This window comes from Triticum urartu, chromosome 4, assembly GCF_003073215.2.
Source record: "Triticum urartu cultivar G1812 chromosome 4, Tu2.1, whole genome shotgun sequence".
NCBI lineage: Eukaryota > Viridiplantae > Streptophyta > Magnoliopsida > Poales > Poaceae > Triticum > Triticum urartu.
This window is the reverse complement of record NC_053025.1, coordinates 203,326,148-203,398,236: the sequence shown is the minus strand read 5'-3', so window position 1 is coordinate 203,398,236 and position 72,089 is coordinate 203,326,148.

Here is a 72,089-nt window from a genome sequence, read left to right as displayed (position 1 = left end):
GTCGCTTGGCGTGACAGCACCCAAGGTGGTGAAGGAGTTCCTGCTACGCCGCGTTGCTCCTCTCCAACGCCACTCCCGCCGGATGTGGGCCTTCAGCGGGCATGATGATCGTATGAGGCTCCAGGAAGAGGACTTGACGCCTGAAGTGCTGAGGACAGCACTCTTGATCCTGACTGGGGACCCCAACCCTGGCAGCATCCAGCAGGGAGGGGCCTTGCTGTACCTCTGCCAGAACAGGGGCGATTTTGTGAATCAGATGCCTATCTTTGATGAGTGGGGGCCGCGCCCAGCCGGCCTCCAGGGGCCTCGCGAGAACCCAGTGATGGTGACTGCCCTTCCAGTCGGCCAAGGCAACTCTTCCTCAAGTGGCGGAGCAGGGAGGCATGAGGCGCCAGAGGCCGAGAGGGCTCCCGGCAGGGTGACAGCGCAGGGCGATGCTCACGAGGGAGAAGCTCTTGGGGCCCGTGCCGCTGAGGCTGAGGGTGGCAAGCAGCTGCCCTCAGCGCCTGTGACTGAGGCCCCTGAGGCTCCAGCCGCTTCTCTTGGCGAGGCGATTGGCAGCGCGCATCAGGCAGGCGCCCCTGACACGGATCGCCGTGATGCTCCGTCTTCGTCGCAGGTTGATCCCTGCGCTCAACTCTTGGGCCGTTTCCACGTGGTCTTTGAGGCCCTCCGAAAGAGAAGGGAGGCCCTGGGCGACGATTACCCTTGTCGCCTGCTGAAGCGTAGGAAGTACTTCGCGACTGATGAGTAAGCCTTCTCCTTTCCCAGCTCCCGATCCTTCTGTTGCTTTTACTGATCCTTGCTCCGCAGGCCCCTTCCAGCCGAGCTCGCGGAGACGGCTGAGGTGCCGTCCCCCTTGGCTTCGCCCCCTCCACCGTCCTCAAGCGCTCCGAGCAGCAGAGCCCTTGTGGTGAGGGCGATCGGAGAGGCGAACCATCCCGAGGCGCATCGTGGCCCTGCGCACCTCGCCATCCTCCTTCGCGGGCCTTCTCGTGGCATAGCCAGCCTGCCGTGGGCTTCTCGCCTGGTCGTGGACTGCGATTGCCTGAGGCGCTCCCTGCGCTCTTCATCTAGGGACGGGCTGGCTCCAGGCCGGGCTTCTGGCGTGGCGTGCCCGGCCGTCGCGAGGGTGCCAGCCCCCAGCCCCCTGCCCGGAGGGGGAGTGCTGATTCGTGGCCCCCGGCGCTTTGCTTGGGGCAGATGATGGTGTGGAAGACGTGCTCGAGCGCGCCTGGGAGAGTCGCGCTCTTTGCCAAGGATTCCTTCGAAGGGCGGCTGACGCGGTGAGCCTGCTTGGTGAGGAGTTTGCTGATGAAGACGCGCGCCTTGAGGCCGAGGGCCTGCGCCTGGCTGCAGAGAGGCGCGAGCTGGAGGGCGCCATCGCCCTTGCGCGCTGTCAGCGCGATCTTGACGACGCAGAGTCCAAGGCGTCGCTGGTGGCCTCTCGGGAGGCCCGATCTTGGGCCGCTGAGGAGGCCCGGGAAGCTGACCGGCGGCGAGAGGCGGCGGAGGAGCGGGCTCGGGAGCTCCTGGCCTGGTGCCACTCACTGGAGGAGCAAGTGGAGCTGCGCGAGGCAGCCCTCGCGTCAATGAAGGTGGCCTCTGGTGACCCAGCAGAGCTCCAGAAGCGTGAGGAGGCGCTGACGCTGGAAGCCGCCGAACGTACCCGCGAGTACGAGCGTCTAGAGACGAGGGAGCGCTTGGTGACGCAGGCGGAGGATGATGTCGCTGCACGGGAAGCTCGTGTCCTGGAGGAGGTCGGACGTCGGGTGGCGATGGCGCGCTTGAACCTCGAGCATGAGTTCGAGGAGAGGTTGGGGTTGATCCGGGCCGAGGCTGAAGGTAAGACTGCTGCCTTGAGGGCCAAGCTGGAGGAAGCGACGCGGCAGGCCGATGCTTTTCGGGCCGCCCTTGAGGTAGCGCAAGGGGAGTCAACCACCTCCCAGGCTGAGGTGCTCCTTCTTCGCCAGCGGGGGGAGGAGGCTGAGGTCGTCGCACGCCAGAATGCGGACGAGATATGTCAGCGACGGATCCTGGAGCATGAGCACGGCCCCATGCTCACCACGCTCCGGGAGAGAGCCAACACAGCCTTGGGCAACATCTGCGAGGCGGGTGTTGGCGAGCCGCACGCAGTCAACTACGCCGGCAACCTTCAGTTCTTCACCGACGTGGTGACGCAGCTGGAGGCGCGGTCGGTCAGGGCCGACAGGTTGGTGGAGGAGAGGAGCCGCGCCTTGCTCGGGCGCGCCTTTTCTCGCGTCTTTAGCCATCTCCGGAACATGGATCCCCACTTTGATTTCGACGCCGCCATCGCCCCAGTCCCCCAGGCCGTCCGAGACGACCTGGCGCACTGGGTGGAAGACAATGTGGATGCTCTTGTCAGGGCCTTCGCTTCAGACAACGACGGCGTGATCGTGGCTGCCGACGAGGGCGGTGTGGTGAACGGCCCTGACGCCGCTGGCGGCGACGCAGACAGCGATGGCGAGTTCAGCGACGCCAGCAACGGTTCGGGTGGTGCTCCTGAGGACGCATTGGGGGATTTATCCGACTGATCATGCATCGTTCCTGTTTCCTTACCCTGCATGAATAGAACTCAGGTTTTGGCCTGATGACTGTGAGAGCATTTTGGAGGGGGAGCCCCTCATGTAAAACTTGTGTCCATCGTATTAGTAGATGTTACATTGCCCATGCGCCCGCGCCAAGTGGTTGGCTTAAGCGATGCGCTGGTCGGCTAGTTTACCTTTGTCCCGTGCGGGCCCTGAGGTAGCCTGTGGGAGGCTGTGGTGTCCCGAGTGTTCCCTGATCGAATCCGTAGGATCTGCAGTAAAAAGCCCCTCCTGAGAGGACGCGGCGGCGGCAGTCTGGGCTGCGCGCAAGCTAGGCCTGACCCGGCTCGTGAGGGGCTCACGAGGGGAGGCAGCTGAGGCGAAGTGGTAATCAAAACGCGAGAAATTGCTCGAACGAGACTAAGCACCCCTTCCCCAAACACACGCAAATCTCAAATTCGAATCCAACTTAAATCCAGCGGGGGAAAGTGACAACCAAAGCAACGAAAGCAGACAAAAGGCCGCGTCCGACACCTAATCTAGTCTTGGACGTCTTCTCACCAGCGCGGAGTTAAGTGCTGCCACGGGGCGTGGGAGGGAGCCCCAGGGCCTGAGGCCGGCACCCCTGAGACTCCGGGGCGTGTACAGCCCCACTCCTTATTACGTGAGAGTGTCACGGGGCGGCGAGCTTCATAGGCACTGGGCCTTCTTTATAGGTACCGGCCTTGCTTCATATCGCCAGACAAGGGCCCCGCCTTGCGCCACACTCTACTGCCATCAACGACGACCAGAAACCAGGATGCCGCCGATGGGGTAGAGCGGTCGCCAGCGGTTCCCCCGACGACCACGGGTCCTCCGCCAGGGGCAGGCCCTGAGGCACCTCCCCAGCAGAGGGCCTACCTCCTGAGAACACCTTGCTCCGAACGCCGCGGTGGTGATGTCGGATATCGGCCCCTCTCCTGCAGCCCCCTGCGCCCTCCTCTCGAGGGGTAGGAGACCGTGGGAGCGGGGCAGCTGCTCGCTGTGGCGACCTGCACCTCCTGCGATCCATGATTAGTGTATGCCTGCTCCTGAGGAATTAACGGTACCCGATAATCGTTGCCTCCAGCGTGGCCAGTGGGACCGTCCCGGGGCTCCTGGAAGGGCTTAGCTTCTGGCGCCTCGTCCCCCCAGCTTGGGCTGAGGAGCGAGCCTTGTTCGCCCTCGTGAGGGTGTCCTTGGTCCATCATGAGGGGCACATATTCTTCTGGCGCTGTCATCCCGAAGGCCATGCCGTAGTGCTCCGCGTGCCATGCAGCTCTGCTTGACGCGCCCACCGTGGGGTGGTAGCGCGGCTGTCCACTGGGGCCGTGGGTCGCGTCGAGTCCTTCTTCTTCGCGGACCGGGAGCGGGGGCAGCGCCGTCGCTGGTCCGGTGCCGACAGCTTCGCTGGCGTTGGAGTAGCCTTGGAGCCCGTGGGCACGCGCGGAGCCCCCGCGTGGGCCGCCCTAGGCTTGAGATGGGAGTTGGGTGCAGAAGGGGTGAGCCCCCGAGGCGGCGAAACACAGGAGCTCTGCCACCCGCTCCAGCAGCACGTCGCGGCCGCCCTCCAGCAGCCTGCACTGCAGCAGCTCCCGGGCCACCGTGAGGGCGGCCCTCGAGTTCGCCTGCTCCCGGCAGTGTATGGTGTCGTGGTCGCGGCGTGATTGGAGGCCCTTGATGCCGACCGCGCCTACCGCGGTGTGAGAACTGTCGAAGCCTGTCCGCGTCGCCCGCGGCCCGCAGCGCCCTGCGGACCGCGAGCTGCCTGGGGCACGGGATCGCCCGAGGCGAGCGGCTCTGCGTGGGCGGGCCACGCCGCCCATGGATCTGGGTTGCCCGCCTGGTCGCCGGACATGGTGATGACGACGCGACGGGACACGAAGCGGTAGAAGGTGGATTCCAGCGCACCCCTACCTGGCGCGCCAAATGTCGGATTTCGGGTTCCGGCAGACCCTTGAGGTTCGAACACTAGGGTGCGCGCGGAGATTTCGCCTTCTACCTACCTGCACCCCTCCGCCTCGCTAAGATCTAAGCTATGGAAAGAACAGCACAAGAGGCACAGGGTTTATACTGGTTCGGGCCACCGTTGTGGTGTAATACCCTACTCCAGTGTGTGGTGTGGTGGATTGCCTCTTGGGCTGATGATGATGAGCAATACAAGGAAGAACAGCCTCGTGAGGGTCTATTCTTGGCTGGGGCGACGAACTGCTAGGAGGAGTTCAGTCACCCTTCTCTCTCTCTCTCTCTTCTTGATTGCGATCCGACCCCTTCTACCCTGTGGGTGGCTAGTCCTATTTATAGGCAAAGGCCCTGGGCCTCTTCCCAAATATTGAGCGGGAAGGGCGCCAACAATTGGCCACTTTGAAGGGGAACATCTGGTACACTTATCCTGACTAAAGTTGGTCCTCGCCTGCCAAAGGCTCTGGTGGTGACGCTGGCTTGGGCTCCACAATGACTTCCTTCCTGCCGTTGGACTGGTCTTGGTCTCGTTGCACCGAAACGGGTGCCTTTGCTTGATGCTCTCGCTTGCGCTTGCTCCCTTTGCACCAAAGAGGAAAGAAGGACTCTGCGCGGGCTGGCGCCCGCCTGGCACCCTTGGTCGTCATGGCTTGCATCACGGGCACCTCGTGAGGTACCCCGCCTTGATCTCTCCGCCTCCTCGCGAGCCAGCCCGATGAGGCCGTGCCCGAGGAAGCTCCGTGTCATCCGCCCCACGAGGCTGGGCCCCTCGTGAGGGTCTTGGGTCTGTGTTGATGAAGATGGGCCGCGCTGGGCCCCCTTTTGAGCCACGCCACAGGCCGCAGGCAGGCAAGTCTGGGGACCCCCGTTCCCAGAACGCCGACAATGTGGCAACAGAAGGAAAACATAGTCACAATCCAAACATCCCCTAAGTTTAAATGAAATCTGCCAAATTTTCTACCACTAGTAGAATACCCGTGCGTTGCTACAGGCTAGAATGCATATAAATAAATCAAATAAATGATTAGGTCATATATAAGGTCAAAACTCATTTCTTCCTCATATGTCTGGCATGTTTGGACATCAAATGGTCCTCGAGTGAGGTTCGTCTGGGAAGTTTGGGGGATAAACATGGTTTGTCTGGACTATTCGACATGTTATCTCCAACACACAGTCCCCAAAATACCTCAGCCCACGATGCACCCTTCCCTTTTCCTAGTGCACCCTTCCCTTCCCACTCATTTCCTGTCGTAGTGGGATGTTTCTTGCTAGAGCCCTTTCCTTTTAAATCAACACCTTCACCATGGTTCCCTCTCCCCTTCACATCAGACTTTCCCGCGGACTGCCAAAGTCCTTTAATGGGCATGCAACTGATATGCCACTGTGTCCAATATTCAATTTTGAACAAACCAGTCAATGCATTTACCCTTCTATCCTAACTAAAAAATTGTATGACTTGATGCAAAAATAGAAGAGCTCGCTCATGCAATTTGCATCAAAGCCATCTCTATTGAAATGCAATTTGCCACATTTTTTTAAGTCGGGAAATTATTCTGCCAGACAGCCATAATTGAACATACCAATCCCAACCCCATCCCGCTCACTCTCAACCCTCATTCTTTGGAGCAAATCCTCTAACTCGTGTTTTAAGTGAGCCAGTGATCGACCCCACCGTGGCAGGCATCAGCAAGGGACAAGGGCGGCAACCACATTATTATCTTAGTGCTAACGAACGAAACGAACTACAGACTCCCCTTTAATGGTAGAGATAATATCATGAAGTACCAAATAAATCATATTTCTATTTAAATTATAATGCACGATGTTTTACCTAAAAAATTACTTGTATTTGTGTAGAAACATATTGGACTACAAACTAGACAAAATTGTTTTCAATCGTATCAGAGATATCTGTCGAGAAATAAATTAATTAAGAGTCAATAAATAAAATGTGTGCTAGTATCAGCCAGCACGGTATGCACCTTACTACCACCGATCCTTTTGATCACCATTAGCCTTTTATGCACAGTAGACACATCCAAACCCCACCGTCAGGCTTCCCGATCAACTGGTCGTGCGACGGGCTACAGATGTCTTGGGCTGCATCAGGGCAGGTGCGCATGCAGTGGGAAGCAGACGAGGAAGTTGGTGGCCGAGTTGTTGCTTCCACTCATTACGACTCTTTGTAAATATAAATATCCTTTGTCAGCAATGCCAAAACATGGTCAGGCTTCCCCACATCGTGATAGATAGCAGGACAGGTTGCACAGTTCATACACTTATGAAATCATGACTCTAAATAAATATTTATTTTGTTTAATTCTTTTGTTTCCTTGATGCAATAAAAAATATAGTAGGGCCATGCCTTACTGTTTTTAGGTTAAAAAACATAAAGTCAATCTATTAACCAGCGTAATCAGTCATGTTTGGAACTAACACTACATAGGTTCTCAATCCGGCTTATTTAGTATTTGTCCTTTCTCATTTTCTAACCCAACAATAAGTCTCCAATTTTTGGATGGTGTAAAACTTGGGAAAGAATAATTTAATAACACCACGTCGGCCTTATTTATTTAGCATTAAAACATTGCACTACAGAATGAACACTACAAGCTCCCCTTGAATACAAGAAGTTTCTTACCTTTTACGTGATTCCACTCTCAACTCAGGCCAATTCTCATAGGCCTGTCGAAATATTCCATTAGCAGCATACAATTCATCATTTCATTTTGCAGAAATGCTTTCTCATCCTCACAAGATTTTTAAATCATTCATCTGTTCTCATCAAGGGATTCCAGATGTTAGTAAACCGGCTTCCTTCTTCAAAATCTAGAAAAGAGAAGATGGGTGTCAGTATGAAGCTTGCTGAAAATAAAATAGAAAATAACAAGATGTCACTTCTAAAATAATATCGTGATCGTCAATGTGACCCTTTTGATGGAATGCTTCACTGGTTTCATCCATTATGCCCATATTGGAACAGACTTGCTTCCTTTGGGCTTTCATTTCGTTGACCTCTTCAATGAAAAAAGCTACTCTTCGTTCAATAAATGGTCTCATGTTCCATGTTCCATAGTATTATCTCCCCTCACGAGTCATGATCTAAAACATCGGAATAGTTTTAAGATAAGATGCAAGATGAAAAACCATATAATAATGTAGCACAAGAAAGGGAATATAGCCACTTGCGCAAAATTATTACAAACTCCTCAATTTTTTCAACTGAATTTACTTGATTCAGCTACAGAATCATTGAGCATCCACTGTCTAAACCATTCCTCTTATGAGCCTACAATAATTAATCCAAAAGTAAGAAACATGCTAAGGAAGGAAAGGGAGATAAGAACATGTGGAGGTTTGTTACCTTTTCTTGCTTTAATTGCGTCTCTTTATTGAGTCAAATGATTCAGATGAATTGGCATCTTGTGCCCTTGCCAGACGTCATCACCCACAAGTTCTGCAACCTTTATTATGAAGTACTCATGTGGACTAATGAACCTTTATATTTACCATGTAGAACACCATTAGAGTAGCAGACATGTCACCACCAGCCATGCCCTAGAATATATGAATCGCCGATGTCAATGTGGCGTGCCACCTCAGACACCTATGGTATCATGTTGTCCATCAACTACGCATCGACTAGCGACATCTTGATGTTCCCTGTTTTACAAAGATGAAAATCATATGGAGACAAAAAAAGAAGTCAAAACATGCTAGAGAAAGAAGTAGTTTCACGTGTAGCAATACTAAAGAAGCCTTTTGCGGTTTGCCTGTAACAAAACAAAGAATTGGACTTTTTATCTATTTCGTATAATTCTTTTGTTTTGTTGATGCAATAAAAAATATAGTACGGTCATGCCTTACTGTATTAGGGTAAAAACATAAAGTCAATCTATTAATCAGCGTAATCAGTCTTGGAATTAATACTACATAGGTTCTCACTCCGGCTTATTTAGCATTTGCGCTTTCTCATTTTCTAACCCGACAATAAGTCTCTGATTTATGGATGGTGTAAAACTTGGGAAATAATAATTTAATAACACCATGTCGGCCCGTTTTATTTAGCATTAAAACATTGCACTAAAGAATGAACACTACAAGCATCCCCTGAATACAAGAAGTTCCTTACCTTTTTTACCTGGTTCCACTCTCAGCTCAATCCAATTCTCATAGGCCTGTTGACATATTCCATTAGCAGCATACGATTCATCATTTCATTTTACCCGAAATGATTTCTCATCCTCACTAGACTTCTAAATCATTCATCTGTTCTCATCAAGGGATTCTAGATTTTTGAAAATTAAACTGGCTTCCTTCTTCAAAATCTAGAAAACAGAAGATGGATCAGTATGAAACTTGATGAAATTCAAATAGAAAATAACAAGATGTCACTTCTAAAATAACACTGTGATCGTCAATGTGACCCTTTTCTGGAATGCTTCCCTGGTTTCAGCCATTGTGCCCATATTGGAACACACTTGCTTCCTTTGGGCTTTCATTTAATTAATCTCTTCAATGAAAAAAGCTCCATTTCATTCAAAAACATGGTCTCATGTTCCATGTTCCATAGTATTATCTTTCCCCACGAGTCATGATCTAAAAGATCAGAATAATTTTAAAATAAGATGCAAGATAAAAAACCATAATAATAATGTAACACGAGAAAGGGAATATAGTCACCTGTGCAAAATTATTACAAACTTCTCAATTTCTTCAACTGAATTTGCTTGATTCAACTACAGAATCATTGAGCATCCACTGTCTAGACCATTCCTCTTGTGAGCCTACAATAATTAATCAAAAAGTAAGAAACATGCTAAGGAAGGACAGGGAGATATGAACATTTGGAAGTCTATTACTTTTTTCTTGCATTAATTTCTTCTCTTTATTGAGTCAAATGATTTAGATGAATTAGCATTTTGTGCCCTTGCCCAGACGTCATCACCCACAAGTTCCGGAACCTCTATTATGAAGTGCTTATGTGGACTAATGAACCTGTATATTTACCATGAAGAACACCATTAGAGTAGCAGAGATGTTCACTACCGGCCATGCTCTAGAATATACTCCATCCGTCCCATAATATAAGAGCATTTCTAACATTGGTGTAGTGTAAAAATGCTCTTATATTATGGGACGGAGGGAGTATGAATTGTTGGGGAACATAGTATTTCAAAAAATTTACCTACGATCACGCAAGATCTATCTAGGAGAAGCATAGAAACGAGCGGGGAGAGTGTATCCATGTACCCTCGTAGACCAAAAGCGGAAGCGTTTAGTAACGCGGTTGATGTAGTCGAACGTCTTCACGATCCAACCAATCCAAGCACCGAACATACGGCACCTCCGCGTTCAACACACGTTCAGCTTGATGACATCCCTCGATCTTTTGATCTAGTTGAGGATGAGGGAGAGTTCCGTCCGCACGACGGTGTTGCGACTGTGATAATGAAGTTGCCGGTGCAGGGCTTCGCCTAAGCACTGCAACGATATGACCGAGGTGTGTAACTGTGGAGGGGGGCACCGCACATAGCTAAGAGAAGGATTGGTGTGTCTTTGGGGTGCCCCCTCCCACGTATATAAAGGGGGTAGGAGAGGTGGCCGGCCCAAGGGGGGGGGCGCCATGGGGGGGAGTCCTACTTGAAGTCCCGGTCCAAGTATGATTCGCCCCCCCTTTCCAATTTCCACTAGGAGAAGGAGGGAAGGGTGAGGAGGAGAGAAGGAAAGGGGGGCCGCCCCCAACCCTAGTCCAATTCGGTTTGGGCATGGGGGGGCGCCTCCACCTGGCCGCCGCCTCTCTCTCCACTAGGGCCCATGAAGGCCCATTAACTCCAGGGGGGATTCCGGTAACCCTTGGTACTCCGGAAAATGTCCGAACCTTTCCGAAATCATTCCGATGTCCAAACACAACCTTCCAATATATCAATCTTTATTCTCGACCATTTCGAGACTACTTGTCATGTCCGTGATCTCATCTGGGACTCCGAACAAACTTCGGTACATCAAATCACATAACTCATAATACAAATCGTCACCGAACGTTAAGCGTGCAGACCCTACGGGTTAGAGAACTATGTAGACATGACCGAGACACATCTCCAGTCAATAACCAATAGCGGAACGTGGATGCTCATATTGGCTCCTACATATTCTACGAAGATCTTTATCGGTCAAACCGCATAACAACATACGTTGTTCCCTTTGTCATCGGTATGTTACTTGCCCGAGATTCGATCGTCGATATCAGCATACCTAGTTCAATCTCGTTACCGGAAAGTCTCTTTACTCGTTCCGTAATGCATCATCCGTGACTAACTCATTAGACACATTGCTTGCAAGGCTCATAGTGATGTGCATTACCGAGAGGGCCCAGAGATACCTCTCCAAAACATGGAGTGACAAATCCTAATCTCGATCTATGCCAACTCAACAAACACCATCGGAGACACCTATAGAGCATCTTTATAATCACCCAGTTATGTTGTGGCATTTGATAGCACACAAGGTATTCCTCCGGTATTCGGGAGTTGCATAATCTCATAGTCAGAGGAACATGTATAAGTCATGAAGAAAGCAATAGCAATAAAACTAAACAATCATTATGCTAAGCTAATGGATGGGTCTTGTCCATCAGATCATTCTCTAATCATGTAATCTCGTTCATCAAATGACAACACATGTCTATGGTTAGGAAACTTAACCATCTTTGATTAACGAGCTAGTCTAGTAGAGGCATACTAGGGACACTCTATTTGTCTATGTATCCACACATGTACTAAGTTTCCGGTTAATACAATTCTAGCATGAATAATAAACATTTATCATGATATAAGGAAATATAAATAACAACTTTATTATTGCCTCTAGGGCATATTTCCTTCAGTCTCCCACTTGCACTATACTTAGTAATCTAGATTACATAGTAATGATTTTAACACCCATGGAGTCTTGGTGCTAATCATGTTTTGCACCAACTAGCAGCTCCAGCATTCAATATAAATACGTATCCAGTTTGTGACTTAGAGTCATCCGGATCAGTGTCAAATCTTCCATCGACGTAACCATTTACGATGAGCTCTTTGTCACCCCCATAAACGAGAAACATATCCTTAGTCCTTTTCAGGTATTTCAGGATGTTCTTGACCACTGTCTAGTGATCCACTCCTGGATTACTTTGGTACCTCCCTGCTAAACTGATAGCAAGGCACACATCAGGTCTGGTACACAGTATTGCATACATGATAGAGCCTATGGCTGAAGCATAGGGAACACCTTTCATTTTCTCTCTATCTTCTGCAGTGGTCGAGCATTGAGTCTGACTCAACTTCACACCTTGTAATACAGGCAAGAACCCTTTCTTTGCCTGATCCATTTTGAACTTCTTCAAAACTTTATCAAGGTATGTGCTTTGTGAAAGTCCAATTAAGAATCTTGATCTGTCTCTATAGATCTTGATGCCCAATATATAAGCAGCTTCACTGAGGTATTTCGTTGAAAAATTCTTATTCAAGTATCCTTTTATGCTATTCAGAAATTCAGTATCATTTCCGATCAACAATATGTCATCTACATATAATATCAGAAATGCTACAGAGCTCCCACTCACTTTCTTGTAAATATAGGCTTCTCCAAAAGTCTGTATAAAACCATATGATTTGATCACACTATCAAAGCATATATTCCAACTCCGAGAGGCTTGCACCAGTCCATAAATGGATCACTGGATCTTGCACACTTTGTTAGCACCTTTTGGATCGACAAAACCTTCTAGTTGCATCATACACAACTCTTCTTTAAGATATCCATTAAGGAATGCCGTTTTTTACATCCATTTGCCAAATTTCATAATCATAAAATGCAGCAATTGCTAACATGATTCGGACAGACTTAAGCATCCGTACTGGTGAGAAGGTCTCATAGTAGTCAACTCCTTGAACTTGTCGAAAACCTTTCGCAACAAGTCAAGCTTTGTAGACAGTAACATTACCGCCAGCATCAGTCTTCTTCTTCTTGATGATCCATTTATTCTCTATTGCTTGCCGATCATCAGGCAAGTCAACCAAAGTCCACACTTTGTTCTCATACATGGATGCTATCTCGGATTTCATGGCCTCAAGCCATTTCACGGAATCTGGGCTCATCATCGCTTCCTCATAGTTGGTAGGTTCGTCATGGTCAAGTAACATGACCTCCAGAACAGGATTACCATACCACTCTGGTGCGGATCTTACTCTGGTTGACCTACGAGGTTCGGTAGTAACTTGATCAGAAGTTTCATCATCATCATCATTAGCTTCCTCACTAACTGGTGTAGGAATCACTGGAACTGATTTCTGTGATGAACTACTTTCCAATTCGGGAGAAGGTACAATTATCTCATCAAGTTCTACTTTCCTCCACTCACTTCTTTCGAGACAAACTCCTTATCTAGAAAGGATCCATTCTTAGCAATGAATATCTTGCCTTCGGATCTGTGATAGAAGGTGTACCCAGCAGTCTCCTTTGGGTATCCTATGAAGACACATTTCTCCGATTTGGGTTCGAACTTATCAGGGTGAAGCTTTTTCACATAAGCATCACAGCCCCAAACTTTAAGAAACGACAACTTGGGTTTCTTGCCAAACCACAGTTCATATGGTGTCGTCTCAACAGATTTAGATGGTGCCCTATTTAATGTGAATGCAGACGTCTCTAAAACATAACCCCAAAATGATAGCGGTAAATCAGTAAGAGACATCATAGATTGCACCATATCTAATAAAGTACGATTACGACGTTCGTACACACCATTATGCTGTGGTGTTCCAGGTGGCGTGAGTTGCGTTACTATTCCACATTGTTTCAAATGAAGACCAAACTCGTAACTCAAATATTCACCTCCACGATCAGATCGTAGAAACTTTATTTTCTTGTTACGATGATTTTCCACTTCACTCTGAAATTCTTTGAACTTTTCAAATGTTTCAGACTTATGTTTCATCAAGTAGATGTACCCATATCTGCTCAAATCATCTGTGAATGTCAGAAAATAACGATACCTGCCATGTGCCTCGACACTCGTTGGACCACATACATCAGTATGTATTATTTTCAACAAGTCTGTTGCTCACTCCATTGTTCCGGAGAACGAAGTCTTAGTCATCTTGCCCATGAGGCATGGTTCGCAAGCATCAAGTGATTCATAATCAAGTGATTCCAAAAGTCCATCAACATGGAGTTTCTTCATGCTCTTTACACCAATATGACCTAAACGGTAGTGCCACAAATAAGTTGCACTATCATAATTAAACTTGTATCTTTTGGCTTCAATACCATGAATATTTGTATCACTACTATCGAGATTCAACAAAAATAGACCACTCATCAAGGGTGCATGACCATAAAAGATATTATTCATATAAATAGAACAACCATTATTCTCTGATTTAAATGAATAACCGTCTCGCATTAAACAAGATCCAGATATAATGTTCATGCTTAACGCTGGCACGAAATAAAAATTATTCCTAAAACTAACCCCGAAGGTAGATGTAGAGGTAGCGTGCCGACGGCGATCACATCGTATTTGGAACCATTTCCCACGCGCATCGTCACCTCATCCTTAGCCAATCTTTGTTTAATCCATAGCCCCTGTTTCGAGTTGTAAATATGAGCGACAGAACCGGTATCAAATACCCAGGCGCTACTACGAGCATTAGTAAGGTACACATCAATAACATGTATATCAAATACACCTTTCACTTTGCCATCCTTCTTATCCGCCAAATACTTGGGGCGGTTCCACTTCCAGTGACCAGTCCCTTTGCAGTAGAAGCACTCAATCTCAGGCTTAGGTCCAGACTTGGGCTTCTTCACTTGAGCAGCAACTTGCTTGCCATTCTTCTTGAAGTTCCCCTTCTTCCCTTTGCCCTTCTTCTTGAAACTAGTGGTCTTGTTAACCATCAACACTTGATGCTCCTTCTTGATTTCTACCTCCGGAGCCTTTAGCATTGCGAAGAGCTCAGGAATTGTCTTATCCATTCCTTGCATATTATAGTTCATCACGAAGCTTTTGTAGCTTGGTGGCAGTGATTGAAGAACTCTGTCAATGACACTATCATCAGGAAGATTAACTCCCACTTGAGTCAAGTGGTTGTGGTACCCAGACATTCTAAGTATATGTTCACTAACAGAACTATTCTCCTCCATCTTGCAGCTATAGAATTTATTGGAGACTTCATATCTCTCAATCCGGGCATTCTTGCTTCCACGACGTAATTCTTCTGTGCAGCAATGAGGATAATCCTCAAGTTACGGACCCAGTCCGTGTAATTGCTACCATCATCTTTCAACTTAGCTTTCTCTAGGGACGCATTAAAATTCAAAGGAACGGTAGCATGGTCCATTGATCTACAACAAACATAGACATGCAAAACACTGTCAGGTACTAAGTTCATGATAAATTAAAGTTCAATTAATCATATTACTTAAGAACTCCCACTTAGATAGACATTCGTCTAGTCATCTAAATGATCACGTGATCCAAATCAACTAAACCATGTCCGATCATCACGTGAGATGGAGTAGTTTTAATGGTGAACATCACTATGTTGATCATATCTACTATATGATTCACGTTTGACCTTTCTGTCTCAGTGTTTCGAGGCCATATCTGCATATGCTAGGCTCGTCAAGTTTAACCGGAGTATTCTGCGTGTGCAAAACTGGCTTGCACCCGTTGTATGTGAACGTAGAGCTTATCCCACACTACTGCAGGATGCTGCTAATGCGACACTATGATCAGAGACCCTTCGACAAAACTGTGTGTGATGCCATAATCACAAACAATGGTGTAAAAACGTCAAAAAAGGTGCAAAACATTTGCGATGGAGGATGCATCAAACACGGTTCAGATTTTAGTTGTGTGTGCGATGCAGGGTTCAGCTCAATTAACTGTTTGCGATGTGGAGGAACAAAAGAAACGGCGGCCAGATGAAGGTGTATGCGATGTACAACATACGGTTCAATCAGATGAACTGTTTGTGATTAGGCAACACAAAAGAAACGGTCAGCCAGATCAAAGGTGTGTGCAATATACGGCATGCGATTCACTCGAATGAACTGTTTGCGTGGAGACATGAGAATGGAAACGGTTCAAATGAACAAGATGTGTGTGATACGAGGCAAACATGTCTGTAATTGGAAATGTTTGCGAAGACCGATAACAACACAGAGGATTACCAGCTAACAAGCCGTGTGTGTTGTGAGCAAACGATTGCTGGTATACAATTGTGAGTGATTGATGAAAACATCACCGACGGGTTACATTGTTTAGTACGTGTGCGATGTGATTTTGTTTGTCCGCACAACATCTACGCTCTGTCTACAGGGCATCAACATATATACTTAAAAAGATAGCATTGCATAACCAAATTAAGCATACAATTACACAAGTGACTACACACATAACATTTCCACACACCAAAGTAAGCAATTACATGCATACTAAAGTAGGATAAATGAGGATCTAATCATCTACTTATTGTTGCGACGATGCTTGCCATTGCTATGCTTCTGGCTGGATCCCTGGCCGTTTTGTGGAAGGAGGCACTTCCTCATGTCAACGATCCACCTGTACACGTCGTAGCTCGTGTACGCCTCATTGGCCGCGTACACGGCGTTAGCTTTGTCGAGTTTCTCTATCCAGGCCGAGTGCTAGGCACGCTTCTCCTTGTTGCATGAATCCTTCATGTCTCTTTAGTAGGGGTCGATGATTGGCTCGGCGAGGTGAACCAGTGAGTCCTGGATGTCGACACGATTCTGGCAGGCGATGCCCGAACTCTCGTGCGCCTTTACATCGTTGGTGATGTCCATCGTAGCGAACATGTAGTGGGGGCTGTTGACAAACCTGGCAAAACGCTCGCAAGGCCTTGTGGCTAGGCAGTAGTGGTAGACGAGGAAGTGGTGGCGCACGCACAACCTGGCGACGACGACCTTGGGACGAGACCTGGCACGAGCGCGGGTGTACTCAAGGTCGTACCCGACCACCTTGTACTTCTCCTCGACAAGAAACAACTCCATGATGTGGATGGAGTGCTCCACCCACACTGCGTCATTGGTGTACACCACTGAGAGGTCCATGAACCTTTCGTGGGTGTCCACCATGGCACGCATGATGAACTGCTTCTCGTCGTCGGCAGCCGCTCGGAGCGCCATTGGAGCCGCGCAGGATACCCTCTAAGAATTTCTCGTGGTGGGTGTGCTTCTTGCAATGGTGGGGTGTGATCGAAAGGTTGAAGAGACACAAGGTAGGTTAAATGGCCGCTGTAATAAATGAGGTTGACCGGCCTGTGATCGTCACGTCTTGTCATGGCGTTCATAGCGGAGGATTACAGAATCTAGTGCATGCTTGACAACACCGCATCGCACGCGTGGGCTCAAAGAGGTGCCAAATGTATCGTCGTTGAGCCTGTTCTCGCGCTACCGCGTTGTTTACCGCGCACGCTTCCCGCCCGGCTAGTTTGGCCACGCGTCGGCTAGAAGAGGGACAAATCATGGGCGTTTATTGGCAAAAAGCTTTGTAAGAACAAAGTGTGTGGAATGACTTCGGTCATAAGTTTACCATTGGGTGATGAGGTCAAAGTTACACAGAAGGATGATGATGGACAGTCGAGTGTGATAATTATTTCTGTGCTCTACAGTGCACACGGTGGAAGAAACCAACTGTGTGCAATAATGTCAAAGATCGCAGTCAAGTTAGCTATACAGATCGTGTGTTGTGAGATTGACAAGGTAAACTGATTTGAGAATGGTTAATAAATCTAAGACCATTGCATATTAAGGTCAAAATAGTGCTATCAATATACAAGTCTCATACGATGCCATTTCAACGATTGTACCACAAAAGCTCAAAATGTTACAAGGTTCAAATTCTATAGTTATATGGCTCAAATTCAAAGATTACAAGGTTCAAACTGATATTAGAAATGAAATTCAGCTCATCAGCTGCAGACGCTCGCTGAACCGTTGAACATGGATATCAGAGAGGTTCAAACTAATATCCCCGCTTCTAAGTCTGGTTTCGAAACCTCACAATTTCTGTAAAGGGGTCAGCCACTGAGAAGTCATGTATGGGGTTGACACAATGACTTCCGATTACTCTGTCATATGAAGTTCCAAAATGAAATTCAGCATTTTTGGAGCCTACTCCATTCTGCCGCAGGCGCCGGCGCTGATCAACAAAACATTCATTTTTGCGAAATAAATGTGGGGCAAACCTCATTTCCTTCAGCACCCTTGCTCTGAGAACAAAGAACCTGGCAAATATAATCTCTGGTAAGGTCCCTCGGTAGTTCTTCAAAGTAATTTCCGAGAGATGCAGATCTAGGCATTCAACGTGATTGTTATACTGTATCACATTATCCACCACTGGGCCTAATTTTATCTGCAGAAGAAGAGAACGTGTTAGTGCCTACATGCAGTTTTGAACATTATGACAGGCCTATTTGGTTTGCAGGATTTGTAAAATGCACAAACATGCCATCTTTGATCTGACATGATTAACATGGGCATTTGATTACATTCTAGAAAAATGTAGCCTTCTTCACAAGAGGTTGGAGTGGATGAAAAGTTCCCTAAGAAAACTAGTATAGATGAATCCAAAGGAGAAATGCTTATTGATTGTAACCATATGGATCAAGCAACCAATATGGGGGGGGGGCATGTATGTACTGAAATCCTCCAAAAGAACCTTCAAAAATCATAGTACATTGTCATTGTAAACTTGGAAAAGGTGTCACAAATTGAACTCCCCTATGGTTAACATTTAACAGGAAAGGAACATCACCTCGATATATAGCTTCTCCAGGCACGGAAAGCATCTCAGGAAACTGACAACTTGCTCCAGGTCGGGGCCGATAGATTCTAGTGCCAAGACCTTCACTGTGCGCAGTTTCGGGGTCAATCTTGTCAGAATCAGTTTCTGAATGATAGACGAACAAACATTTTCAAAATTATAAATAATGTTAATTTGTAGAAGGAGAGGTAGAAGGCGGCTGTTGTACCTGAACAAGTGTGGATCCAATAACAAGTTCAAAGTATTTGTCACACGAGTAGCCCACCACTGTCAGTTTCGGTGCAGAAATGACATTGATTTTTGTTGGACCTTCTTGATCAACTACAAGTAATCTCTCAAGTGCAGGTATGTCCTCAATGACCATACCATGGTACACATCTTGTGATGTCTTCTTGCCGCACCAGCAACACACATAAATAGTCCGGAGAGTCATGGAGGTGATGTGGAAGGTACTCAACCCATTGATCGCCTGAAGACGAAGGTACTCGAGTGCAGTACAGCCATGGAGCAGGCGCTCCATGTCACCCTTTGAGAGGCGGATGGTGACAATCTCGAGGTGCTTCTGTCGTGGTAGAATAAGAGCAGGCGCGTCATTAAGGGGCGGGAAATGGAAGTTCCTGAACTTGGCGCTGCGCAGCGTGGGCGCGAGGTGGAGTGCGGACGTTGGCAACGACCACATATGCCCATCATAAAAAGTGAGCTCCTCGAGCTGATCTAGGGTGGGGGATCGGAACCAGTTGTCAAGCTTGGCTCGGTCCTTACCGTTGGAACAGAACTTGCCCATTCTAAGGCCTTTGGTTGGGCCAAGGTGACTGCCGAGGATCTTGGAGGATGCATCCAAGCTTTTGCGATAGACATGGCAGAGCTCGTGGGTGTCGATGAGGTCGAGAGGGCTGGAGTTCCATAGGGGGCGCCACCATCGGGAAAGGACGGTTGTCCGCACCCCATATTTGATTGGGAGGAGGGAGATGATGACTTTCAACATATCATCGGGGAGGCTGCTGATGAAGTCTAGGCCTGCTGGAGTCGCTTGCGGTTCTAGCTTGCCCCTCCTCCTCTTGTTGGCAGCCCCATTCTCCACCTTCGAAGTCTCATTGTCAGTGGTGCTTTCAGATAGAAATGGGAGTATAGGGAATATTTAGTTAAAATAGGGCAATAAAAAGTGTATTGGTAACTAGAAGTTATTAAGTAGGAATATAGTAAGAAAAGGGAATAACAATTGGTTGCTTAAATACTACACAATTCATTTGACATTGCTGGGTAAGTCAACATATGTAGATAGTTGAAAAGAAAACTTACTTCGAACAAAGTCTGGACGGATGATTTTGTCGGGGAAGTTAGCATATATCTCATGACCAGTCCCTTTTATGTGCAGTGCAATTTTAGTTCTAGCTTTCAGTACATAAAACTTTGCAATTTCTTTCCAAAAGCCAGTGCCAAAAAGGACTCACCATGTTCACCAAGTATTACAGTAGCAACGATTGTAAATCCATGGTTTGTGTGCAGTATGACATCCGTGGAGCCTTGATCTATGTGAACGGAAAAATTGTGCACTACATAATCTGTTGCATAGGAAGGGTTGTTCTGCAGAAAATGGTAGGATTGTTAAAGAAAATATGGTAACATGCAAATATGGGCCCAAATTGAAAGAACTGCATAGTAGTTGAAATCGAAGGACAAAAATCTATAATTAAAAAGATAGGGTAAATATGATGTCATGGAAATATGAGAGTAATCGAAAGACAATACCTCATTAATTTGCCTAATATAGAAAGAAGAGGGGGAAAATCCCCTTTGACGTATATGGTGCATGTGGCACCTTTTATCCAAATGTAGTAATATTTAGAATATGTTCAGGAAAGTAGGCCATGCCAACCGATTTAGGGTGAGATAGAACATACCGCGCGCGTCCTCAAGTTATCTGATACGTCTCCAACGTATCTATAATTTTTGATTGCTCCATGCTATTATATTATCTATTTTGGATGTTAATGGGCTTATTTTACACTTTTATATTATTTTTGGGACTAACCTATTAACCGGAGGCCCAACCCAAATTGTTGTTTTTTTGCCTATTTTAGAGTTTCGCCGAAAAGGAATATCAAACGAAGTCCAAACGGAATGAAACCTTCAGGAGCGTTATTTTTGGAACAAACGTGATCCAGGAGACTTTGAGTGGATGTCAAGAATCAATCGAGGAGGCCACGAGGCAGGGGGGCGCGCCCACCCCCTGGGCACGCCCTCCACCCTCGTGGGCCCCTTGTTGCTCCACCGACCCACTTCCTCCTCCTATATATATCCATGTACCCCGCAAACATCTAGGAGCACCCCGAAAACCTAATTCCACCGCCGCAACCTTCTATACCCAGGAGATCCCATCTTGGGGCGTTTTCCGGAGCTCCGCCAGAGGGGGCATTGATCGCGGAGGGCCTCTACATCAACTCCATGGCCCCTCCGATGATGTGTGAGTAGTTTACTTCAGACCTTCGGGTGCATAGCTAGTAGCTAGATGGCTTCTTCTCTCTCTTTGGATCTCAATACAAAGTTCTCCTCGATTCTCTTGGAGATCTATTCGATGTAACTCTTCTTTTTGTGGTGTGTTTGTCGAGATCCGATGAATTGTGGGTTTATGATCAAGTTTATCTATGAACAATATTTGAATCTTCTCTGAATTCTTTTATGTATCATTGGTTTATCTTTGCAAGTCTCTTCGAATTATCAGTTTGGCTTGGCCTACTAGATTGATCTTTGTTGCAATGGGAGAAGTGCTTAGCTTTGGGTTCAATCTTGCGGTGCTCGATCTCAGTGACAGAAAGGGAACCGACACGTATTGTATTGTTGCCATCGAGGATAAAAAGATGGGGTTTATATCATATTGCATGAGTTTATCCCTCTACATCATGTCATCTTGCTTAAGGCGTTACTCTGTTCTTATAGACTTAATACTCTAGATGCATGCTAGATAGCGGTCGATGTGTGGAGTAATAGTAGTAGATGCAGGCAGGAGTCGGTCTACTTGTCTCGGACGTGATGCCTATATACATGATCATGCCTAGATATTCTCATAATTATTCGCTTTTCTATCAATTGCTCGACAGTAATTTGTTCACCCACCGTAATACTTGTGCTATCTTGAGAGAAGCGACTAGTGAAACCTATGGCCCCCGGGTCTATTTTCCATCATACAAGTTTCCAACTACTTTATTTTTCAATCTTTTACTTTCAATCTATATCATAAAAAATACCAAAAATATTTATCTTATTATTATCATCTCTATCAGATCTCACTCTTGCAAGTGGCCGTGAAGGGATTGACAACCCCTTTATCGCATTGGTTGCGAGGTTCTTATTTGTTTGTGTAGGTACGAGGTGACTCGCGCGTGGTCTCCTACTGGATTGATACCTTGGTTCTAAAAAACTGAGGGAAATACTTACGCTGCTCTACTGCATCACCCTTTCCTCTTCAAGGGAAAACCAACGCAGTGCTCAAGAGGTTGCATTATCTGGTACGGTGAGATGGAATCTCTGGCGGTGGTCGCAAAGTCCTGAAGTGTCGGTGCACTGTACATTCTATGAATGATAGAAATCTCTCAAATCAGCTCGAATAAAAATGAATTCACGGCGATTTCTGCCGGGTGATTAAAGGAGGCAGATGAACTGGGATAAGAGATGAGATAATATCTCATTAAATTAGTTACCTTGTCGTCCATGAGAAAGAACCATCAGTACCGCAGATTCCCCAACCGAGCGGAGCTTGGTCGACCTCCAGCAGCGTCGAGAAAGTCGATGGCGATAGGCGGCGGCAAGCGGAAGTGGCGAAATGTGATGGGCTTTGCCGGCAGCCTGGCGGCGGCATGCGTCGAGCTAAGTTTTTACCGCCGCTATAGGCGGTGCCATGGCATAGACGCAGAGGAGCTTGTGCAGGTGTGAATGGGGACCGTACCGAAGGGGGTGGCAGGCAGGGTGAGGGTTTTTGTGACGTGGTGATGGTGAGAGTTTTCTTTTTTGAATTGGGTGGTGAGGGTTTTCTATCCCACAAAGAATTTTGGGGGCGACGGTTTGCTAGAGCGAACCATGTGTGATTGACGCAACAGGCAAAATGAAAGTCATTGCACACGGTTCCAATTTTGGGAACCGTGTGTGATTGACGTACTACCTCCGTCTTGGTTTATTGGCCCCCCTTTGAAATTTTGACCAAATTTTGCCAAATATTTAACATACTTGCTACCTCTTGAGCACTGCGTTGGTTTTCCCCGAAGAGGAAGGGATGATGCAACAAAGTAGCGTAAGTATTTCCCTCAGTTTTTGAGAACCAAGGTATCAATCCAGTAGGAGGCTACGCGCGAGTCCCTCGTACCTGCACAAAACAAATAAATCCTCGCAACCAACGTAAATAGGGGTTGTCAATCCATATAAGGCCACTTACGAGAGTGAGATCTGATAGATATGATAAGATAATAGTTTTGGTATTTTTATGATAAAGATGCAAAGTAAAATAAAGGCAAAGTAATTAGCAAAGGAAATAACTAAGTAGTAGGAGATCAATATGATAAAGATAGACTCTGGGGCCATAGGTTTCACTAGTGGCTTCTCTCGAGAGCATAATTATTCTATGGTGGGTGAACAAATTACTGTTGAGCAATTGACAGAATTGAGCATAGTTATGAGAATATCTATGTATGATCATGTATATAGGCATCACGTCCGAGACAAGTAGACCGACTCCTGCCTGCATCTACTACTATTACTCCACTCATCGACCGCTATCCAGCATGCATCTAGAGTATTAAGTTAAAAATAGAGTAACACCTTAAGCAAGATGACATGATGTAGAGGGATAGACTCATGCAATATGAAGAAAACCCCATCTTGTTATCCTTGATGGCAACAATACAGTACATGCCTTGCTGCCCTTACTGTCACCGGGAAAGGACACCGCAAGATTGAACCCAAAGCTAAGAACTTCTCCCATTGCAAGAAAGTTCAATCTAGTAGGCCAAACCAAACTGATAATTCAAAGAGACTTACAAAGATAACCAATCATACATAAAAGAATTTAGAGAAGATTCAAATATTATTCATAGATAGACTTGATCATAAACCCACAATTCATCGGCCTCAACAAACACACCGCAAAAAGAAGATTACATCGAATAGTTCTCCACAAGAGAGGGGGAGACCATTGTATTGAGATCCAAAAAGAGAGAAGAAGCCATCTAGCTACTAACTATGGACCCGTAGGTCTGAGGTAAACTACTCACACTTCATCCGAGAGGCTATGGTGTTGATGTAGAAGCCCTCCGTGATTGATGCCCCCTCCGGCGGAGCTCTGGAACAGGCCCCAAGATGGGATCTCATGGATACAGAAAGTTGCGGTGGTGGAATTAGGGTTTTGGCTCCGTATCTGATCGTTTGGGGGTACGTGGATATATATAGGAGGAAGGAGTACGTCGGTGGAGCAACAGGGGGCACACGAGGGTGGAGGGCGCGCCCGGTGGGGGTGGGCGCGCCCCCTACCTCGTGGCCTCCTGTTTCTTTTCTTGACATAGGGTCCAAGTTTCTTTGGTCTTATTTGTTGAGAAAATCACGTTCCCGAAGGTTTCATTCCGTTTGGACTCCGTTTGATATTCCTTTTCTTCGAACCCCTAAAACAGGCAAAAAACAGCAATTCTGGGCTGGGCCTCCGGTTAATAGGTTAGTCCCAAAAATAATATAAAAGTGGATTATAAAGCCCAATAATGTCCAAAATAGTAGATAATATAGCATGGAGCAATCAAAAATTATAGATACGTTGGAGACTTATCAAGCATCCCCAAGCTTAATTCCTGCTCGTCCTCGAGTAGGTAAATGATAAAAACAGAATTTTTGATGCGCGGTGCTACTTGGCATAATTTTAATGTAATTCTTCTTAATTTTGGTATGAATATTCAGATCCGAAAGATTCAAGACAAAAGTTCATATTGACATAAAAATAATAATACTTCAAGCATACTAACAAAGCAATTATGTCTTCTCAAAATAACATGGCTAAAGAAAGTTATCCCTACAAAATCATATAGTCTGGCTATGCTCTATCTTCACCACAAAAAATATTTAAATTATGCACAACCCGGATGACAAGCCAACCAATTGTTTCATACTTTTGACATTCTCAAAACTTTTTCAATTTTCACGCAATACATGAGCGTGAGCCATGGATATAGCACTATAGGTGGAATAGAGTGCTGGTTGTGGAGAAGACAAAAAGGGAGAAGATAGTCTCGCATCAACTAGGCATATCAACGGCCTATGGAGATGCCCATCAATAGATATCAATGTGAGTGAGTAGGGATTTCCATGCAATGGATGCACTAGAGCTATAAGTATATGAAAGCTCAAATAGAAACTAAGTGGGTGTGCATCCATCTTGCTTGCTCATGAAGACCTAGGGCAATTTGAGGAAGCCCATCATTGGAATATACAAGCCGAGTTCTATAATGAAAGATTCCCACTAGTATATGAAAGTGATAACATAAGAGACTCTCTACTATGAAGATCATGGTGCTACTTTGAAGCACAAGTGTGGTAAAAGGATAGTAACATTGTCCCTTCTCTCTTTTTCTCTCATTTTTTTATTTGGGACTTTTCTCTTTTTTATGGCCCCTTTTCTTTCTTTTTTCTTTTTTTCGTCTGGAGTCTCATTCCGACTTGTGGGGGAATCATAGTCTCCATCATCCTTTCCTCACTGGGACAATGCTCTAATAATGATGATCATCACACTTTTATTTTTCTTACAACTTAATAATTACAACTCGATACTTAGAACAAAATATGACTCTATATGAATGCCTCCGGCGGTGTACCGGGATATGCAATGACTCATGAGTGACATGTATGAAAGAATTATGAATTGTGGCTTTGCCACAAATACAATGTCAACTACATGATCATGCTAAGTAATATGACAATGATGGAGTGTGTCATAATGAACGGAACGGTGGAAAGTTGCATGGCAATATATCTTGGAATGGCTATGGAAATGCCATAATAGGTAGGTATGGTGGCTGTTTTAAGGAAGGTATATGGTGGGTGTATGATACCGGCGAAAGGTGTGCGGTATTAGAGAGGCTAGCAAAGGTGGAAGGGTGAGAGTGCGTATAATCCATGGACTCAACATTAGTCATAAAGAACTCATATACTTATTGCAAAAATCTACAAGTTATCAAAGCAAAGTATTACGCGCATGCTCCTAGGGGGATAGATTGGTAGGAAAAGACCATCGCTCGTCCCCGACCGCCACTCATAAGGAAGGCAATCAAAAAATAAATCATGCTCCGACTTCATCACATAACGGTTCACCATACGTGCATGCTACGGGAATCACAAACTTCAGCACAAGTATTTTTCAAATTCACAACTACTCAACTAGCACAACTTTAATATCACCATCTTTATATCTCAAAACAATTATCAAGTATCAAACTTATCATAGTATTCAACACACTCATAAGAGAATTTTATTCTTGAATACCTAGCATATTAGGATTTTAAGAAAATTACCATGCTATTTAAGACTCTCAAAATAATCTAAGTGAAGCATGAGAGATCAATAGTTTCTATAAAATAAATCCACCACCGTTCTCTAAAAGATATAAGTGAAGTACTAGAGCAAAACTATATAACTGAAAAGATATAAGCGAAGCACATAGAGTATTCTAACAAATTCTAAATCATGTATGGCTCTATCAAAAGGTGTGTACAGCAAGGATAATTGTGGTAAACTAACAAGTAAAGACTCAAATCATACAAAATGCTCCAAGCAAAACACATATCATGTGGCGAATAAAAATATAGCTCCAAATAAAGTTACCGATAGAAGTAGATGAAAGAGGAGATGCCTTCCGGGGCATCCCCAAGCTTTGGCTTTTAGGTGTACTTAGATTATCTTGGGGGTGCCATGGGCATCCCCAAGCTTAGGCTATTTCCACTCCTTGTTCCAAAATCCATCAAATCTTTACCCAAAACTTGAAAACTTCACAACACAAAACTTAAAGTAGAAAATCTCGTGAGCTCCGTTAGCGAAAGAAAATAAAAGACCACTTCAAGGTACTCTAATGAACTCATTCCTTATTTATATTGGTGTTATACCTACTGTATTCCAACTTCTCTATGGTTTATAAACTATTTTACTAGCCATAGATTCATCAAAATAAGCAAACAACACACGAAAAACAGAATCTGTCAAAAACAGAACAGTCTGTAGTAATCTGTAGCTAGCGCAAGATATGTAACCCCAAAAATTCTAAAATAAATTTCTGGACGTGAGTAATTTATCTATTAATCATCTTAAAAATAGTCAACTAAATATCACTTTCCAAATAAAAATGACAGAAGTTCTCGTGAGCGCTAAAGTTTCTGTGTTTTAAAGCAAGTTCAACAAGACTTTCCCCAAGTCTTCCCAACGGTTCTACTTGGCACAAACACTAATTAAACACAAAAAAACACAACCAAAACATAGGCTAGATAAATCATTTATTACTAAACAGGAGCAAAAATCAAGGAATAAAAATAAAATTGGGTTGCCTCCCAACAAGCTTATCGTTTAACGCCCCTAGCTAGGCATAACAAGCAAGAATAGATCTAGGTATTGCCATCTTTGGTAGGCAATCCATAGGTGGCTCTCATAATAGATTCATAAGGTAATTTAATTTTCTTTCTAGGAAAGTGTTCCATGCATTTCCTTAATGGAAATTGGCATCTAATATTTCCTTCCTTCATATCAATAATTGCACCAATCGTTCTAAGGAAAGGTCTACCAAGAATAATAGGACATGAAGGATGGCAATCTATGTGAAGAAAAATAAAATCTATGGGCACATAATTCCTATTTGCAACAATAAGAACATCATTAATTATTCCCATAGGTTTCTTAATAGTGGAATCTGCAAGGTGCAAGTTTAGAGAGCAATCATCAAAATCACGGAAACCTAACAAATCACACAAAGTCTTTGGGATCGTGGAAACACTAGCACCCAAATCACATAAAGCATAGCATTCATGATCTTTAATTTTAATTTTAATAGTTGGTTCCCACTCATCATAAAGTTTTCTAGGGATAGAAACTTCCAATTCAAGTTTTTCTTCATCAGATTAAATCAAGTCATCAACGATATGTTTAGTAAACGCTATATTTTGACTATAAGCATGAGGAGAATTTAGCACAGATTGCAACAAGGAAATACAATCAATCAAAGAGCAATTTTCATAGTTAAATTCCTTGAAATCCATAATAGTGGGTTTAGCAACATCTAGGGTTTTAATTTCTTCAATCCCACTTTTATCAATTTTAGCATCAAGATCAAAAAATTCCGAATTCTTGGAACGGCTTCTAGGTAAGGTGGATCATATTCAGTCCCATCATTATCAAGATTCATATTGCAAAACAAAGATTTAATAGGGGACACATCAATAACTTTTAGATCTTCATCATTATTTTCATAGGAACTTAGCACGCATCCTAGCGGTTCTTTCTTTGCACTCATAAATGGAAATTCTCATGGCTTTGAGAGACTCATTGATGTCATGCTTAGGTGGAATAGATCTAAGTTTCAAAGAATCAACATCAAGAGAAATTCTATCAATGTTCCTAGCCAATTCATCAATCTTAAGCAATTTTCCTTCAATCAAAGCATTAAAATTCTTTTGCGAAGTAATAAATTCTTTAATATTAGATTCAAAATCAGAGGGCATCTTATTATAATTTCCATAGGAATTGTTGTAGGAATCACCATAATTATTATAGGGATTACTAGGATAAGGCCTAGGATTAAAATTTCGTCTATACGCGTTGTTACCAAAATTGTTCCTTCCAACAAAATTCACATCCATAGATTCATTATTATTCTCAATCAAAGTAGACAAGGGCATATCATTAGGATCAGAAGAAACACTCTTATTAGCAGATAATTTCATAAGTTCATCCATCTTTCCACTCAAAACATTAATTTCTTCTATCGCATGCACCTTTTTATTAGTAGATCTTTCAGTATGCCATTGAGAATAATTAACCATAATATTATCTAGGAGTTTAGTAGCTTCTCCTAAAGTGATTTCCATAAAAGTGCCTCCCGCAGCCGAATCTAAAAGATTTTTAGAAGCAAAATTCAATCCGGCATAAAATTTTTGTATAATCATCCACAATTTTAAACCATGAGTAGGGAAATTACATATCATTAGTTTCATTCTCTCCCAAGCTTGTGCAACATGTTCATGATCAAGTTGGTTAAAATTCATAATATCGTTTCTAAGAGAGATGATCTTAGCGGGTGGAAAATACTTAGAGATAAAAGCATCTTTGCACTTGTTCCATGAATCCATACTATTTTTAAGCAAAGACGAAAACCAAGCTTTAGCACGATCTCTAAGTGAAAAAGGAAAGAGCTTCAATTTAACAATATCATTATCCACATCTTCCTTCTTTTGCATGTCACACAAATCAACGAAGCTATTTAGATGGGTAGCGGCATCTTCACTAGGAAGGCCGGAAAACGGATCTTTCATGACAAGATTCAACAAAGCAGTATTAATTTCACAAGATTCAGCATCGGTAAGAGGAGCAGTCGGAGTGCTAATAAAATCATTGTTGTTGGTATTGGTGAAGTCGCACAATTTAGTATTATCTTGAGCCATCGTGACAACCAAGCAAACTAACACACAAGCAAACAAAAAGCAAGCGGGGAAAAGAGGCTAATAGAGAAAGAGAGGGAGGATAGAGAGAGAGGGCGAATAAAATGGCAAGGGTGAAGTGGGGGAGAGGAAAACGAGAGGCAAATGGCAAATAATGTAATGCGGGAGATAAGGGTATGTCATGGGCACTTGGTATGTTGACTTTTGCGTAGACCTCCCCGGCAGCGGCGCCAGAAATCCTTCTTGCTACCTCTTGAGCACTGCGTTGGTTTTCCCCGAAGAGGAAGGGATGATGCAGCAAAGTAGCGTAAGTATTTCCCTCAGTTTTTGAGAACCAAGGTATCAATCCAGTAGGAGACTACGCGCGAGTCCCTCGTACCTGCGCAAAACAAATAAATCCTCGCAACCAACACAAATAGGGGTTGTCAATCCCTATAAGGCCACCTACGAGAGTGAGATCTGATAGATATGATAAGATAATATTTTTTGTATTTTTATGATAAAGATGCAAAGTAAAATAAAGGCTAAGTAAATAGCAAAGGAAATAACCAAGTAGTAGGAGATCAATATGATGAAGATAGACCCGGGGGCCATAGGTTTCACTAGTGGCTTCTCTCGAGAGCATAAGTATTCTATGGTGGGTGAAGAAATTACTGTTGAGCAATTGACAGAATTGAGCACAGTTATGAAAATATCTAGGTATGATCATGTATATAGGCATCACGTCCGAGACAAGTAGACCGACTCCTGCCTGCATCTACTACTATTACTCCACTCATCGACCGCTATCCAACATGCATCTAGAGTATTAAGTTAAAAACAGAGTAACGCCTTAAGCAAGATGACATGATGTAGAGGGATAGACTCATGCAATATGAAGAAAACCCCATCTTGTTTTCCTCGATGGCAACAATACAATACGTGCCTTGCTGCCCTTACTATCACCAGGAAAGGACACCACAAGATTGAACCCAAAGCTAAGCACTTCTCCCATTGCAAGAAAGATCAATCTAGTAGGCCAAACCAAACTGATAATTCGAACAGACTTGCAAAGATAACCAATCATACATAAAAGAATTCAGAGAAGATTCAAATATTATTCATAGATAGACTTGATCATAAACCCACAATTCATCGGTCTCAACAAACACACCGGAAAAAGAAGATTACATCGAATAGTTCTCCACAACAGAGGGGGAGAACATTATATTGAGATCCAAAAAGAGAGAAGAAGCCATCTAGCTACTAACTATGGACCTGTAGGTCTAAGGTAAACTATTCACACTTTATTGGAGAGGCTATGGTGTTGATGTAGAAGCCCTCTGTGATCGATGCCCCCTCTGGCGGAGCTTTGGAACAGGCCCCAAGATGGGATCTCGTGGATACAGAAAGTTGAGGCGGTGGAATTAGGGTTTTGACTCTGTATCTGATCGTTTGGGGTACGTGGATATATATAGGAGGAAGGAGTACGTCGGTGGAGCAAAAGGGGGCCCACGAGGGTGGAGGGTGCGCCTGGTGGGGGTGGGCGCGCCCCTACCTCGTGGCCTCCTGTTTCTTTTCTTGACGTAGGGTCCAAGTCTCTCTGGTCTTATTCGTTGAGAAAATCACGTTCCCGAAGGTTCCATTCCGTTTGGACTCCGTTTGATATTCCTTTTCTTCAAAACCCTAAAACAGGCAAAAGACAGCAATTCTGGGCTGGGCCTCCGGTTAATAGGTTAGTCCCAAAAATAATATAAAAGTGGATAATAAAGCCCAATAATGTCCAAAACAGTAGATAATATGGCATGGAGCAATCAAAAATTATAGATACGTTGGAGACGTGTCAATACTCAGACATACATAAGAAGCGTACACGTACATAAGCATAGTTCAACCATAAGTACATAGTTCAACCGTCATTAAGAATACTCAAGCGTACATAGTTCGATCCATCGCACATCTCATCTCACATGCCGGCATGATCCTGAAGCTTCTCTAGGTACTCGGCGTACGCGCCGTGCACCACCCTGCGAGAATACTTCTGCTTGAAGGCGCCAATGGCCCGTCCTCTTGTATGTGCCAGAACACTTAGATACGCGTCATGAAGCTTGTGGTTGCAAAATGGGCTTCCATAGCCATCGTGCCAGGTCCTAATATTCCTGTTATGCATCCCCGCATAAAGCTCCCTCAGGATTTGCCTCTTGTACCTCCTCTGGGCATCTTCATCCTTGCTGTCCACATCGTCAGACTGCACCTATACAAATAGTAAAACAAATTTGGCATCAAATCACTGATTACATGCCGTGAAGTAGGATTAGGAATATATGGCTATTTATTTATACATATCCAGAGATTATGGTTCGATTTTTAAGCACACTCGTTTATGTACAGACCAATCTTGAAGAAAATAATGGCACAAACATATCACTAGAGGAATCAGCTACTTTGCCGTCTGCCACGGCGGACGGCAAAGGCCTGAACGGCGAACGGCAAAGGCCTTTGCCGTCAGCCACGGACGGCAAAAGGCTCCTGCAAAGTAGGCTTCGGTAAACAGCTACTTTGCTGTCTGCTACTGACGGCAAAGTCTTTGCCGTCCGCGGCGGACGGCAAAGAGAGCGCGGCGGACGGCAAAGAGAGCGGACGGCAATAATTGCGCTGTCAGTCCGTTAAGTGGCTAACGGAAGGCCTTTGAAGGCCTTTGCCGTCCGCCGCCGACGGCAAAATTTCTAGGGTCTTTGCCGTCCGCCGTGTGATGTCATCTACACGTCACTACATGGCAGGTTCTTTGCCGTCTACCACTGATGGCAAAGTGCAAAGTCTTTGCCGTCTGCCACTGTAGGCAAACTGACCAAATGGGTCAGCTCCCAGGAAGCACAGCTGGATGCCACGTGGCTTCTTTGCCGTCCGCGGCAGACGGCAAAGAGCCCGTTGCCGTCAGTGGCAGCGGCAAAGAGCCTGCATTGCCTCTGTTTTTTCATATACCCAACCATTTTCACAGCAAATAGATGATACATATATATTTTTCACATGGCAAGTTCACAGCAAACATATGAGATATCCAACACATATAATTTCATCATACATGCATAGTTCCATCAACCATACATAGCAAGTTCGACATACAATGCATCCAACCATACATATTACAATAGTGTCATCCTACCATACATGCATAGTTCATAGATACAAAGGAAACATAGTTCATCCAAACAAGCACTCCATCTATGCAAGCTTCCGTGAAGTGAATGAATTCTGCAAAATGGGAAATAAGAAAGTTAGAAGAAGAAGATTAGAAGAAGAAGAAGAAGAAGAAAATGAAGAAGAAGAAGAATATATGACATTTATGAGCTAATTTAGGTGAAATTGATCATTGAGCTAATTTAGGTGAAATTGATCATTTGTGAGCTAACTTAGGTGAAATGGATCGTTTATGAGCTAACCTAGGTGCAATGGATCGCTTATGAGCAAACTTAGGTAAAATGCATCATTTTAGAGGTAACCTAGGTAAGATGGATCATTTTGGAGCTAACCTAGGTAAAATGGGTCATTTTAGAGCTAACTTGGGTAGAATGGATCATTTATGAGCTAAGTAAGGTTAAATGGGTCATTTTAGAGCTAACGTAGGTAAAATGGATCGTTTATGAGCTAAGTAAGGTAAAATGGATCATTTTAGAACTAACTTAGGTAAAATGGATCGTTTATGAGCTAACTAAGCTAATTATGCCATTTTTGACATAAGTAAGCTAAGTACATGTCATTATTGAGCAAACCTAGTTAACTAAGCATATTAGAGCTAACTTTGGTCATTTTGGAGGAAACAAAGCTAAGTACAGATCGTTTTAGAGCTAACTTAGGTAAAATGGATGGTTTTGGAGGTCAGTAAGCTTATTAAGTCATTTTGGAGGTGAAGAAGCTAAGTCTAGGTCATTATGGTAAGCATTGGAGGAAATAAAGCTAAGTCTAGGTCTTTATGCATGTGTTAAGCAAAACACTAGATAAACTTACCAAGATGTAGGAGGTTTAGGAGCGGGGTGGCTCGTGTCGGTAGCTGGAGAAGGATCGTGCGATGCTTGTCTGGAGTTACGCTGCACCAAAGATCATTTCCAATGTCTTGTTAGCATGATGACACTCAAATGTTAAGACTAGCAAGTAATGTCCATTCAATAAAACTCACCGTGGTCCCAGGAGCAATCACTGGCATCGGCGGAGCGGTCTGACCTGTCTTCTCGCACACAGACTGCACATTTGGTTTTGACGACTCAGTCATACTAGTTAGTAATGAGACAAACACTACATGAATGTTTTGGCTAATCTGCAGAAGAAACTTACCACAAGGAGCTCGTACATGTCCCTTGCCTGCATGTCATTCCGTGCCCTCTCCTCCTCCATCATCTTTGTCGTCCTCTCCTCCAACTCCCGCTGCCTCTCCGCCGCCTCCGCCAGAAGTTTCTCCGTTCTATCTGTCTCACTCTGTATAGCAGCCTGCAACACCACTCACATGACCATTTGTAATCATTGATGGAAGCGCACAGAATGTAATGGAGAAAGATAACTGAGTACATATCACTAACCTTGATGGCGAGTTGCACTGGCCGTTCACGAGGCCTTATCTCAGGAGCGGAGCTCGACTGGCGCGCCTTGATCTCTGGGAGAGTGCTAGGACAACAGATAAGTCCATCTCCAATGGCTATGGAGCCATGGGACCTCCCGCCACCAGATATCATCAACAGCTCTGGATCAATGGGACCCTGGCTCGGGTTAAAGTCCTCCCCTTTCCTCGCCTTCCCCTCATCTCTATATCTCACGAGCTTGTTGTGGGAGGAGATGTTGGTGAAGTTGTTTGCATCATCGAGGTCAGAATGAGAGAAAGCCTTGACTTTCTTGAAAGAGGCAGTGTGGGCCATGGCATACAGGTCGTACACCTCTGGCACCTTATCCGCCTTATTGTAGCGTGCCTGAAAGAAAGAAACAATGAAAATTAGTAATTAAAGGGCTCAAGCTAGCATGATGAATGAATTGCATGAATCATGAAGCAAACCACATACCCAGTTGCGCCCGAACTGATATAAGTTGGAGCTGCCTTGATGGTGTGGCACACCTTCCATTTGGGCACGTTTGTCCTTGGCCTCGTTGTGGAGGGCTAGCCATTATGGAGAGCACCACTCATCGACCAACACCTCCCAACAATCCATCTGATCCGCACACCATCTCGGAGGCGCCTAAGTTAGCAAATAGAAACTTGAGCGCTATGGCTAAGAATTACTAAATGAAGGAACTTAAGTAGAGAAGGCCTTAAGAATTACCTTCATGTACTGCTCCTTACTCAGGAACTTATCGCGGCACGCCGGCTTGGTCTTCTTGATACCACACAAGGCGTAGTAGTCTCGAACAGCCTGCACCCGAGCCTCGTGCCGTAAGTTCTGGAGTAGGCGCTTGCAGACGTTCTCGATAACATGTGCCGCGTCCTCCTCGTATCCCTCCTCACACCTGTAGAATGTCTGCAATCAAATGAGACAATATTGATTAGTACAATTAATAACTAGCTAGTTGAAGATTTTTAAATGTGTAAAGGAGAAATTACCCAAAACTTTCTGATCACCATGTCTGCCCTCGTGTCGCACACGACACCGTCGATAATCTCATCCGGCGGGGCCGGGGCAGCCACGTAGTGCTCCCAGCTCAATCCAAGCTCTGGAAGCCGACCCTCACCAGGCAACGTGACAAACCCCGGGAAGTTTTGCCGGCAAAGAACTCCAAGGACGGAGTTGGGCCGGCGGACACTATGATGGTGGTCCCAACCCCTGCAGCATGACAAGGCTAATGCATTAGTTATTTGAAAAAACGTGAATGCACAAGGTACAAAAATATTAAATGCACTTACGTACCTCTCCCCATCAGGGAAAATCAACCACCTCTGCTCGCGGGTCACCGGCACGGACGGGAGCCGTGTAGCACCACGCTGGTAGACGGTGCCCCCCTCCTCCTCAAGATCAGTCGGCTCCCCACCATCATCAGCATGGCCACTCGGCTCCTCGGGCTGATCCGGCCAGGTACCCCATCCGGACGTGTGCTCCTCCGGGGTCACGTGGGCCGAACTCTCGTGGGCCGAAGGCCAGTCGACCCGAGGCTCGTGGGCCCAAGACTCGTGGGCCCAAGACCTGCGGTCGACGAAGAAGGGCCCGGCGGTGTGGCCATACTGTCCAGCAACGCTCGGCGGAGAGGTGCGTCTGGAATGGAAGACCTCAGACCACGCTCCCGACCAGCGCCCACCATCTTTCAACACCTGCCATGACAAACAGTAAACGAAATTAGTACAACATAAAAAAAGACCGACATGAATAATAATATGTGTATCACTTAAGTGTATCATCATCAAGTACAACATAAAAAAATGTAATACCTGACACTACTAATAATCTCGATCAGTATCATCAATAAATGCATAATCATCATCATCACTATAATCAATGACGGGCTCATAGGGTTCATTGGCATCAACATGTGCAAGGCCACCTTGACGTAATCGGTCAAGCATTGACAGGTCATCCGCAGCAGTAACCTCTTCTTGTTCCGGCTCTTCTTGTTCCTCCTCTGGGGTGATGTCGGATTCATTGTCGCTGTCTACTTCAATGTTTTGGGGTGAAGTATAGCGGTTCTTGAAACGCTTTTTGGAAAGACGTGTCTCTTGGAAGAATTCTCCTTCATATGTGTCTGGGTTAATGTGAGGTTCATAATCCTCTTCCTTTGGGGGAGAAAGTCTAGAACGTGGCGGCACTTCATAAACGACATCCCAACCTTTCAGATTTGGATTAGTTTGGCAGGCCCACGGTAGATAGAATACTTGGGTCGCCTGTTGAGCCATAATATAGACGTCAGGAACATCTAAATGAGTGCTTTGGTTGATTTCAAGTAGCCCTACATGTTCATGAGTCCTTCTAGTCTCCTTCGGCTGAAACCAATAACATTTGAAGACTACAACATTCGGTGGATTTTCACCATAGAACAGAAGTTCATAAATTGCTTCAACTCTCCCATAATACTCGGTACCTCCTTCGCCGATAGCAGATACACAACAATTTGTTGACTTTCGGTCGGCCATAGATAGCTCTTTGCCATAGGTACGAAAGCGATACCCGTTGATGTCGTACTTGTCAAATGAACGGACCTTATAGTCAAAACCATTAGCGACTTGTCTCAATTCGGCGTCCATAGACTCTGAATTAGCCTACAAGTTTAATATGAAAGGATTGTTGCATTATGCACAAATTAGCGAATGATATGAAATTGTCTAATAGAAATTACCGTTTGTTTGAACCAAGAGATGAAACCGGGATAGCCACCTCCTTGCTTTGCGAGAAGCTCATACTCTTCGACGGAATCCTTTTGGATCTCCGCTCCATACGAGAATATGGTGACGTATCGACTGTATGACATATCCAGGAATAAGAGTAGTTCAAAGGAAATAGAAGTTGCGAAACAATGTACCGAGAACTTACTCGATGTACGGCCGCACTTCTATCAGGTTGTTGAAGATATACAACGAAATGGTCCGCCATTCTTCGTTATCCAAAGATACTGGATGTGAAACACTAGCTGGTGCGTGATTCCCTTTGAATAGGCTGAGGTTGGATCCACCCTTTTTAGGCTCGTCAGCATTGTACCGAGGCTTCGGATTATGCAAATGACGATTTTTGGCTTCGTAGTGCGCTGTTACGAAGTTTGCCGCCTCCTCTGTGATGAATGCCTCAGCCATCGATGCTTCAATTCTACGTTTATTTTTACATTTTTCTCGAAGCGTCTTCTGCATCCTCTCAGTTGGGTAGCACCAACGATTTTGCACGGGCCCCCCCAATCTTGCCTCGGTCGGGAGATGCAAAATCAAATGCTGCATTGGATTAAAGAAGCCCGGTGGAAAGATCTTCTCTAACTTGCAGATCAACTCCGGCGCCAACTCTTCCATTTCTTCTAGCACGCCAGGCGATAGTTCTTTCGCACAAAGAACACGGAAGAAATAGCTGAGTTCTGCCAGTACTAGCCATTCATCCTCAGGGATGAAGCCACGCAACATCACCGGCATTACCCGCTCAATCCATATGTGCCAATCATGACTCTTGAGACCAAATATCTTCAGTTTATCAAGATTCGCTCCCCTCTTTAGATTCGCTGCATACCCATCGGGGAACATCAACTGTTGTTGCACCCACAAGAGAATTTCCCTCATAGCTGGCCTTCCAAGATTGAACCATGCCTTTGGCTTCGTCCAGTTCTGCTTTCCTTTCGGTTCTTTCATGTTTTGTAACGGCCTATCACATAGCGCCTCCAGATCGACTCTAGCCTTAGTATTATCCTTTGAATTCCCATCTATGCCGAACAATGTACCAAAAAGTGCCTCGGCGATATTCTTCTCAGTGTGCATCACGTCGATGTTGTGTGGGCAAAGGAGGTCTTTGAAGTAAGGCAGATCCCATAAGCATGTTTTGTGAGTCCACGCATGCTTAGTATTATACCCCTTGAAGTGCCCTAGACGTTGTGGATCTGGCTCGAGAGCGTTTAACTGATCCAGGGTCTGTTGGCCTGTCAATGCAGGTGGTGCAGAGTTTTGACAACTCTACCCCTGATGAAGTTCTTCTTGTCTTTCCTGAACTTATGGCGAGGATCCAGGAACTGTCTATGCATGTCGAAGCAAGAAAACTTGCGACCGGCCTGAAGCCAACGAAACTCAAGAGCTCCCTTGCATGTGGGGCACGGGAACCTTCCATGCACACACCAGCCAACGAATAGCGCATACGCCGGCAAGTCATGCGTCGAGTACATGTACCAGACACGCATTATGAAGTTCCGTTTGCTAAAGGCGTCGTATGTCTTGAACCCATTATCCCAGGCTTCTTGCAATTCGTCCTTAAGCGGCTGCATGTACACATTCATATTTTTGCCCGGATAGTTGGGTCCTGGAATTATCAACGTCAGGAAAATGTTCTTTCTTTGCATAATCTGTCCGGGGGGAGATTGAGTGGAAAGACAAATACGGGCCAACAACTGCATTGGGCTGCCGTCATACCAAACACACTGAACCCATCCGTGCTGATGCCAACTCGAGGATGCCTCGGATCTGCCACTTTGTCAGCATGTAATTCATCAAACTTTTTCCACGCAACACCATCTGATGTGTGTACCATCATCAGATTCCCATCTGCATCTAGTTCGGTTCTTTTGCCTGTTTTGTGCCATGTCATCTGTCTGGCCGTCTCTTCGACCATGAAAAGACATTGAAGTCTTGGTACGATTGGCATATACCGAAGAACAGTAACGGGGATTTTGGTCTGTGTCTTCTCACCCATACCGTTGTCTACCACAATATACCTGGAAGACTTGCAAATGGGACAATAGTTCAAGTCCGCATAGTCAAGCCTAAATAAGGCACATCCTTTCTCACAGGCATGTATCTTCTCATAGGGCATCTTCAGTGCATGGAGGATTTTGTCCGACTGGTACAGGTTTGCAGGCATTACATGGCCTTTGGGTAGAAAGCGCCAAATACTGTCATAATTGCGTCATAGCATTCTCTGCCCAAGTTGAACTGAGCCTTCAGAGCCATTACTTGTGAGATGGCATCCAACTGACAAAGCTCAGTGTGCTCGTGGAGCGGACGTTTCGAAGACTCCAACATTTCATTGAAGGCCTTCGCAGATTCCTCCATCTCCTCGTCCGAATCCCGAGCATCATCATAGCCTTGCACCATGTTTTCCATCCCGGTACCATGCTCGTCGGTGCGACGACGATCCAACTCAGCTCGGTCACGTTGGGCAGACTCACCATGAAATGACCACACCGTATAATCGGGCGTAAAACCACTCTTCTGCAGGTGTTTGCCCCATTTTAGCCTCTGTCTTCTTTTCCCAATTGCCGCACCGGAAACAGGGGCACCAGGTTTTCTTTTGGCCATTTGCAAATGCGGCTTGCACAAACCCCTTAGTTTTTGTGAACCATTCAACGCTCCATTTGTTCTGACCAGTGTGACCGGTATACATCCAAGCACGGTCACTCATCTTGACTTTCAGAGCTACTGGACACACAACAATTATATATGTAATTCACCATGTATATATTCATCAGTTGATCTACTTTGTCAATTTTATTACGTCCATGCAACCTACACTCTAATAGGTAATGATAGGTCCTAATCCCACCCGTGTATGTGTAGATTGGGTTTATTTTCCCATGCTATGCTCCGGATCCGACGCAAAATTTCGGCAGCACCTCCCCGCTGTTCTCCTGATACACGTCTCTGCAATAAACAGAGAGGATGTGTACCCGGAGAACAACAGGGGAGGCACTGACGAAATATATGCGTCGGATCCGGAGCAAAGCATATGGGAAAACGAACCCAATCTACACATACTCGGGCTGTCCATGGATAGCGTTGGACAATTCAAAAGAATCAAGGTTATATATATGCAAATGCATGCATATTTATAACTATGATGCTTTCGAACGGGAGACACATATTGGTTACGCATACTGATGATTCAAGACACATACATAGCTAGCTATCAAGTTTCATCGGAATAGATCAAATAATTAATGGGGGAGGAGGACTTGTCATTTGTGCTCACCCACGAACGAAGGGGTAGAGCTCGTCAAACGCACGGCGAGGTCGTCGAACACCAAACCTCGCAGCGATGAAACAACTGCACATTTAAAACTACACGATCAACACAATTATATATGATGTTTTTCATAACAAAATCGAAAAATATATGACCTAACTAATAATTCACAAATATATGACCCCGTCGGCCTCTGGAAGGCCAAAGAACACCTTTTCGGGAGGTGTCGGGGGTCGGGGTGTCCTGTCGGTGTCGGGGTGCCGTGTCGGGGTCGGGGTGCTGTTTTGGGGTCGGGGTGTGGTGTCGGGGTCAGGGGGTCAGGGGGTCGGTTGTCGGGGTTGGTGTCGGGGTCGGGGTGTGTTCGGGGTGGGGTCGGGGGTCGGGTGTCGGGGTCGGGTGTTCGGTCGGTGTCCGGGGTGTCGTTCGGTCGGGGTGGATGTCAGGGTGTCGGGGTCGGGGTCGGTGGGTGGGTCGCGGGGGTCGGTGCGTCAGGGTGTCGGGGTGTCGAGGTCGGGTCGGGGTGTCTGGTCGGGGTCGGGGTCGCGGGTTCGGTGCGTCGGGATCGGGGTTCGGGGTGGTGCGGGTCGGGTGTGGCCGGGGTGTCGGGTGTCGGGGTCGGGGTCGGGTGTCGGGGTCGGGGTCGGGTCGGGGTCGGGGTCGGGGTGTCGGGGTGGCGCGTCGGGGTCTTCTTCTTCTTATTCTTCTTCTTCTTTCTTCTTCTTCTTTCTTCTTCTTCTCTCTCCCTCCTCCTCTTCCTCCTCCTCCTCTCTCTCTTTCTTCTTCTTCTTCTTTCTTCTTCTCCTTTTTCCTCTTCTATATTGTTCTGTTTTTCAACTTTCTTCTTATTCTTCTTCCTTTTTTTCCTTTTTCCTCTTCTTCTACCTCTTCTTCTTTTTTTCAACTTTCTTCTTGTAATAATAATCTAAACCTAAATCTAGCACTAACCTAAACCACTAACCTAAATCTAGCACTAACCTAAACCTATCAATAACCTAATTAAACCTAAACAGCAAAGAAAAACAGTAGAAAAAAAAGCTCACCTTGGCTCCTCTCGATGGAGGATGGAGGGGGCGGCACGGCCGCAGGGGCGGCGGCGAGCCTGGCTCCGGGGCGGCGGCGAGCCTGGCTCCGGCGGGCGAGCTCGGCGAGGCAGACAGGACGGCGAGCTCCGGGGCGCAGGGGCGGCGAGCTCCGGGGCGCAGGGGCGGCGACCTCCGGGGCGCAGGGGCGGCGAGCTCCGGGGCGCAGGGACGGCGAGCTCCGAGGCGCAGGGGCGGCGAGCTCCGGGGCGCGAGCCTGGCTCCGGCGCGGGCGACGGGACGCCGGGGCGGTGGCGGGTGATGGGGGGCGACGGGGCGAGGGGAGGTGGGGCAAGGGGGCGGCGGGGCAAGGGGAGGTGGGGCAAGGGGGCGGCGGTGGGTGGCGGGGGAGGCGGGGCAAGGGGGCAGCGCGGTGGGTGGCGGGGGAGGCGGCGGGTGGCGGTGGTCGTCGGGGAGGAGAGGGAACAGAGAGAGATGGGCGGGGTGGGGCGCCGTTAGTAACCTAAACGTTTGCCGTCCGCCCCCCTTTGCCGTCCGCTTACTTGCTCTTTGCCGTCTGCTAGCAGACGGCAAAGAGGGGGGCGTTAAGCTTTTTTTAACCAGCTCGTCAGTGGGTCCCCCCTCCCTCTTTGCCGTCCGCTAGCGGACGGCAAAGAACTGGCTGATGGCAAAGAAGGTCTTTGCCATCAGCCAGTTCTTTGCTGTCTGCTTTTGGGTAGCTGATGGCAAAGAGCTTCTTTGTCGTCCGCTAGCAGATGGCAAAGAGCTGGCAGATGGCAAAGTAGCTGATTCCAGTAGTGTATGTAGGTCATTCAAAATCAATTGTCAGGTCCTGGCTAGGAATTATTAGCACGAACACTAACCCTATCGAATTACTAGCAGAAATCATTTGCATAGATGAAATAACTAATCACTTATCACCTGTACCATTCAAACAATCAATACACTACACGGATTTGATGAAACTTACTCATACTCCCTGGATTGGGAGAACATAACCACATGATTTCTATTCCAAAAAGGCGAGGCGGGAGTAAACAGAGAAACCCAATGATCTATTTGACACATAAATGGGTATAGATGACTAACCAGCTGTCCGTCGTCGTCGGAGTCGTCACTGGAGTGGTCGTCGGAGTCGGTGTGGAACTCCGCCTCTGGCTGTGGAAGCTCGACGCTGTCGAAGATGTCAGGGTGTAGCGATAACTCGCCGGCGGTGACGGCAACCTCTGTCTCCATCTCCACGCCGTGCTCCGGTGCTTTAGCAGCCCCGGTGTCGCCACTCCCTCCGATGGGGCGCTTCGGCGGCATCCTCATACACTGACGGCTTTGAGGACTGAGAGCGGCGTCGAGGATGCAAGCGGAGAGAGAGGTTTGTGTGTGTGTAGCGAGGACGGGGGGTGCAGCCGCTCGGGTGCACCATTAATATGGAGTAGTGGGAGTTGTGGGGGAGAGGTGGGCAGTGGTCAAACCGATGGCTCTCCTCCCGGTGAGCCTGTGCACCGGACTGCTGGCATGCATACCAAAGTTTCACACTGCTACTCGCACGTCTCTCGATGACACTGTGCGACGAGCACGCCTCCGTCAATTCACACACCTGCACGCCTCCCCGTCTGCCTACGCGGTGGACTGCTCGCATGCGTCCCGTCAACTCATGCCTGCTCGCACGACACACGTGTCGCGCGGCGGCACATATATTGTTTTTCAATTTGGATGATTAATGCTACCGCTTTATTGCTTAACTGAAGCATGGCACATATCCATTGTTGGTCTAACGCTCATGGTTCGAATAAATAATGCGTTTAGGATATTGGTTCCCAATTATTAATAGTCTCCTGTCTGTAATTAGATAAAGATTACATCAAAACTGGTCTCAAATTTGACAAAAAAGTACAATGCCACTTTGTATTGGTGCTCATATGAGAACACGATAAGTTTGGTCTCAATTAATGTACTAAAACATCTTAATGATCTCTGTGATTTTTTTGAAATTAAAACGTCCCTCCTTTGGTAACATATATGTTCACCGCGTGATAATTAATTTAACATGCATCGTAGTTGCCGTGGATTCGCGGTGTGTGTGTGGGTGTGTGCGTCTGGGGGTGGCAGGTGGCTCACAGTACACTATGAGTTGTGAGCCACCGTGTGTGTTGGCCGTTTTGTTAGGTAGGAAGGTGCCACATCACAGTCATGAAATCATTATTTAAAACATTACACAACCCTTTCATACATACATGTTTTGGCCACATGTTGTCGATGGTTGTCCTACATGACACTCGATACTCGCGTGTGACTCTTTCTATGCGCCCGCGAGGTCGTCGTCCATCACTTTGACAAAAAACCGGCAGTGAGGTTAATTTGACCAGCAAGGTAGAATCTTTTTTGTTTGTGTTATGGTGGTATATAGTATGTGTCGAAGATGTGGGAGGGGACTAGCATATATACTATACGTACGCGTCCATGAATAAGTACACCTCACTCAGTGTCGGGACTTTTTTGGTTTCCAAGGCACGTTTGAAAGTGCAACTATCCCTGGGTGGTTTTGGTAATTCCTAACAACATATAGCTCATTGACTAATGCTTTTTCAAGATGATCATTTCTGAAAGTTGAATGACTGGCATGGCATGGATTAGGAATGTGGACCCCTCAAAATGCTAACGACACATATAGGCTCAAGCTCAAGGCTCTACATTTTCATTTTAGTGATCCAAGATCACATTGAGTCCATAGGAAAAGCTAATACTATTAAAAGGGGATGAGGTGTTGCTTAATGGCTTGCTTGCTCAAAATGCTTAGTGATATGCTCCAAAAGCCCTCAACCACTTTCTCATATCCACATATGTCCCAAACCAAAAGTCAAACTCAGCCCTACCGATTTGATCTATCCGGCGCTACCAAGTTCATTTGACAGAGCCACTGCTAGAAAACCTAGTCAGTTCGGTTATACCGATAGGGATCTCGGTCTCACCGAGATGGGATTGCAAACTCTCTGTTTCCTTTCATAATGTTTCGGTCCAACCAAGATGAGCGGTCGGTCCCACCGAGTTCGCAATGCAAACTCTTTGTTTCCCTTCGTAACATTTCGGTCCAACCAAGATGAGCGATCGGCCCCACCGAGTTTGCAATGCAAACTCTTTGTTTCCCCTTTCATAACGGTTCGGTCTCACAGAAATGAGCGAATCAGTCCCACCGAGTTTCCTTGACCAACTCTCTGTTTGCCTATTACAGAAATCGGTCCTACCGAATTTATGTGATCGGTCTCACCGAGATTACGTTATGCCCTAACCATAATGAAATCGGTCCCATCGAAAAGCCTAACATTCACATTTTGAACAAAATCAGTCTGACCGAGTTTTATGATTCGGTCCAACCGAGTTTGGTAAATTGTGTGTAATGCTTAGATTTTTTGTGGAGACTATATATACCCCTCCACCCACTATTCTTTCGTGGAGAGAGCCATCAGAACGTGCCTACACCTCCAACATTCATTTTCTGAGAGAGAACCACCTACTCATGTGTTGAGACCAAGATATTCCATTCCAACCACAAGAATCTTGATGTCTAGCCTTCCCCAAGTTGCTTTCCACTCAAATCATCTTTCCACCAAATCCAAATCCGTGAGATAGAGTTGAGTGTTGGGGAGACTATCATTTGAAGCACAAGAGCTAGGAGTTCATCATGAATGCACCATCTATTACCTTTTGGAGAGTGGTGTCTCCTAGATTGGTTATGTGTCACTTGGGAGCCTCGGTCAAGATTGTGGAGTTGAACCAAGGAGTTTATACGGGCAAGGAGATCGCCTACTTCATGAAGATCTACCCTAGTGAGGCAAGTCCTTCGTGGGCAATGGCCATGGTGCTATAGACAAGGTTGCTTCTTCGTGGACACTTTGTGGGTGGAGCCCTCCATGGACTCGCGCAACCGTTACCCTTCATGGGTTGAAGTCTCCATCAACGGGGATGTACGATAGCACCATCTATCGAAACCACGCCGAAAATCTCCCTGTCTACATTGCGTTTGCTCCCTCCAAACTCCTCCCTTTACCTTCATATGCAAATGTTTTACATTCCGCTGCTATACTCTTAGATTTGCATGTGTAGGTTGATTGCTTGACTTGTGCTAAGTTGCTAAAATCTGCCAAGACTTAAAATTGGGAAACGGCTAGATTTTTATTTGGTCAAGTAGTCTAATCACCCCCCTCTAGACATACTTTCGATCCTACAAGTGGTATCAGAGATTTGGTCTCCATTTGCTTTGATTTCCATAGCTTTTGGTGATCATAGCCTTGGTTTCACAACCTAGGAAAGTATGGTGTCTAGCGAGGGAAATTACCACCGTAGAGGTCCTTACTTTGATGGTACAGATTTTGCTAGTTGGAAGCATAAGATGAAAATGCATATTCTTGGACATAACCCCGCCGTTTGGGCTATAATGTGTATTAGCTTGCAAGATGAATTCTTTGATGGGATAGAACCGAACCATGAAGCTACCGCAGAAGAGTTGAAGATGCTGCAATACAATGCTCAAGCTTGCAATATCCTCTTCAACGGACCGTGCCCCGAAGAATTCAACAAAATCAACCGTCTTGAGAATGCAAAGGAAATTTGGGATACTTTAATTGATATGCACGGGGGTACCGAGTCCGTCAAGGAATCCAAATTGGATGTGCTTCGAAGTCAACTTGACAAGTTCAAAATGAAGGATGGTGAAGGTGTCGCTGAAATGTACTCTAGGCTTGCTCTCATCACAAATGAGATTGCCGGCTTACGAAGTGAAGGGATGACCGATAGATTCATCATCAAGAAGATCCTAAGAGCCTTGGATGGAAAATATGATACGGTGTGCACATTGATCCAAATGATGCCCAATTACAAAGATCTCAAGCCAACAGAAGTCATTGGAAGAATTGTTCCTCATGAGATGTCACTTAAGGATAAGTGTCGGTGTCAAAACCGGCGAATCTCGAGTAGGGGGTTCCGAACTGTGCGTCTAGGCCGGATGGTAACAGGAGGCAGGGGACACGAAGTTTTACCCAGGTTCAGGCCCTCTCGATGGAGGTAAAACCCTACGTCCTGCTTGATTAATATTGATGATATGGGTAGTACAAGAGTAGATCTACCACGAGATCAGAGAGGCTAAACCCTAGAAGCTAGCCTATGGTATGATTGTTTGTTGTGTATGTTGTCCTACGGACTAAAACCCTCCGGTTTATATAGACATAGGAGAGGGTTAGGGTTACACAAAGTCGGTTACAATGGTAGGAGATCTTGAATATCCGCATCGCCAAGCTTGCCTTCCACGCTAAGGAAAGTCCCATCCGGACACGGGACGAAGTCTTCAATCTTGTATCTTCATAGTCCTGGAGTCCGGCTGAAGGTATAGTCCGGCTACCTGAACACCCCCTAATCCAGGACTCCCTCAGTAGCCCCTGAACCAGGCTTCAATGACGACGAGTCCGGCGCGCAGATTTTCTTCGGCATTGCAAGGCGGGTTCCTCCTCCAAGTACTTCATAGAAGATTTTCAACACAAAGATGGTGTCCGGCTCTGCAAAATAAGTTTCCACATATTGCCATAGAGAGAATAACTTTACATAAATCTAATCTACTGACGCATTCCGTAGTGTGACACACCATGGCCAAGCCTTTATCCGAGTCGTTTCATTATCCCACCTCAGCGCGTCATGCGAGGCGGTTTCCTTGGCACGTCTTGTTAAAGCAGAGATCGTGTCCCCTTATTCCGAGATTCTCATCAATACGGGCGTGGGTAACCCAACCGCGCCATTGATTACGGCGCTTGGAGATAAGCGAGTTTTACCAGGCTGGTGGGGACACGTAGTTGCATCCACCCATACAAGGGGATAAGGATCCACCTTTTTACCTACGCCTTCTTCCTCCCTTGCTTATCCATTCTCGCACACTCGAGCTCCAGCGCCCAAGTCCGCACCCCCCACCTCAACCTTCTCCAGCCATGTCCGGAGCGGGAGGCAAGTGGATGGTCTCCTCCATCATGGAGGGACACATCAAAAAATAGAGGAAGGCCGGATACTTGTCTAACGACATCGCGTACCGGCTTCCCGGAAAGGGGCAGCTCATCCCCACCCCTAGGCCCCATGAGAGGGTGGTGTTCTCCCCCATTTCCTCTGTGGACTGGGCTTCCCACTTCACCCATTTGTCCGGGAGCTCATGTTCTACTATGGCCTGGATTTCCATGATCTGGCCCCGAACTTTGTCCTCAACATCTCGGCGTTTATCGTCGTGTGCGAGGCTTTCCTCCGCATCCGCCCCCATTTCGGCCTATGGCTCAAGACTTTCAATGTCAAGTCGAAGGTGGTGCGCGGCAACCATGCGGAACGCGGAGGCGCCATGGTGGGCAAGATGCCCAACGTCTTATGGCTCGAGGGCTCCTTTGTTGAGACCCTGAAGGGGTGGCAATCGGGGTGGTTTTACATCACCGAGCCGCGCGACCCCGAATGGGTCGCAGCCCCTGAGTTTCGATCCGGACCCCCTACGCGGCTCACCTCCTGGAAGGAGACGGGCCTGTCGTGGGGTAAAAAAGGACAGCTGACCAGACTCCAAACATGCATCCAAACCCTGGTGGACAAGAAGCTCAAACTTGTCAACGTAGTCCAGGTTATGCTCATCCGCCTGATCCTCCCGTGTCAACAACGGGCTTTCAACCTGTGGGAGTTTGACCCGGCGCGGCACCGAACTCCGAGCAGGCTCTTCGACACGACGTACGAAGATGCCTGGAAGGTGCTTTTCAAGGGCGCCGAGGTCCCCGCATCCGCTACCGAGGATCGCGGATTCAGTACGCAGCGTCACGCTCATGTGGTAAGCTGTTTTTTTTCCTTTTACAGGGTATCAGTTTTTCATAGTTTGACTCCATGCGGGATCTAAGCTCCCTTACCTTTGACAGGATTGGCAGGAGACGTCCGGACAGATCAACTGTCCGGCACCTTTGCCTGAAGGCCCAGCGGACGCTCGTTTGGCGAAGCTGCTGGTTCCGGCACCCCATGTGGTGCCGGAGAAGAAGGGCAAGAAGAAGGCCACGGGGACTCGAAAGAGTGCCCGGCGCCTGGAGGTGTCGGATCCCTCATCCGACGACTCCAAGACGCACTCCTCCCATGAAGACAAGGAGGAGGAATAAGAGACCCCTCCCCCTCCAGCGGGGGAAGGGAAGAAAAGGAAGGCCGCCCCAACTGGGGAGGCCGAAGGGTCCAAGAAGGGGAAAACCCTTCCTCCGGACTACTCCACCAACGCCGACGACGGCGGAGAGGAGTGGCCGCTCAGGGCCAAGCCCCTAGCAAAATCGTAAGTATCCGGATACTAGAGTAATTCATAGTATTCATTTATTGCACAGCTTTCCCTTATGTCGAATATGTTCATGCAGCCCACCCAAAGACCGGCTCGACGCGTCGTCGAGCGGATCACTGGACTCGTCAGATGTGAACTCGCTTCCCACAGCTTCCCCCCTGCTCTACGGACGACACCGAAGTGTTGTCCCAACAGGTTCCAAGCCGGGAGGAGGTGGTCCTGGAGGCGCCGCAAGGCGACCTCCCGGACTCCAGGAGTAAAGGGGATAAAACCCCCCAGGGCTCCAAGTCCGGCTCTAGGCCGGACACCGCTCCGGAACCTTCAAAGGTTCCAGAGTCCGACAGGGACCTCCTTCCAAGAGGAGCAAGTCCACCGTGCCAGTGACCACCGTCCAACCGGAGGCGCCGGACAATCTGTTGGAGGCGCTACAAGGCGCCTCCATCGACGAGGAGCACCGCACCATTATGAGTGCGGTGGTCCAGAAGGTTCAGTCCACCAAGAGCGGACTGATTGAAGCTTGTACTAGCCTTTTAACAGGCTTTGAGATAAGTAAAGAATGTGTAAATAATATTACCACATAGACAGTAGCCCCTGATGCTCTGTTTGGCGTTCGGGAAGAAAAGCCGAATAGAGGATCAAATAAAATTCACAGGAGTCTAACAAAACGGAGTCAATATGCGTATGCAGGCTTCTCTGCTTGCGTCCACCGCACTGACTGCGGAAGTGGACACGCTAAAGCAGAACCTCGAGCGGTCCGAGCAAGAGCTCGGGCATGCCAAGAAGCAGCTCGAGGACAATGAAGGTAAGAAATACCTTGTTTAAATATATATAAAAAGGTGCAATTGCAAAAAATGACAGGATTATCATGGCTATTGTAGGGGCCACGTCTGAGGTGGCGATCCTTAAGCAAGCGCTGGTCGAGGCCGAAAAGAGGGCGGCCATGGAGAGCACCGAGCGTGTCGTGGTTTTGTCATGGCAGATGTCCTAGAGAAAGGACTAAGTCGTGGAGCCATCGCGACGAGTTAGCTTGAAGGGGTTAAAGCGGACACAGGGACGCAAGAGAGTTTATACTAGTTCGGCCCCTTCGATGAAGGTAAAAGCCTACGTCTAGTTGTGATGGAATTGATGGGGTTTCGATGACTAGGGAGCAAACAAGCTTCGCCTATGTCTCGAGTTGTTGTCTATCTCTGAAACGCCGCCGGGTCGTCCCCTTATATACACGGGTGACACCCGTCGGTTCACAGAGTCCCAACACCGGTCGATATTCGTATTCCGGGTTGGTCTCTCCTTATTCCTAACTTACAATACAAGTTTATACACAAATCCCGGTTTACAGCTACAAGTCTTGAACCGGCTACGGGCCTTAGGCCCTCATCTGCCTTCTTGGGCTTTAGCACTCTTGACCTACTGATGAAGTTGACCCGGCCCAAATAGGCCGGTTTACGCCCAGCAGTAATGTAGCGACCAGACCTCAAACAGTCTGATCTCTGTGCTCCGGTGTCATCCCTGGATCAGTAATGCTGACACCACACAGTACTCGAAGGATTTATAGCAGAGTAGCAATCACACACTTATTACATCGAGTGTCTCAATAGAGAGCTTATTACAATAAATATGGCTTAAGGCCATCTAATAACGATAACAGCGGAAGGCTTGGAAGGTAAGTGAGTCCATCAACTCCAACGGCATCACTGAGTATAGAACCATGACCTAAAAACTCCTTAATCATTGTCTGAAAAGTCTGCAACATTAACGTTGCAGCCCGAAAACGGGTCAGCACATGGAATATGCTGGCAAGGTAACACATAGAGAGTAATGGAATGAAACAGCTATACTACATGCATATTTGGCTGGTGGAAAGCTCTATGGTTACAGTTTTTGCGTAAAGCCAATTTTTCTCTACTTCAAAGGAATAAGATTAATTACTATCATGGTGGTTGTTAAATATTGAGAATGGTTGACAGCATTCTCAATCCCAATTAAGTAACATCATTAAAACCCAACAAAATTAACTTTAGAGTAACATGTTGAGATTCACATGATAATCCAGGTACTAGATACTCAAGATGTTCATAACCGGGGACACGGCTAATCATGATTAGTTTATACACTCTGTAGAGGTTTGCGCACTTTTCCCCACAAGACTCGATCGCCTCCGTTGGATTTCTCGCACTACATGGTGTTTGAGAAACGGATGACCGAGACACAGTCTTTCAGAAGCGCTAGCACCTTACGATGGATAGACCGGTACACCTACTCTACCCTACATATGCTAGTCTACCCTGTAAGAGTTCGCACGACTTACTCAACTATGCCAGAGCCCATAATGGCTTGTGGCTGCACACGGAAATTTCTAGTATGAATATTCTCATGATCCCTTTGAGCCTGGGTGGTGGTCCAAAATAAAAACAGGCAAGTCCTGGAATACCCAGGTGCCTCAATCCACCCAGATGTGTGTTAGGTTGCCACCTTAGATAAACCATTAATTAACAATCTCACATCTGTCATGGATATCACTCACCCAATCCACGTCTACTAGCATAGCATGGCATAAAGCAAACGCAGAAGTAACTCTCAAATGTTTGATAATAAACAGGTTATAGGTACTACCTCATCTACTTCCCATCCCACAATTTAATTAGATCCTAATCATGCAATGTGTGAGGATTGATCTAATGCAATAAAACTGGGTTGTAGAAAAAGGTATGATCAAAGTGTTACTTGCCTTGCTGATGATCCGCGAAACCTAGAGATTCAAAGTAACAGGCGGCGCACTCCGGGTATTCTATCGCAGACAAACAAATAAGCATACAATAAGTACTCATCTAATGCATAGGTAAAACTCAAATAGAAGATCTAACCAGAAAGTTCAACTTAAGAACCCTGGTTTGCAAAAAGAATCAAATCGAACGAAGCAAAGAAAGTCAAACGGCGAAAGAAAACAACTTCATTCTAGTAATCTGGATCTAAGTCAAATTTTACAGTAGCAAAAACTTGTTTAAGTTGATTATTCGGAAAGAGGGTTTCGAGACGAAACTCCAGGCGCTTGAATCGCCTGATTCCGATAAACGAGCGAAAAATTATACTAAAACGAAAATCGGATCAGAAATCACGATCAGAAAATAACCGCGGAAAATCCGACGAAAAAGAAAAACGACGAACAGATTAATCGGTAATTAACCTAATCCGAAAATAATTAAAATAAAAATAATATTAAAATAATAAAAAAATTCGAAAATAAAACCGACGAAAAAAATATTTTTTTTAAAAAAAATCGACACGGAAGTCGAGGCGGCGGCGAACCTCGGGCAGCGCGCTGCTCCGGCGGCGGCGGCGGATCGGGCGCGGGGCTGGGGCTCGGGTGCGGCGCTAAATAAAGGCGCCCCCGGGTGGAGTGCCGCTCGGGTACGGCCCATAGTCGGTTTCGTTTTTTTTAAATAATTACGCTCGGAAGAAAAATAAAAAGAAATACTAAACGGACTCCAAAAATCACGAAATAAATTTTCCCGGGTTCCTAAAATCAAGCCTGATAAAGTGAACATTTATCTGGGCCCAAACTACAACTTTGAAAAACGCGCATTTTTCCTAAATTCAATTAAAAATACCGAAAAACTCCGAAATAAATCTTATTTGATTTTTTATTAAATCCTCAATATTTCTATATTTTGGGAAAGTCATTTTATTCCCTCTCTCATATTTTTGTAATAGAAATAATTGATGATAAAATAAATAAAATCAAATGATCCTGTTTACATAATTTGAGAAAACTCAAATATGTAAATAACGAAATCCCCAACTCTCTCCGTGGGTCCTTGAGTTGATTAGGATTTTCTAGGATCAAAACCAAAAGCAAAATAAAATATGATATGCATGATGACCTAATGTATAACATTCCAAATTGAAAAATTGGGGATGTTACAAACCTACCCCCTTAAGATGAATCTCGCCCTCGAGATTCGGGTTGGCTAGAAAATAGGTGAGGGTGGTCCTTGAGCAAATCTTCCTCTCGCTCCCAGGTGGCTTCATCCTCCGCGTGGTGGCTCCGCTGAACTTTGCAAAACTTGATAACTTTGCTGCGAGTGACTCGGCTGGCAAACTCAAGAATCTTGACTGGTTTCTCCTCATAGGTCAAATTGTTATCCAACTGAATTGCTTCCAATGGCACTGTGTCTCTCAAAGGTATGTCAGCCATCTCCGCGTGACACTTTTTCAACTGAGAAACGTGGAACACATCATGAACTCCTGTCAATCCTTTTGGCAATTCCAACTTGTAGGACACTTCTCCCATACGCTCCAAAACTCGATATGGTCCTACAAATCATGGCGCTAACTTCCCCTTAACTCCAAAGCGCTTAATCCCTCGAAGTGGGGATACTCGAAGATAAGCTCTGTCTCTGACTTCGTAAACTGTCTCCTTGCGTTTAGAAGCTGCGTAGCTCTTCTGCCTAGACTGGGCTACCTTGAGCCTATCGCGAATCAACTTCACCTTCTGTTCAGACTCCTTAATCAGATCTGGTCCAAACAACTGACGGTCTCCAACTTCGTCCCATGACAACGGTGTCCTGCACCTCCTTCCGTACAGAGCTTCGAAAGGGGCCATCTTTAAACTGGTCTGATAGTTATTATTGTAAGAGAACTCTGCATATGGCAAATTATCGTCCCAACTAGATCCATAATCTAGCGCACAAGCTCTCAGCATATCCTCCAAAATCTGATTGACTCTCTCGGTCTGTCCATCTGTCTGCGGATGAAAAGCTGTACTAAATTCTAGCCTAGTACCCAAAGTCTCATGCAACTGCTTCCAGAACTTTGAGGTAAACTGGGTTCCTCTATCTAATACGATGCTCCTCGAAACTCCATGCAAACATACGATCCTGGTCATGTATATCTTTGCCAACTTAGCACTGGTGTAAGTGGTCTTTACTGGGATGAAATGAGCTACCTTCGTCAATCGATCAACTACGACCCAAATCGAGTCATAGCCTGAACGAGTCCTTGGTAATCCCGTGATAAAATCCATGCCTAGCTTATCCCACTTCCATTCGGGTATCGGCAATGGTTGCAACAATCCTGCTGGCTTCTGATGCTCTGCCTTTACTCTCTGACATATGTCACAAACTGCTACATACTCTGCAATATCCTTCTTCATTCCGGTGCACCAGAAAATATCCTTCAAATCCAAATACATCTTGGTATTTCCTGGGTGAATCGAATAGGGTGAATCATGTGCCTCTTGCAGAATCAACTTTCTGATCTCCGGGTCATTGGGTACATAAACACGGTCTTCAAACCATAGGGTGTCGTGCTCATCCTCACGAAATCCTTTAGCTTTTCCGTCTTTCATTTTATCCTTTATAGAAGCAATCTCCTTGTCAGATTTCTGAGCTTCCCTGATTCTGTCCATCAATGTTGACTGAATCTCCAATGCTGCCACATAGCATCTCGGAACTATTTCCAAACATAGTTCACGAAGATTTTCTGCTAACTCCTTGGGTATTTCTCCCGTCATTAACGTATTGACATGGCTCTTACGGCTTAATGCGTCAGCTACTACATTAGCCTTCTCGGGATGATAATGCAATCTCATATCATAATCCTTGATGAGCTCCAACCATCTCCTTTGTCTGAGGTTCAACACCTTCTGCGTGAAAATGTACTTCAAACTCTTGTGATCCGTGTACACCTCACAATGATTTCCAATGAGGAAATGTCTCCATGTCTTCAATGCATGCACTACGGCTGCTAACTCCAAATCATGCGTAGCATAATTCAATTCGTGAGTCTTCAGTTGTCGTGAAGCATACGAAACAACTCTCCCTTCCTGCATAAGCACTGTTCCAAGTCCTCGACGTGAAGCGTCGCAATACACCTCATAATGCTTGGTTTGATCTGGCAAAATCAACACTGGTGAGGTAACCAAACAGTTCTTCAACTCCTGAAAACTTGCCTCACACTCCTCAGTCCATTTGAACTTAGTATCCTTCTTCAGCAACTCCGTCATAGGCTTCGCAATCTTTGAATTTTTTTTCAATAAACCTTCGGTAGTATCCTGCGAGTCCAAGAAAACTCTGGATCTCTCCAACTGTTGTTGGTGCTTCCCACTTGGTCACGGTTTCAACTTTAGCGGGATCAACAGCTATACCTTCTCCAGATATAACGTGTTCGAGGAATCCTACTTCCTTCAACCAAAACTCACATTTGCTGAACTTGGCATATAATTGATGTTCTCTGAGCTTTCCAAGTGCCAAACGCAAATGCTCCTTATGTTCCTCTTCATTCTTTGAATAAACCAGGATATCATCAATGAACACTATGACGAACTTATCCAAAAACTCCATAAACACTTTGTTCATCATGTTCATAAAATAGGCAGGCGCGTTAGTCAGTCCAAATGACATAACGGTATACTCATATAGTCCATATCTTGTGGTGAATGTTGTCTTAGGTATGTCCTGCTCTCGAATCTTCAACTGATGGTACCCTGATCGCAAATCGATCTTGGAAAACACTTTAGCTCCTTGCAATCGATCAAACAGATCATTGATCATTGGAAGCGGGTACTTGTTCTTGATTGTTACATCATTCAATCCTCGATAGTCAACAACCATCCTTGACGATCCATCCTTCTTCTCTACTAGAAGTACTGGTGATCCCCAAGGCGAAGAACTTGGGCGAATGTAACCTTTATCCAGTAACTCCTTAATCTGCTTCTAAATTTCCACCAAATCTTTTGCGGGCATCCTATATGGTCGCTTCGATATTGGCCCAGTGCTTGGCAAAAGTTCAATCAAAAACTCAATATCTCTATCCGGTGGCATGCCTGGCAACTCTTCGGGAAATACATCAGGAAAATCCTTTACCACTGGTACTTCCTCCTGCACAACTCCTGATAAGGAATTTACTTGTGTCCTATTTGGCGCATGTCGGGATACATACTTGATCCTTCTTCCTTCTGGCGTTGTGAGCAAAATTGTCTTACTGGCGCAATCGATGTTTCCTCCATACATCGACAGCCAATCCATACCAAGAATCACATCCAAACCTTGGGTTTCCAGAATAATCAAATCCGTTGGGAAAACATGCCTTCCTATACTTAATGGCACTTGAAAACATCCTTGTCCGGCCATGTACTCTGCTCCTGGCGAGCTTACTAGCATAGGTGTTTTAAGAGCCCTAGTGGGCATGCTATACTTTTCCACAAATCCCCTTGATATGTATGAATGCGATGCACCAGTATCAAAAAGAACGAGTGCAGTAAATGATTTAACCAAAAACTTACCTATTACTGCATCGGGCTGAGCTTCAACCTCCTCCACATTAACGTGGTTCACCTGTCCCCTGTTGAAAGGGTTCGGCTTCTTTCCAGAGCTTCCATTGCCATTTTGGCCTTCAGGACATTCATTGGCATAATGTCCGGTCTTGGAACACTTGAAACAGGTGACTTGACTCAGATCTCTCTTGGCTGGGGTTGATGGGGTGTTGCGGTTCTGTCCATTGCTTCCTCCATTCCCGTTACTATTCTTGGTGCCATTGTGATTGTGCGAGCTACCTACTCCATGGGTACGCTGAAAATGTCCTCCCGGCCTAGGGGTAAAGCGTGGCTTCTGCTGAGCTCCTGAATTATACTTTCCTTGTCCATACTTCCTCTTGCGGTTCTCAATTTGCTGCTGCTTCCCTTCAATCATAAGAGCACGGTCTACCAACTCCTGGTAGTTGTTGAAGGTGGCTACCATCAACTGCATACTCAACTCATCATTCAGTCCTTCCAGGAACTTCTCCTGCTTAGCTGCATCCGTAGCAACGTCATCTGGGGCATAACGTGCTAGTTTACTAAACTCTTCCACATACTGGCCAACTGTCCGTCCTCCTTGGCGCAAGTTACGAAACTCACGCTTCTTCATGGCCATTGCTCCTGCTGAAACATGGGCAGTACGAAAAGCCTGCTGAAACTGGTCCCATGTGACAGTGTCGACTGGGAAGGTGGCTGTGAAATTCTCCCACCAGGATGTTGCGGGTCCTTCTAACTGATGTGCGGCAAACTTCACCTTCTCGGCATATGTGCATCCTGCTGTGGTCAACTCCCTAGCTATCTTGCGGAGCCAATCGTCTGCTACTATCGGCTCGGTGCTACTGGAAAACACCGGCGGATTCAGCCTAAGAAAACGGGCTAAGTGGTCAACAGGTGGTGGTGGTGGTGGGTTGTTGTTGTTGTTCCTCTGATTCTGATTCTGAACTACCAACTACATCAGGGTGTTCTGCTGCTGGATCAACTGGGTGAGCTCCGGCGGAAAGGCAAATCCGGGGTCACGTCTCGGAGGCATCTGAGGGTTTAGAAAAGATGATATATAAGAATAGAGGGGGTCTAAAGAGAAAACACTACCCATATGCACATGAGGCAAAAGCAAACAATTCACTTCAATCAATCAAACAAGGGCATACAATCGATCTAACTATCGCAAAAGTGCTCAGACTACTATATTTACATGGTGGACTACTACTACTGATGAGGTGGTCTACTAAAAATATTCTACGGTTGTAGACTCCATGATATCGGCTCCAGCTTCATCAACATAGTCATCATCGCTACTATCTGCTTCCGAGTCGGTGCCGTCGATGATGATGTAGTCTTCCGAGCTAATCTCCTTGGGTTCTTCGTCTTCATCTACTGGTGTCGGGCCTCCCATAAATATTCCAATCTTCTTGATCAGATTGTCATTCTTCTCCACCAATACTTCAATTTCTTCTTCATAATCTTCGCGTGTAGCCTTGAGTTCTTCCTCCAGTTCCTTGATTCTAGTCTTAGCCTTCTTCAGATCTATCATGTCGGCGCACATCTGATTCTCCTGTCGTCGAATGTGCTGATTTAACTCCTGAATAAAAGCGGCAATTGTTCTATCTTTCCTGGTGTTGATCATCTCCCAGTGTTCATCTCGGCGCCCACAAATCTGGTAGATAGTATCCTTGAGATCCTTGCGGTAGACTTCTGCAATGCGTCCCATGGCGATGTGAGCTGCCATACTCTTTCCTAGACTCCAAGTTGCTGCATCAAAAGAAAACTCTATGGGCTCAGTGACTGGCATGAACACCCTTCCTGGAACTTGAACTTGAATCATCCAGCGCTCTTTTTCAGGTAAAGTAGCGTTGTAGGTTCCCGTGAAGCTTGGTACTCCTATGTTCAGGTATTTAGTGACTTCCTTCAAGTGGCGTCCAAAGGGTGTATCTTCATCTGGTTGGGTGAACTTGTTCCTTGCATCCGCCATCCTAAAGAGTAGAAAAGATGAGAGGTCAAAAGAGAAGAGAGTGGGTAGTGATCTAGGTCCTTAGCTTAGTGGTCGTGTCCTACAGTCAGCGTGTGCTCTGATACCATCTCTGTAGCGACCAGACCTCAAATAGTCTGATATCTGTGCTCCGGTGTCATCCCTGGATCAGTAATGCTGACACCACACAGTACTCGAAGGATTTATAGCAGAGTAGCAATCACACACTTATTACATCGAGTGTCTCAAAAGAGAGCTTATTACAATAAATATGGCTTAAGGCCATCTAATAACGATAACAGCGGAAGGCTTGGATGGCAAGTGAGTCCATCAACTCCAACGGCATCACTTAGTATAGAACCACGACCTAAAAACTCCTTAATCATCGTCTGAAAAGTCTGCAACATTAACGTTGTAGCCCGAAAACGGGTCAGCACATGGAATATGCTGGCAAGGTAACACATAGAGAGTAATGGAATGAAACAGCTATACTACATGCATATTTGGCTGGTGGAAAGCTCTATGGTTACAATTTTTGCGTAAAGCCAATTTTTCCCTACTTCAAAGGAATAAGATTAATTACTATCATGGTGGTTGTTAAACATTGAGAATAGTTGACAGCATTCTCAATCCCAATTAAGTAACATCATTAAAACCCAACAAAATTAACTTTAGAGTAACATGTTGAGATTCACATGATAATCCAGGTACTAGATACTCAAGATGTCCATAACCGGGGACACGGCTAATCATGATTACTTTATACACTCTGCAGAGGTTTGCGCACTTTTCCCCACAAGACTCGATCGCCTCCGCTGGATTTCTCGCACTACATGGTGTTTGAGAAACGGATGACCGAGACACAGTCTTTCAGAAGCGCTAGCACCTTACGATGGATAGACCGGTACACCTACTTTCCCCTACATCTGCTAGTCTACCCTGTAAGATTTCGCATGACTTACTCAACTATGCCAGAGCCCATAATGGCTTGTGGCTGCACACGGAAGTTTCTAGTATGAATAATCTCATGATCCCTTTGAGCCTGGGTGGCGGTCCAAAATAAAGCAGGCAAGTCCTGGAATACCCAGGTGCCTCAATCCACCCAGATGTGTGTTAGGTTGCCACCTTAGATAAACCATTAATTAACAATCTCACATCTGTCATGGATATCACTCACCCAATCCACGTCTACTAGCATAGCATGGCATAAAGCAAACGCAGAAGTAACTCCCAAAGGTTTGATAATAAACAGGTAATAGGTACTACCTCATCTACTTCCCATCCCACAATTTAATTAGATCCTAATCATGCAATGTGTGAGGATTGATCTAATGCAATAAAACTGGGTTGTAGAAAAAGGTATGATCAAAGTGTTACTTGCCTTGCTGATGATCCGCGAAACCTAGAGATTCAAAGTAAAAGGCGGCGCACTCCGGGTATTCTATCGCAGACAAACAAACAAGCATACAATAAGTACTCATCTAATGCACAGGTAAAACTCAAATAGAAGATCTAACCAGAAAGTTCAACTTAAGAACCCTGGTTTGCAAAAAGAATCAAATCGAACGAAGCAAAGAAAGTCAAACGGCGAAAGAAAACAACTTCGTTCTAGTAATCTGGATCTAAGTCAAATTTTACAGTAGCAAAAACTTGTTTATGTTAATTATTCGGAAAGAGGGTTTCGAGACGAAACTCCACGCGCTTGAATCGCCTGATTCCGAAAAACGAGCGAAAAGTTATACTAAAACGAAAATCGGATCAGAAATCACGATCAGAAAATAACCGCGGAAAATCCGACGAAAAAGAAAAACGATGAACAGATTAATCGGTAATTAAACTAATACGAAAATAATTAAAATAAAAAAATAACATTAAAATAATAATTAAAAAAAATTCTAAAATAAAACCAATGAAAAAAAATATTTTTTTTTAAAAAATTCGGCGCGGAAGTCGAGGCGGCGGCGAACCTCGGGCAGCGCGCTGCTCCAGCGGCGGCGGATCGGGCGCGGGGCTGGTGTGGGCTGGGGCTCGGGTGCGGCGCTAAATAAAGGCGCCCTCGGGCGGAGTCCCGCTCGGGTACGGCGCATAGTCGGTTTCATTTTTTTTAAATAATTACGCTCGGAAGAAAAATAAAAAGAAATACTAAACGGACTCCAAAAATCACGAAATAAATTTTTCCCGGGTTTCTAAAATCAAGCCCGATAAAGTGAACATTTATCTGGGCCCAAACTACAAATTTGAAAAACGCGCATTTTTCCTAAATTCAATTAAAAATATCGAAAAACTCTGAAATAAATCTTATTTGATTTTTTATTAAATCCTCAATATTTCTATATTTTGGGAAAGTCATTCCCTCTCTCATATTTTTGTAATAGAAATAATTGATGATAAAAATAAATAAAATCAAATGATCCTATTTACATAATTTGAGAAAACTCAAATATGTAAATAACGAAATCCCCAACTCTTTCCGTGGGTCCTTGAGTTGCTTAGGATTTTCTAGGATCAAAACCAAAAGCAAAATAAAATATGATATGCATGATGACCTAATGTATAACATTCCAAATTGAAAATTTGGGATGTTACAAGTAATATCCCCAACATTAGGCCCCAGATTGATTTGAACGGGTTCATGTCAATCCTTTAACAAAAGCTTCATCTTCAACATCTTCTCATAAATTGGTAAACCGCCATGATGTCATCTTTTCTGATTGCTGTAAACGGGAGTGACGTCACCTGTCATAACGAAGCTATCCATTATGCTTCTTTGTTTAATAGATCTGCGGAAATCGAGGCGACAGCTCCGTTTCATGGCCCCTTGATTGTCGCGCCTGACAGATGTTCTTTCACCTTATAAATAGGACCGAAGGGTAATTTGTTTTCTCCCCTTTGTGCCTTTCTTCTTTGTCTTCCTCGCGTCGCCAGCCTCGGAGCTCCGCCGCCGCCGTCGACCTCTGCCTCAACCTTGGCCGCTGCATCAACCTGGGCGCACCAGAGCATCGCGGCAACCTTCCGTGTCTTCCTCAGCTCCGGTAGATCTTCTATCCTTTCCCCCACAGATCTGACCTAGGGTTTCACAGTTCTTCAGTGTTCATCGTCTGCCTCTTGCTCATACGATAGATCTTTAGATGACTCCGCAAATCTTTATTCTGTGCAATGGTAGCTATTTACCCTTCGCCTTCACTTACACATCTCAAAACCATAGATCTGTATGTACGTCTTGCTCATTGATTCGGTACTGCTCCTTTTGGACCTCTGAATATTTATCTTTTTTCTGAACTTGCTTCAGATCCATCGCCGTAGAGAAATCTTATGAAATCTGTTTCTATAAACTTACTCATCTGCTTCAATGTTTAAACCAGGCGGTTTAACCTTGTAGAAAAAAATTGCCAAACCGGTATATACCATTAGCCCCCTTGTTGAACCGCCAGATGTTGTTGCTTCATAAAACTCTGGTTCAGATAGATCTATCTCTGGTTTAACATTGCACATACCAATGTACCTTGATCAAATGCATTTTTGAACCGGGATCTTCTACCTTGTAGATTTCATCATGGCCAAGCAAGTATATGAGTGCAATTGGGTTCCTTCTCGCGTTACAGAGGCTCAGCTGGACGATCTAGTCCTGATCGGCGCTTTAGGCAGCAAAGATACCATCCATTGGAGGGCTCCTGGTAAAGAATGACCTCCCACTCCTCAAGAAGGAGAGGTTGTTGTTTTCGTAGATCACTTAGCTCGGGGCTTTAAGCCGCCCGGTTCTAAATTTTACCGGGATGTTTTGGCCGATTTCCAGCTCCATCCACAAGACACTGGCCCCAATTCTGTTACAAATATGTGTCACTTCCAAGTGCTCTGTGAGGCGTTCTTTCAAGAGGAACCCATAGTGGAATTGTTCAGAGACCTTTTCCATCTAAACCACCGTACTGAGTTTACTGATAGCTCCAATACGGAGTTGGGTGGCGTGGCGATCCAGAAAAGGAAAGAGGTCACATACCCTCACGCCAAACTGCATAGCCACCCCAAAGAGTGGAATCAGACATGGTTCTATTGCAAAGACACCTCCCCTGCTGGTGCGAATCCCTTGCCTGGCTTTTGCCCGGAGCGGCTCAGCAATACACACCCTTTTCCGCAAAGATTGACTACCCAGGAGAGAAGAAAATATGCTCCTCAACTGTCGAAGCTCAGAGCCTTTATGGCCAACAGTTTAACAGGGGTTGATCTCGCTCGCTGTTGGATATCATGGAGCATACTGCCCCTTAGTCAGCGCTCCGGTTTGATGTGCGAGTATACCGGCAATGTTGATGACCCACTGCGACATTCCAAAATCCAGCTCACCGATGAAGAAATCACAGAGGCTGTGAATAAGATGCTGAATGAACCGGAACATATCTGTGCTAAAAACGGCCTGCTTCCCTTCTGTGCCACCAACAAACCGCCAGTTGTAAGACCTTGATTTTTTCTTTTGCTGAATCTGTTATTGATATATCTGGTCATTGTTTAATATCAGTGTCTGTGTAATCAGGGCAATGATCCGTTTTGGAGCAAGAAATTGCCGCAGGAGAAACCAGAAAAACCAGACAAACCGGAAAGAGCAACCCGGCAAAAGACTAAAGCTGTAAAGAAGACTGCCCACAGGAAAAGAAGTACTGCATCTTCTAATCCGGCCCCTGATGATGATGTGGATAATCCGGACCTTGAGGTAGAGCTTGACTCACTTGGCTTATTTTTCATGTGTCTTATTGATGATGATATTTGTCAGGATGATGCCGAAGCCAGCCACGCTGATGCTGCCGAGGTAATTATTCTCTCTTCCGATTCAGAACCTTTGCCTTCGCTAAAAATCCGTCAGGCAAACCGGAAAGTTAAATTTTCTCATCCTCTTGCTTATTTGGATTCCAAATTTCTTATGAAGACCCAACAACACGAAGCTCGTCGCACAACTCGGCACAGCGGCCAGGTAGTTACCTCCGCCGGTTTACCGAACAGTCCGGTTCGGAAACGCCGTTCAGAGGTCTCTAATTTGCTTGTCAGTGATTGTCCTAAAGCGGGCTGCTTTCGTCAACCTCTTAATCCATTTGACTCCGATTACCAGGTTACTTCCCACTCATCTTCTGGCGAGTCATCGGCTACTCAGCTACCACCGCTCAAAACGGTGCTTGGGTAAGCTATACTTATTATGATATTTGCAGCACATCGCCTTAGAACATATGCTGTATTTGATTTTGTTATTCTTTTCAGGGCCAAACCTAGGCCAAGCAAGAAGGCCCGCCTGGACAAAGCGGCCGAAGAAGATGCCGTTCTTGAGCCAGGCAAGACACCAGATCTTGAAGCGGCTATTCCTGAGGATATACCCAACGATCCACCGCAGCAAGATGACGATCTTATTGCTGAAGAGAGACCTACTGATGCCTCAGGTCCTGCCAATCAGCCCACAGGCTCCATCCGGATTGAGAGATCCACCGGTCCAGCAAAACCTACTGACAAGCCAACAGCCCCAGTGCAAACCGGCGATACTCAGGAGGATGAGGTTGTCATTACTGGCACTGGCCATACCGAGCCAAGCAATCCTTTTGCTTTGTCCAAACATTCTGCCAAGGAAGAATTTGCTGCCTTTGGTAAAGGCAAGTGGAATGCTGATCTGGCGACTTAAGCTGCTCTGAACGCCCAAGATATCCATTCCGGCTACCTGAACCGGCTGTATACCAGCCGTGACTATGAAGCCAGTCTGGTTAATATGATGAAGGATACATACAAGGTAACTTCCATATGCTCTTTCCTGCTTGTATGCTTCAATACTTGCTGACTCTCCTAGCCCCCAAGGGCCGGTTTGTAATCTTCTTTCAAACCGGGACTTACTAATATAAATCTTAATGCTTTTAAATTCGCCGATGTAGCCCCCAAGGGCCGGTTCAACTTAGCGTAGTTAAACCGGTACTTTAAGTAATTGAGATTGCCGCATCAGAATATATATACGAGCAAATAGCCATTAGCCCCCAAGTGCCAAGTTGAATACTTGTATTGATCTTGGGACTTTGTAAGCAATTGAAATATGAAGATCGAATATGCATTAGCCCCCAAGTGCTAAGTGCATAACTTGTTATGTGGTTGGTACTTCAATCCTTGTACCGTTTTGTTGAAGCATATAACTGTCTGCATGCAGGCGGAGCTGAAGACGAAAGAAAGCCATGTCGCCAATCTCCAAGAAAACCTGAAAACCCAACAAGCTGAAACCTCCAAAGCAAAAGCGGAATTAGCCAATGCTTTAAGCGCCATGGAACAGCTTAAGGAGAGCTTCAAGAAGAAGCGGGCGGATTGGGCCACTGAAAAGTCCGCTTTAATCAAACGAGCAGAGGATGCCGAGGCTGCACTAAAACCAGTGCGGATGAACGGACCAGCATAAAGCGGCACGTGCATGCCATGACTACTGCTATCTTTGGTAAGCCAGTTTGACTTCTGAATTGGCTCTGCCTTCTTACAGAGCTGCCGGTTTATTAACCCTTTATGGTATTTCAGGGACACGCATTGGTCACTTGGGGTCAGATGTGCGGAAGAAACTGAAAGCCGCCTATACATTGGTTGAACAATTGTATACTGGTGTCCAGCGGATCATCTGTACCGCATCCCATAACAAACCGGCGCCCACTTTGATTCAAGACACTCTGATGAAACTGTCGGTGCTTCCTGCCCGGGTTGAAGAGCTGAAGAAATCTGCTGCTCGAACCGGTGCGATCAATGCCTTAATCCGGGCAAAGGCCTGGGTGCCGGATTTTGATCCTATTGAAGCGGCTCAGGGCTATCCCAGCTTGAAGGAAGACGGGTCAGAGTTTGGTGAAGCGGATCTGCGAGCAATAAACCGGGAGGTACGTCCGCTAGCTTGTCAATTGGCTGAAGAAGCAGACTTGTCTCATTATCAAGCCCAATATGACAATCAGAACAAGCGAATAGCTGCACCAATCCATGAATCGGAAAATCTGATCCCTCCAATCCGTAAGCATACTTAGGCTCCCGATATTGACCCGTCATTGCTGATCCATGATGAAGCTGTTTTTCAAGCATTAATGGGAATCGACTGGACAACTGTTGATTTCCAGCCACTGGGTAGAGAAACGGAGGCTGAAGCGGCGCAGGATGACCCACAACCATCAGGCCAGGCTGGTGACCAAGCTTGAACCGGAAGCCGGTTTTAAAACTGCCTCTCCTTTGCAAAAAACAATGATATTATTATGGGCACCATGTTGCCTTGTAATAGGCTAGCTGATACTTTTGATGTTGATATGCCTTCGTGCATAATTTGTTCTTCCTGTGGTGATGAACTTTCCAAAGCACTTTCTGCAATAAGAAACTCTTCAAGTGCCACCGCGGTTGTACCGTCGGGCGGAATATGATGTCTGCATATATGAAATCAAAACATCCAAAAAATTTTTATGTATATGACCAAATTTTTGAGATACATAATACCTGCCATCGTTGAGCGTGAAGTTGGCTTGGCCAATCTTGAAGCGCGGTTTTGCAAACCCACACTGTTGGAGGAGATAACAGCTCCTGTATATATATGACGCTGGTTAACCATGTAAACCGTACCGGGTTATAATAAACACCGTGTTACTCCATAAGAGGATGTTAACAAAAAAGATCAAACCGGGCAAATAGTCTCCGGATTGACATGAACCGTGTTCCGTCAATTGACTGGTTGAAAACTTTGTCGGTTTGAAAAAACACAATAAAAAGGAAAAAAAAGTATCTTGCAAAGAAAAGTGTGAAGCAAAAGCAATGACAAAACCGTTTGCAAAAAAGGTTTATTTGAGCTAATCAGATGGCGTTACCATGGCCGAACACGACCAAGCTCCCGTTAGGTGTAACTATGGTTCTAGTCAGCCAGGTCCCCAAATGAAACCGTGGCATTTATGCCGACCAAGTGGCATGGCAATGGTTCGGGTTCGACCAAGCCCCCAAGTGATTCTGTGGCCTTAGGCCGATCAAGAGGCATGACTGGTTCAGACATGACCAAGTCCCCAAGTGATCTGGTGGCTCTCGCCTATCAAGAGGTATGGTATTGGTTTGGACACGACCAAACCTACAAGTGATATAACATGATGCTTTTAAAAAGCGAACTCAAGGGGTAAACCGGAGGCCGCTTTAGAACAACTCCGTGTAACCACACATGATGTAAAAGAACAGATACCCCGCTTTAGCTGAGGTTTCGGTTTATTATATTTAATCATAATATATACATCGTTGTAATATGTACATAAGTAGAACCAATGGCTCAGGTATAATAAGGCCGAAGATGAGCTATGTTCCACGGCCTGTTGGTCTCCTCCTCTGATGTACGTGAGTCCTTATGCTCTCGAATATCGATCAGATAGTATGACCCGTTGTGCAGATTCTTGCTGACCACGAAAGGCCCCTCCCAAGGTGGAGATAACTTATGCATATCAGTCTGATCTTGGATGGGCCGAAGCACCAAATATTCTTCCTGGAAGGTTCTGGTTCTGACTCGGCAACTGTGATAACGACGAAGATCCTGTTGGTAAATCGCCGATCGGGCGGCTGCTATGTCACGCTCTTCATCCAACCGGTCCAAAGCATCTTGCCGTGCTGTCTCGTTGTCCGCTTCAATATAAGCCATCACACGAGGTGAATCATGACGGATATCACTGGGGAGAACCGCCTCCGCTCCATAAACCATGAAGAACGGTGTGTATCCTATTGACCTGTTGGGTGTTGTATTGATGCTCCATAACACAGATGGTAATTCTTCTACCCAACAACCCGGCGTTCGCTGCAAAGGAACCATGAGCCGGGGCTTGATGCCTCTCAAGATCTCTTGATTAGCTCTTTCTGCTTAACCATTGGAATGTGGGTGTGCCACTGATGAAACGTCGAGCCGGATGTGCTCCCGTTCGCAGAACTCCTTCATGGCACCTTTGGACAAATTGGTACCATTATCTGTGATGATACTGTGTGGAAAGCCAAACCGGAAAATCACTTTTTTAATGAACTGAACTGCCATGGCCGCATCACACTTGCTATCAGGTTCTGCCTCCACCCACTTTGTAAACTTTTCAACCGCCACCAGGAGGTGGGTCTTCTTATCTTTGGACCTTTTGAAAGGCCCAACCATATCCAGCCCCCAAGTCACAAATGGACAAGTAATTGGAATCATTCTCAATTCTTGAGCCGGTACATGAGCACGTCTTGAGAACTTTTGGCAACCATCACATCGTCTGAGCAGATCCTCTGCATCACCATGAGCAGTTAACCAATAGAAGCCATGGCGAAATGCTTTAGCCACCAGAGATTTTGAACCGGCGTGGTGACCACAATCTCCTACGTGGATCTCACGCAAAATTTCACGGCCTTCTTTAGGAGACACACAGCGTTGAAATGCTCCTGACACACTGCAATGATGCAACTCGCCGTTGATAATAGTCATGGACTTGGATCGCCGGATTATTTGTCTGGCCAGAGTCTCATCCTCTGGTAACTCGCCCCGGTTCTTGTACGCCAGGTAGGGAAGCGTCCAATCCGGAATAACATGAAGAGCTGCCACCAATTGAGCCTCCGGATCAGGAATAGCCAAATCCGCTTCACCAGGGATCTTGACCGATGGGTTGTGCAGCACATCCAGAAAAACATTGGGCGGAACCGGTTTGCGTTGAGAGCCCAGCCGGCTTAAAGCATCCGTCGCTTCATTTTTCCGCCGGTCCACGTGGTCCACCTGATAGCCTTTGAAATGACCTGCAACAATATCCACCTCACGATGATATGCTGCCATGAGTGGATCCTTGGAGTCCCAAGTGCCAGACACTTGCTGAGCCACGAGGTCCGAGTCACCGAAGCACTTAACTCGACTTAGATTCATCTCCTTAGCCATCCGGAGACCATGGAGTAAGGCTTCATACTCAGCTATATTGTTAGTACAAGGAAACATTAAGCGGAGAACATAACAAAACTTATCACCTCGTGGGGAAGTTAATACGACTCCAGCCCCCGAGCCTTCCAATTGCCTGGATCCATCAAAATGGATGGTCCAATATGTGTGATCTGGCTTTTCTTCAGGTGCTGGCATTTCCGTCCAATCATTGATAAAATCAACCAGTGCTTGAGACTTAATCGCCGTCCGAGGCACATACTTCAAATCGTGCGGCCCAAGCTCTATAGCCCACTTGGTAATCCGGCCAGTTGCTTCCCGGTTCTGGATGATATCCCCCAAAGGAGCAGAACTGACCACCGTAATTGGATGCCCTTGGAAGTATTGTTTAAGCTTCCGGCTTGCCATAAAAACTCCATACACCAGCTTCTGCCAATGCGGATACCTTTGCTTGGACTCAATGAGCACCTCGCTGATATAACAGACCGGACATTGAACCGGATGCTCCTTACCTGCCTCCTTTTGCTCCACCACAATAGCCACGCTGACCGCCCGAGCATTAGCAGCAACATATAGCAGTAACGGCTCCTTATCAATGGGAGCGGCGAGCACAGGCGGATTGGCCAATTGCCGCTTTAAGTCCTCAAATGCTTCATCAGCAGCAGAACTCCAGACAAACTGATCCGTCTTCTTCAACATCTGATACAAAGGGATTGCCTTCTCACCAAGACGACTGATAAACCGGCTTAACACGGCAATCCGGCCTGCCAGGCGTTGAACATCATTGATACACTTCGGTTTAGCCAGGGAGGTGATGGCTGTGATCTTCTCCGGATTAGCCTCAATTTCCCTATTGGACACCAGGAAGCCTAATAACTTGCCCGCCGGTACACCAAAGACGCATTTGTCCGGATTAAGCATCATCTTGTATGTCCTCAGGTTATCAAAAGTTTCCTTTAAATCACCAATCAGAGTCTCCTTCTCCCTGGATTTAACCACGATATCATCCACGTAGGCGTGTACATTATGGCCAATCTGTTTGTGTAGACAATTTTGCACACAACGTTGATAAGTTGCCTGGGCACTCTTGAGCCCAAAGGGCATAGACACATAGCAGAAGGTTCCAAAGGGAGTTATGAATGCCGTTTTCTCCTGGTCCTTAACTGCCATTTTGATCTGATGATAGCCAGCATATGCATCCAAAAAACTTAAACGCTCACAACCCGCCGTAGCATCAATAATTTGATCAATACGGGGGAGGGCAAAAGGATCTGCTGGACAAGCTTTATTAAGATCTATGTAATCCACACACATTCGCCAGGTGCCGTTTTTCTTAAGGACCAGCAGCGGATTGGCAAGACACTCAGGGTGAAAAACTTCAACAATAAAACCAGTTGCTAAGAGCTTGGCTACCTCTTCTCCAATTGCCTTGCATCTTTCTTCGTTAAACCGGCGGAGGAACTGTTTCACCGGTTTGTATTTAGGATCCACATTAAGGGTGTGCTCAGCGAGTTGCCTCGGTACACCTGGCATGTCAGAGGGCTTCCATGCAAAAATGTCCTGATTCTCACAGATGAACTCGATGAGCGCGCTTTCCTATTTCGGATCCAAATTAGCACTGATGCTGAACTGCTTGGACGAATCGCAAGGTACAAAGTCAACAAGCTTAGTTTCTGCTGCCGATTTGAACTTCGGGGCCGGATCATGCTCCGTAGTTGGCTTCTTTAATGGAGTCATGTCCGCCGGATCAACATTGTCCTTATAATACTTCAGCTCCTCGGTGGCACAAACCGACTCTGCATAGGCCGCATCTCCTTCCTCGCACTCCAAAGCGATTTTGCGGCTTCCGTGAACCGTTATTATCCCCTTGTGACCCGGCATCTTGAGCTGCAAATACACATAACAGGGCCGTGCCATAAACTTGGCGTAGGCCGGTCGCCTAAATAGGGCGTGATATGGACTTTGGATTTTCACCACTTCAAACATCAATGTCTCTGACCTGGAATCATGATCATCCCCAAAGGCCACTTCCAGAGCTATCTACCAACAGGATATGCTGATCTGCCAGGTACTACACCGTGGAACACCGTATTAGACGGTTTAAGATTTTTATCTGTTAGTCCCATACGACGGAAGGTCTCATAGTACAAGATATTAATGCTGCTCCCTCCATCCATGAGCACCTTGGTGAACTTCTAACCTCCCACCTGAGGCGCCACCACCAGAGCCAACTGACCCGGATTATCGACCTGGGGAGGGTGATCCTCTCTGCTCCATATGATTGGCTGTTCAGACCAACGTAGATAACGGGGTATGGCCGGTTCAACAGAGTTGACCGCCCGCCTCTGAACCTTCCGGTCTCGCTTGTCCAAGCTAGTGGTGAAGACATGGTACTGCCCACTACTCAACTGCTTTGGGTTGCTCTGGTAACCTGACTGTTGCTGCTGTTGGTTGTAACCACCCTGGTTGTTCTGACTATTTTGACCATTATGTCCGCCCGGATTACCATTAAATCCTGAACCGGAACTTCCTCCACCGTAACCCGGCCCGGATCCTGAGCCACCGCCAGATCCGTGATCATACCGGAAAGCATTAGAATTCTTGAACTCCTGCATAATAAAGCAATCCTTCCAAAGGTGGTTTGCTAGCGCCTCCTTCGTCCCATGTCTTGGACAGGGCTGGCTTAGCAGATAGTTTAGGTGGTCTGGGTTAGGGTTGGGTGCCCCATTGCGATTTTTCGGTTTACCCTTGCGTCGCTGGCCATTGTCCTGTGCGTTGGTATTAGCCACAAAGTCCATGTTACCATCCGCTTTACGCTTGCCTCCACCACCATTGCCTGCCCAGTGATGCTGCTGACCTTTGGAGTTGCTGTTCCTCTTTCCCTTCCCTGTCTTGTCATCATCAGATTTGGGATCCTTGGTACTATCAGAATCAGCATATTTCACCAAAGCGTCCATGAGGGTCCCCATGTCAGTGCAATGACGCTTCATCCGTCCCAACTTCAGCTTCAGGGGCCCAAACCGGCAGTTGCCTTCTAGGGTTAATACTGCGGTGTCAACGTTGATGCGGTCTGATGAGTGCAACACTTGTGAAACCCGACGCACCCTGTGAGTCGTTGATTCTCCTACCTCCTGGACACATGCAGCTAAGTCCACTATCGACATAGGTTGTTTACATGTATCCTTGAAATTGCTGATAAACCGGGCTCGTAATTGGGCCCATGAACTGATAGAATTAGCCGGCAAGCTTTTTAACCAAGTACGGGCCGTTCCTTCAAGCATCATGGTGAAGTATTTCGCACACGCCGCATCATCCACATCAAGCATCTCCATGGCCATCTCATAGATCTCCACCCATGTCTCTGGAGGCTGATCCACCGTGTAATTTGGTACCTTGCGCGGGCCCTTGAAATCCTTGGGCAGGCGCACATTGCGTAAAGCGGGGATAAGGCAAGGCACCCCCAAAGAACTAGAAGTAACACAGGTTCGATCAAGATGGTTGGACGAACCGGCGTGAGCTGCCGAGCCTGATGCTGTGTGGCCAACTCGGCCTCCCTGCGCGCTCGGGCCCGGTTCACCACTTCCTGAGCGTTATCAGCACCACCCGTCGGGTTGTTGCCACGGGGTGCTCCATGTCATTCGTTACTCGACACTGCCGGTTCATCCATATGTCTGCTATAGCTCCGGCTTGGACGGGGGGTCGAGTGGATCCGGTCGCGGCTGTAAGAGTATGCTTCCTGTTGGACCAAAGCTGTCCTCAGAAGCTCCTTGACCCGTCGCGTCTCTACTGCCTGCGGCGAATCACCTTCAATTGGAATGGCCTCCAGCCGTGCAGCAGCGGCAATGAGATTGTCCATCGGGTTGGAGTAGTGACCCGGAGGTGTTAAAACAGCCTGAGGTATAACGGTGTTTTGACGAGGCGGGTCCATCTGACGAGGCTGAACCGGTGCACCGGTCCCGGGATCTTCCGCCCGGTTTCCCTCCAGCGGATTGCGGGTTTCTACTCCTGGAGTGTTGAAAAGGTCTCTGGCCTCAAAAACCGGAGGCAAACGGGATCGGTACTTCCTCCTCATGACTTCTTGCGATGCACTCTGGTCCAACATGAGCCTGTAGGCTTGTGCGTCTAAAGCGGCCCGCTCCGTGGCCATCCTGGTGTCCTCAGCTGCCAGATCTGCCTTGGCCTGGGTGATCTGTTCCTTCACTTTTGCAATCTCTGCGTTGTGAACGCCCTGATCCGCCGGATTAGCCTTCGCCATAAGCACAGCCAATGCATCAAATAGCTCTGATAGAACATGAGCCGGCGGGCGCACAGGGCCTCCTGCCCCGGCAGCCGTCGCCGCTGCTGAACCGGAGGTTGTTGCCGCAGTGGTCGAAGAATGAAGCGCTGCTTGTGTGCCAGTCATGAATATTCCAACCCGGTTGGGCAGATCAGAGGGGTCCGGAATACTGTCGCCATTGGAACATCCCCCAACCCAGCCATCTTGTAGCTGATAAAGAGATTCGGTTTCTCCGGTCGATGACTCGTCATCGGAACAAATGACGGTATCGCCGCGAGATTCCGATCCATCCTCATAACTTCCTCCATGGATGACTCCCACGAAGGCACGCTTCATGGCCGGTTTAACCCGGGCGGATCGCGCACGCTGAGCCGTCTCGACGAGGTCGGTGCAGATGTCCGGCTCAGGGCCCGGTTCACCGATCTTGCCAATGAAAACGTGAATGCCACCAAAGGGGACCCGGTACCCGTACTCAATTGACCCGGCCTCGGGGCCCCAGCCTGCGTCGTCGATGTAGAACTTGCCGCGACGACTCTTAGTCATCCGGCCTACAGCGTAGCCCTCGAGTCCTTCAAAGCGGCCCTCCAAGAACCGGAAACCATCGTGCGATAGCCCCACGGTGGGCGCCAACTGTCGTGGTTTTGTCACGGCAGATGTCCTAGAGAAAGGACTTAGTCGTGGAGCCATCGCGACGGGTTAGCTTGAAGGGGTTA